We start from the raw sequence: 72,089 nt of genomic DNA, 5'->3' as shown, positions 1-72,089 counted from the left end.
TGCTGAAAACCGAGAGCATGAGTGAGACGGAGTTCAGGCCAGGAGGGCATTTTAAAGCCGACTGTCTTAATGGCAGACTTTCTACGACATCAGAATGTTCGTACTTAGTCAGTAGAGTCTTCACTATAATTTTTTTCTTATTCCAATTAGTTTAGTGCATAGATTAATGACAGTAAAGAATCTGTGTGGACTTTTAACTGCCCCTAGCATTTATTACGTTAAAACTGGTTCCTTGTAACTAATATTCCATAAGACTGGGTTGAAATCATGTAAGGGGTTCCCCAAGACTCAATCGTAAGACCACTGTTGTTCCTCTTACATGTAAACGATCTTCCTACAGATAAACAACATACAGAAACAGAACAAATGGTAAGCAATATTCTTAATAGTATTACTTATTGGTTTTCTGCGAATGGTCTCACTCTCAATTTTAAAAAGACACAACTTATGCAGTTTTGCGCATCTAGCGGGGCTACATGAGTGATCAGTGTAACACATGATGGCGAAATAATAAATAGAGTAGAAACTTCAAAATTATCAAGTGTTCACACTGGTGAAAATTTAAACGGGAAAAGCACATTTTGGAACTTCTAAAATAACTTGGTTGAGGCACATTTGCACTTAGAATCATTGGAAATCTTTGGGGGAGACAAATCAGAAAGCTGACATACTTTACATGTTTTCATTAAATAATGCCATACGCGATAATATTATGAGGTAACTCATCTTTAAGAAAGAAAGACTTCATTGCTCAAAAACGTGGTGTAAGAACGATATGTGGTGCTCATCCACGATCATCTTCTCGACATCTGTTTAAGGATTTGGCTGTTCTGACTACTGCTTCGCAGTTTATTTATTCCCTCATGAAGATTGCTGTAATTAATTCACTGTAGTTTAAAAGGAACAAAGACGTATATAACTACAATTGCGGCAGAAAAACTGAGATTCTGTACTCCACCTAAAGGTTGTCTTTAGCACAAAAAGTGGTGCAAAATGCTGTAACTAAGTTATTGATAACTTATCCAGAGACATAAAATTTCTGACACACGTCAAAGCAAAAACAGAAAAAGTTTATCCTTGATAACTCCCTCTGTGCCGTAGAATAATCTCTGTTATTACAGTGTGTAAAAGGTGGTGGGAAGGAATTACTACCTAACATCCGTTTATTAAAAAAAGAGAGAGATCTTCCAAATGTGCAGCATGTAGTCACATTTACTAATTAAATTGCGATGTAAATGTAAAATGACTCGTTCCATACCATCATCATTTATCATGCAGATGATCCATGGAAGTGGAACTAACTGAGAAACTAACTACAGAAAAAGCTGTTTCGCACCTGAACGTCGCAAGGTGCCCTGCTTCTCGACTGCTCTGTTAGATACTGTAGCAACACGCATCGCTGGATTCCAGAGACATATGGCACGACTACACTCGCTGGCAGCTTGCCGATCGTGGGAATTAACCCTCCTAAGTTTAAGAGTAGCGCACTGTACTACCGTTCACGATGGCAACTTATACAGCATACACGCAGCGTTCAAATGCAAAAAAAAAAAAAAAAAAAAAAAATGAAAAAGAAAAAAATGGGATTGTGAACTAAGAGGATCCTCATAACTTCTCCAGTTCCTTTCGCCTCTGCATAAATATTGCATGCTACATGCATTGAAACCTGCTTACTATATTTATGCTGTGGCCTACCTCTGGCATTTTTAATCTCCAGACTTCTTTCCATTACCAAGTAACTATCGTAACTGATGGCTCAAGATGTGTCCTTTCAATCAGTCTTTTCTTATTATCAAGCTTCTTCTTAAACCCCTTTTCTCCATCAAGTTAATTCGACTGCAGTGCATTAAGCTCGTTTTACATTTATTGACAATCAGCTTCCGAACTCTATCAGGACACTACATTTCGGCCAACTGCTCTTTCAAGCACTTCACCGTCTCTGATACGACTGCAATGTCACCGGCACCCGTTGATTTTGCTCTCTACACCTTTACTCTCCTTGGGGTCCTTTACTTATTGCTCAAAATATAGATTATAAAACGAGGTGTCAGAAGTAATGGGATAGCGATATGCACATATGCAGATGGCGATAGTATCGCATACACAAGGAGTAAAAGGGCAGCGCACTGATGGAACTGTGATTTGTACTCAGGTGATTCACATGAAAAGGTTTCCGACGCGACTATGGCCACACGGGGGAATTAACAGACTTTGAACGCGGAATGGTTGTTGGAGCTAGATGCAAGGGACATTCCGTTTCGTAAATCGTCAGGGAATTCAATATAGTGTCAAGAGCGTGCCGAGAATATCAAATGTAAGGCATTACCTTTCACCACGGACAACGCACTGACCGACGGCCTTCACTTAACAACCGACAGCAGTGGCGTTTGCTTAGAGTTGTTAGTGCTAAGAAACAAGCAATAATGAGTGTAATAACAGCAGAAATCAAAGTGGACGCAGGACGAACGTATCCGTTAGGACAGTGCGGCGGTCTTTGGCGTTAATGGACTGTGGAAGTAGACGACCTACGCGAATGCGTTTGCTAACAGCAAGACATCCCATGCTGCGCCTTTCCTGAGCTCGTGACCCTGTCGGTCGGACCTAGATGATTGAAGATCCTTGGCCTGGTGCGATGAATGCCGACTTGAGCTGGTAAGGGCTGAAGGTGGGTTTCGAGTGTGGAGCCGACCTCATGGAGGCACGGACCCAAGTTGTCAGTGAGACACTGTGCAAGCTGGTGGTGTCTCAAGCTGGAGATGTCTCTATAACAGTATGGGCTGTGTTTTTGCAGGGAATGGACCGGGTCCTCTGGTCCACTTCAAGCGGCCATTGACTGGAAATGGTTGTATTGGCTACTTGCAGAGCATTCATGGACTCCATGTCCACAAACAACGATGGAATTTCTATGGATGACAGTGCACCACGTCATTGCCCAACGATTCTTCGCGACTGGTTTGAAGAACAATCTGGCAGTTCGATAGAATGATTTGGCCACTCAGATCGCCTGATATGAATCCCATCGAACATTTATGGGACATAGTAAAGAGGTTACCTCGGGCACAAAATACTGTACCCACACACTTCCGCAATTTTGGTTGGCTGTAGAGACAGGGTGGCACAAGATTTCTGCAGGGGACTTCAAGCGACTTGTTGAGTCCATGGCCACATCGAGTTGCTGCAGTATGCCGAGAAAATGGAGGTTCGACACTATATTGGAGCCGGCCCTTTGTGGCCGAGCGGTTCTAGGCGCTTAAGGTCGCTACGGTCGCAGGTTCGAATCCTGATTCGGGAATGGATGTATGTGATGTCCTTAGGTTAGTTAGGTTTAATTAGTTCCAATTTCTAGGGGACTGATGACCTCAGATCTTAAGCCCCACAATTGTCTGAGCCATTTGTTCCATTTGAACAATATTGGAAGGTATCCCACGACTTTCATCGCCTCAGTGAAGAGTGTAACCTTATCTCATTATCTGCTCCATTATAGCTTCCCTTGGTGTCCTTCGGCTCTCCGAACTACTGTCTGGTTTCTGTACAAGAGTAAACTGCATGCTGCAGGATTCTCCTTTATGAATACCGTATATTTCGGCAGAAAACAGGCGCCCAAAATTAGGGTCGTCTTATACGACAGATATAAAACGTAGACTGAAATATGTAAAAATTAAAAGCATTATAAAATAAAATAAAATAAATAACTGACTAATGCATTTAAAACACTGCAAATCTTCACAGTTATTATCTAAGGAAAGCAGCACCTCAGTACACCCTCACTTTCGTTGTTGAGAAGGTCGTCATATGGATCCTATTCTGCATCTTGTGAATCGATTTGCGCTTCATCATTATCCCATAACAAAATGTCCTCAGTGCCGTCCCATAACGTTGCAATTCCTACCCTTCTTATAGGATTTGATCTTTCTTTCCACTTTAAGTTTTCTACATGATCTGATCACGAAATCACACAAAACATCAAGCTATGAAGCCCGCATAGCTTTCACCTATTATATATGACTTTCCGCCACTCATCATCCAACTGTAATCGTTCACACATGTCGTATTTGAATGGTTTATTCAGAGATACGTCTAATGGTTGTAGCATCGAAGTCAAACCACCCGGTATAATAGCAACCTTAGTATTGCTTCGTGCCATGTGTCTTTTGGTATTCACAGTTATGTAACTGCGAAAGATATCCCACACCAGCAAACTTGGTTGATTTGGTAGAGCACCTGGTAGCCTCTGCCGCACGTTTTCCAACCGAACTTTTACACCATTCTCGTCCATTGATCCTTTTCGTGAAAATGTACAAAAATGTCTTGTAGAAATTTTATTTTATGAATGGTTTTCGTTTTTATGGCCTGCACTTCGGAATTGAACAGATTTTACGCCTTTTTTCCACAGTTTAATTTTTCTCATACTGAAGTTCATCGGTGTTTCATCCATATTTCCAGTATGAGATACGAATAACAAACTCGTAACTTCATGACCAATATCTTTCGGTAATTTCTGTGTAATTTTTATTTTCTGTCGTATTGCCAGATTTTTTCCGTTCATGAAACGGCTGCACCAACCTACTTTTGCTTTAAATTCTTTTCCGTGCTCTGGATTGGCTCATGACCACTTCAGTACGTAAGCTCTAATCATATTTCTTGTAACATCATAACAATTCTGCCTCTGTCCTCGCATCCGTTTTATAAATCTGGCCAGCAAATTATTCCTCTCCCCATACAACACTTTTTCAATGACAATCTCTTGCGGTCTTCTCTGTCATATCGCAAGCCCTTGCTGCAGCACAGTTGTTCGATTCTTTAGCCTGTTTTATGTCCTTTAACTCGAGTCTTGCTTCTTGTTTCCTTCTTCGTGTTGGACCCGTCACAAGGCACATACTTTACAAATTTTAAAGCCGGTTACACTTACAGTCTGAACACACAACACGACTGACAATATTGACAATACATATCAGCTGTACGTATGAGTCCTTTATTTGGCGCGTGCTTCTACAGGCAAAACCGTAACAATGTTGACGGAGGCTTTTCCTTTTTGGAGTGCACAACCGTTTGTTTAGTATTACTGTGTGGATGTGTCAGCAAAACTAAATAGCCAATACGACGCTTTTATAAACACCTAAATCAGTGAGCATATTATTATCCAGATGACAACTGTTCTAAACTTAATAGTTTGGTGATCCGAAACTTCCTGGCAGATTAAAACTGTGTGCCAGACCGAGAGTCGAACTCGGGACCATTGCCTTTCACGGCCAAGTGCTCTACCAACTGAGCTACCCAAGCACAACACACAGCCCGTTCTCACGGGTTTAGTTCTGCCAGTACCTCGTCTCCTGCCTTGAAAACTTTACAGAAGCTCTACAGCGAGTTCGAGTCTCGGTCTGGCACACAGTTTTAATCTGCCAGGAAGTTCAAATGGTTCACATGGCTCTGAACACTATGCGACTTAACTTCTGAGGTCATCTGTCTCCAGAACTTAGAAGTAATTAAATCTGACTAACCTAAGGAATCACACACATCCATGCCCGAGGCAGGATTCGAACCTGCGACCCTAGCGGTCGCTCTGCTCCAGACTGTAGGACCTAGAACCGCACGGCCACTCCGGCCGGCAATCTGCCAGGAAGTTTCATATCAGCGCACACTTCGCTGCACAGTGAAAATCTAATTCTGGAGTTTGGGGATCGTCTTATAGGACGGGCATACGTTGTCTTTGACAAAAATTTATGCCTTGTCTTACTTGATGGTCGCCTTATTCGCCCAAATGTACGGTAGGTCTGCTTCGCCTGTACGTGCTGACGCCCATTATTCAGTGTAAGCTCGCAGATTTTAGGGAGCAGGGGTAGCTCGTTCGGTGGCGCCACTGTACTTTGCGGACCCCTCTCCCCGCAGCCCTTCCCGCCTACTACAAGGAGCTGCGAGGCGTTTTGAGTCACCACGGCTGTGGGTGCTTTCAGCCGGGGCTTTATTGCTCTCCTCTAATGAGAGGCGGGCAGCGGCCGCGGCGCCTTTAGATGTGCCGACGCGTAGCCTCCACAACGCCGCATTGCCGTAATGCCGGTCTGCTCTGTGTAGCTGCAGTTCCAGCCGTCCTTGGCACATTTCGCGTTTGTTTTTCTCGGAAACGCCGCTTGGGTTTTCTGTCTTAGACGAGACGTAACCTGTTTTCACTAGGATTATTTGTTTATTCGATTCTGGAAACTGGCACGTCGATGCATCGTTTGCGAACACTGTGTTTAGTTATTGAAAATATAAAGAACGTCGAAATAGAAACCGAACTATTGATTACATGCAAGCCAGTTCTATGATCAACCTGTTCCCTTCCTAGCCGTTGCCCAACCAAAGTAGTGCTCTGTCCCTCTCGATCTCCTGTGGCCGGGGCTTTAGATCTAAAATCTCATCTTTTAATTCTGTTTCTAGTCAGACAAATTTAGAAAAACTTTTCTCACTCACGGAAAGAAAAGCCGCTGGAGGAAAAACTTTTCCACGGCTAGATAAGGTCAAGGAATGTTGCTGACTCGTTATTGGAGAAACCACACGATAAATACAATTTTGAGCTCAAAGCTCGAATGTGGTGGTGTACGACCCTGCTAGAAATTATTTCTTCGGAAATGTAAAAAGCAGCATCACATTTAGATACTTTATACTGTCAATATTTTTGCCGTAAAGAAATTAACTGTCTAATCACAAAAATTGTTGGCGAATTCCACGTAGATTGCAAAGCAACTAAGGCAGTGTGTGCTCACTATAGTGCACGCGTTTTCACTGGCTCTCGACTGTGTATTTTAATGTCCAAAATTACTGGACTTTAGACGAATCAAAACAGTTGCAGTTTCATCTTTTCGTTGGTCCTAACACAGAGTGCGACACATGAACCCACTGACGCAAGATGTCGCTATTTGTTTGGAACTTGCGTGACTTATTAACATTTCTACGTCATAAAAGTCTCGTAGCAAACATTTGCGGAATTCCAGTCTGTAAAATTCTGTAGTTTATATATATTTTTGGGTGGATACGGAATACCCACGACAGCTCTAATGCTACGTCGCTAACTGCTACTCTCAACACATATTTCATAATGCCCCTTGACGTGATACGGTAACCGATACAGCTTTTCTTGTAATTCTGTGCTGTTCATCTAAGCGAGTAAGAGCGTGATTGAGCGTTACAGTTATAAAAGTATCACTGTCTGACAAAGAAAATAAAGCACCTGGAAGACATGGTCGAATGTCAGTGAAACTTTGTGTATGTACACACCACCGGTGGCTATGCAACTGACTGGAACTGCAGTTCTCTGTGTCAGGTAGAACACCCACCGGATGCGTTAGAACTGTTAGCGTTTAGTGTTCTCAGCATGCCTGATAGACTATATAAGGGGTGTGAACAGCGTTAGATGTTGAGTTACCACTCTGAAGGACGCGGATTTGCGTTACATATCTGAGACAGCGACATTATGTGGCTCCATATGACTGGCTAGTTAAATCGTACAATACCCAGAATTGTGGGATATTCTGATCTGACAGTGACCCGATGTTGGACTACATAGAAACACGAGGGAGACGTACTCGTCGTCACGTTTCCCGTCGACCATGTGTTGGGTTGGGTTGTTTGGGGAAGTAGACCAGACAATGATGTCATCGGTCTCATCGGATTACGGAAGGATGGGGAAGGAAGTCGGCCGTACCCTTTCAAAGGAACCATCCCGGCATTTGCCTGAAGCGATTTAGGGAAATCACGGAAAACCTAAATCAGGATGGCCGGACGCGGGATTGAATCGTCGTCCTCCCGAATGTCGTCGACCATCACAAGGGAGAGTTGGCGTCTTCTGTTCCAAGCACATTTTAACCCATTCACATCTGCCATGCCAGAAAAAACAGTGGGGTCCTTGTGGCGCTCTGTGTTATTCCTACAAGTGATCAGAGTCTAGCAACAAATTGATTACGCAGTTACCACCCCACGCGTAGCCTACCGTTGACAGCACAACACAAACGACTGCGTTTCGAGTCGTGATGTGACGGGAAAAAAAAAGAAAACTGCTGACGAATGACGTCACATTGTGCTCATTCATGAATGGCAATTCTGCACTACGTCGGATGACTATCGTTGGCGGGTACGGCGGGGATCTGCGGAATGGTGCCACTCAGTCATTGTTTTAGAGAGGCACAGAGGTGTTACTCCTGATGTCATGGTGTGGGTAGCCATCATGTATGACGTCAGATCACGGCTGGTAGTGATTGACGGAACTCTGGCGACACAGCTGTCCGTCACGGACATCCCACGCCCTCACGTGTTGCCTCTCTTGTGAAAGTGTCGTGGTGCTATTTTTCAACACGACCACGCTCGTGCACACATGCGCCTGTCTCTGTGAAATGTCTGTGGTACCAGTCGGACGTCCAATCTATTCCAGTGGCAGTATACATGATATCAGGGACCGGTTACACCTGGCCGGCCGGACTGGCCGTACGGTTCTAGGCGCTACAGTCTGGAGCCGAGCGACTGCTAGGGTCGCAGTTTCGAATCCTGCCTCGGGCATGGATGTGTGTGATGTCCTTAGGTTAGTTAGGTTCAATTAGTTCTAAGTTATAGGTGACTGATGACCTCAGAAGTTAAGTCGCACAGTGCTCAGAGCCATTTGAACCATTTGGTTACACCTGTCGTGGGTCAGCTAGCCTCGGGAGAGCTCACGACGGGTTTATGACACCCTTCCGAACCGAAACTGTGCATGCATTACTGCAAGTTGAAAACGAGAGGGGAAGAGAGAGTGTGATATTTACTTGCGTATGATTAGCCCTTTCTCTCGACGTTTATTTCTCTCCTTCATACCTCCTGTGTGTTACCACAGATGATGTGTCACTGATCTCATTTGTTTCACCAGCTGTGGCACACTCGCGAATACGAACAGTGATCCAATGCTGTCAAATGTTTTTTTATTCCATTCTTTGATCACAATATCAATTTTTTTGACGATGACCGGTTTCAATCAGTAATGACCATCCATGGTGCAGCAAAGATCTGAGGATGGTCATTACTGACCGAAACCGGTCATCGTCAAAAGAATTGATATTGTGATCAAAGACTGGAATAAAAAACATTTGATCTGATTTGTACTAAGACTGTAGTAGACGCGAGGTGCCTATTTGCTTCCACCGCCCTGAGTGGAATGTGTAAGTTCTTATAAATGTTCAACAACCTGCAATCTTCTACAGTCGTTTCCCCTACGCACAAAACAGAACGTAGGTCGTGAATCCGTTAACTTGAGTCGATGAGAAACTTTTAGCAGGGATTTGATATTATGTGAATATTCATATTCTCAATTATTTTGTTTATACTGGATGACACTTGCTTTGGATTGCATGTAGGGAGGAGAGCGATTTCCGGCAAGCTGTGACTGTTTGTTCTTCCCAGTTTAGGTGTTCATCCAAGGTTATTCCAAGATCTTTTACTGTTTTTTGGTATGGTAGTTGGGTACCGTTGAGGAATATTTTAGGGACTGTTTCGACAAAGTACCGGCTGATTAACTTTGGATGAGATACAAGAATGACCTGGGATCATGTGTTTTGAGTACCAACAAGTAACGTTTCCGTCTGTTTCCTTTTTCTTTTTGATCAGTCGAGAAAGGGTACAGCAGCAAATATGAAACTCTTTTGCAGTTTTTTTTAGTAGAAAAATCGCCCTTCCCTACATTTTCTAAAACCAAAGTGGCTGCTCTTTGCTTCACGTCTAAAGGTGTCAAACCTTTTTCTTTTGCGTTTGTAATGACGCACTTTCTTTACCTGGAAGTAAACATTTTGACTGAGTAAGCGTAAAATACAAGAGCAAGTAAAAGAGAAAGTCATGAAATTTCGACCGACATGCCCCGCTTCGCACCGCCGTATAAATCGTAAGTAAACACCCCGACAATGACTGTGAATTAAAAATAGTTATTACATTGTTAAACTACAAAAAGTAACCATTTATCACTTGTGAAATCTAATGTTTGTCACCGAACGAGTTATTATGTACACAATGTCTTTGAAACTATGAACAGTCACTCACCAATGACGATTTCGATCAAAGAAAGAGAACACAAAGAAAAACGTCTTCTTGCGACTCTGACCATCACAGTAACGAAACTATGCAGTTGAGAGTGCCTCCACACGATGGCAGCACCTGATGGGTTTCTTCATGAAAAAATGCAGATGTTGCAATTTACCCCTGTTGCAACATGCCCCTCTCTCCCCTACCCATCGCTTGCGCCACTGCATAATACATCCTGTGAATTCTCATCCCTCTCTTCTGTCATTCTCATTCATTTATAAAGGCTTGTGACGATAGATCGTTGGCTATCCCTTTTTTTGTAAACAGCCACTAGGGCTGTGGATGTCCTTCATGTCACGAACAAATAGCGCCGGATAAACAGTGCTGACACTGATTCTGCTGACCTGAAGACAGTCGAGTCGACCGTAGAATGCCAAATGAAATGTCGCGATGGAGTGGGTGCTCCCGAGAAGGACCGAGCGAAGCTGAGAAAGGCTCAGCCTCTGCCCGCACGTTGCCGACACATCCGGCTCGCGAGACGTTTGGTACGCCGTGGCTGGCCCTGCTCTAGAACATATTATGTCTAACAGTCCAGGATACCAAATAAAATACTACTTGGCAATTTGCAGTTAAAAATAATTTAGCCTCTGGCTGCATGGATGATTTTTAATTTCTTTATTGCATAATCGATTTCTGGGCTGTCAGTCCCATGTTCAGACGCACTTTATAATATGCGCCTAATCGATATTAGGTATTTTTTTTTCGAGTTCGCATCCGCTATCAGCAATGCTCGCAAGACCCCTGTCCACAACAGTACACAGAAAATGGCATCTCCGCTGTTTTCTGAAGCCCCTCGGGGGAGACGTACAGCGTAGGATCGTGCTTCCATGTCGTTAGACGGACCAGTTCCTTTTGGACGGGTAAGTGAACAGTAGAAGAAAGAAACGGCAGCGCTTTTGGAAAACAAAGTCGGAACGCGTAGGTAGAGAGAGCGCAGTACTGATAGGCCGTGCTAGTGGACGGGCGTGCAGGGCCCGCGGCAGCGCCGGTCTGGACTGGGGCGACTGCGGCCTGTGGCCCGCGGCGCGTGTCGGCGCTGCAGTGAGAGTGTTCCCCGGATCGATGCAGGGCCGCGCTGCCGCCCTTCCAGAAACTTCCGGCCCGGCCTTTGGGCCCACCAGTCCGGAGTTGCAGTTCGCCACTCTCCTACCCTTGGAGTAAGCGCGGCACGAGCCTTTCGTACCACCAAAGTCTGACAGGAGAGCCGGCCGTTGTGACCGAGCGGATCTAAGCGCTTCAGTCTGGAACTGTGCGACCGCTACGGTAGCAGGTTCGAATCCTGTCTCGGGCATGGATCTGTGTTATGTCCTTAGGTTAGCTAGGTTTAAGTAGTTCTGAGTTCTAGGCGACTGATGACCTCAGATGTTAAGTCCCATAATGCTCAGAGCCAACTGAACCAATAGAATCATTGGCAGGAGACTTCCGCCTCATGATGATGCTCTTATGCACTTTCCGTCAAGATCTACATCTACAATCCTCAGGTCATTTCACGTACTGAGATACGTAAGTAGGGACGGGAGAAACTGAGCGGTTAAAACCGATACCAGTACTTTAGTTCTGAATAACCAGTATTTGTCTGGTCTCGCTTGTAAAAGGTCTTATTATTTTTTACCAATAATGGGCCCCCATGAACCATGGACCTTGCCGTTGGTGGGGAGGCTTGCGTGCCTCAGCGATACAGGTGGCCGTACCGTAGATGCAACCACAACGGAGGGGTATCTGTTGAGAGGCCAGACAAACGTGTGGTTCCTGAAGAGGGGCAGCAGCCTTTTCAGTAGTTGCAGGGGCAACAGTCTGGATGATTGACTGATCTGGCCTTGCAACGTTAACCAAAACGGCCTTGCTGTGCTGGTACTGCGAACGGCTGAAAGCAAGAGGAAACTACAGCCGTAATTTTTCCCGAGGACATGCAGCTTTACTGTATGATTAAATGATGATGGCATCCTCTTGGGTAAAATATTCCGGAGGTAAAATAGTCCCCCATTCGGATCTCCGGGCGGGGACTACTCAGGAGGATGTCGTTATCAGGAGAAAGAAAACTGGCGTTCTACGTATCGGAGCGTGGAATGTCAGATCCCTTAATCGGGCAGGTAGGTTAGAAAATTTAAAAAGGGAAATGGATAGGTTAAAGTTAGATATAGTGGGAATTAGTGAAGTTCGGTGGCAGGAGGAACAAGACTTCTGGTCAGGTGACTACAGGGTTATAAACACAAAATCAAGTAGGGGTAATGCAGGAGTAGGTTTAATAATGAATACGAAAATAGGAATGCGGGTAAGCTACTACAAACAGCATAGTGAACGCATTATTGTGGCCAAGATAGATACGAAGCCCACACCTACTACAGTAGTACAAGTGTATATGCCAACTAGCTCTGCAGATGATGAAGAAATTGAAGAAATGTACGATGAAATAAAAGAAATTATTCAGATAGTGAAGGGAGACGAAAATTTAATAGTAATGGGTGACTGGAATTCGAGTGTAGGAAAAGGGAGAGAAGGAAACATAGTAGGTGAATATGGATTGGGGCTAAGAAATGAAAGAGGAAGCCGCCTAGTAGAATTTTGCACAGAGCACAACTTAATCATAGCTAACACTTGGTTTAAGAATCATGAAAGAAGGTTGTATACGTGGAAGAACCCTGGAGATACTAAAAGGTATCAGATAGATTATATAATGGTAAGACAGAGATTTAGGAACCAGGTTTTAAGTTGTAAGACATTTCCAGGGGCAGATGTGGACTCTGACCACAATCTATTGGTTATGACCTGTAGATTAAAACTGAAGAAACTGCAAAAATGTGGGAAATTAAGGAGATGGGACCTGGATAAACTGAAAGAACCAGAGGTTGTACAGAGTTTCAGAGAGAGCATAAGGGAACAATTGACAGGAATAGGGGAAAGAAATACAGTAGAAGAAGAATGGGTAGCTCTGAGGGATGTAGTAGTGAAGGCAGCAGAGGATAAAGTAGGTACAAAGACGAGGGCTGCTAGAAATCCTTGGGTAACAGAAGAAATATTGAATTTAATTGATGAAAGGAGAAAATATAAAAATGCAGTAAATGAAGCAGGCAAAAAGGAATACAAACGTCTCAAAAATGAGATCGACAGGAAGTGCAAAATGGCTAAACAGGGATGGCTAGAGGACTAATGTAAGGATGTAGAGGCTTATCTCACTAGGGGTAAGATAGATACAGCCTACAGGAAAATTAAAGAGACCTTTGGAGAGAAGAGAACCACGTGTATGAATATCAAGAGCTCAGATGGCAGCCCAGTTCTAAGCAAAGAAGGGAAGGCAGAAAGGTGGAAGGAGTATATAGAAGGTTTATACAAGGGCGATGTACTTGAGGACAATATTATGGAAATAGAAGAGGATGTAGATGAAGACGAAATGGGAGATACGATACTGCGTGAAGAGTTTGACAGAGCACTGAAAGACCTGAGTCGAAACAAGGTCCCCGGAGTAGACAACATTCCATTAGAACTACTGACGGCCTTGGGAGAGCCAGTCATGACAAAAGTCTACCAGCTGGTGAGCAAGATGTATGAGACAGGCGAAATACCCTCAGACTTCAAGAAGAATATAATAATTCCAATCCCAAAGAAAGCAGGTGCTGACAGATGTGAAAATTACCGAACTATTAGTTTAATAAGCCACGGCTGCAAAATACTAACGCGAATTCTTTACAGACGAATGGAAAAACTGGTAGATGCAGACCTCGGGGAGGATCAGTTTGGATTCCGTCGAAATGTTGGAACACGTGAGGCAATACTGACCTTACGACTTATCTTAGAAGAAAGATTAAGAAAAGGCAAACCTACGTTTCTAGCATTTGTAGACTTAGAGAAAGCTTTTGACAATGTTGACTGGAATACTCTTTTTCAAATTCTAAAGGTGGCAGGGGTAAAATACAGGGAGCGAAAGGCTATTTATAATTTGTACAGAAACCAGATGGCAGTAATAAGAGTCGAGGGGCATGAAAGGGAAGCAGTGGTTGGGAAAGGAGTGAGACAGGGTTGTAGCCTCTCCCCGATGTTATTCAATCTGTATATTGAGCAAGCAGTAAAGGAAACAAAAGAAAAATTTGGAGTAGGTATTAAAATTCATGGAGACGAAGTAAAAACTTTGAGGTTCGCCGATGACATTGTAATTCTGTCAGAGACGGCAAAGGACTTGGAAGAACAGTTGAACGGAATGGACAGTGTCTTGAAAGGAGGATATAAGATGAACATTAACAAAAGCAAAACGAGGATAATGGAATGTAGTCAAATTAAATCGGGTGATGCTGAGGGAATTAGATTAGGAAATGAGACACTTAAAGTAGTAAAGGAGTTTTGCTATTTAGGAAGTAAAATAACTGATGATGGTCGAAGTAGAGAGGATATAAAATGTAGACTGGCAATGGCAAGGAAAGCGTTTCTGAAGAAGAGAAATTTGTTAACATCGAATATAGATTTATGTATTAGGAAGTCGTTTCTGAAAGTATTTGTTTGGAGTGTAGCCATGTATGGAAGGGAAACATGGACGATAACTGGTTTGGACAAGAAGAGAATAGAAGCTTTCGAAATGTGGTGCTACAGAAGAATACTGAAGATAAGGTGGATAGATCACGTAACTAATGAGGAGGTATTGAATAGGATGGGGGAGAAGAGGAGTTTGTGGCACAACTTGACTAGAAGAAGGGATCGGTTGGTAGGACATGTTTTGAGGCATCAAGGGATCACAAATTTAGCATTGGAGGGCAGCGTGGAGGGTAAAAATCGTAGAGGGAGACCGAGAGATGAGTACACTAAACAGATTCAGAAGGATGTAGGTTGCAGTAGGTACTGGGAGATGAAGCAGCTTGCACAGGATAGAGTAGCATGGAGAGCTGCATCAAACCAGTCTCAGGACTGAAGACAACAACAACAACAATGGGCAAAAAACTGAAATATCAATTAGCCCTACCAGCAGCGCAGAATGTTTTTTTTTTCCTTTTCAATAAAGATTTTTGAAAAGGAACACTTTTTATTCGTAAGATTAGCGCTAGTTTAAAATATTGCATTATTATGGAAAATGGGAATTGCAGTCAGCGCTATTTTAATACCGATGTAACGTGCAACCAACGTACAGCATAAAAATGGTACAGAATTGCCGAGACAATAATGTTCCTGTTGCCACGTGTCGTGGCTTAAGGTAGACGAGTGTGCGTAATCTGCAAGACTTGCACCTGCCTAGTCTGCAGGGAAGTTCCTCGTTGTTGAAACGTCTCCTTTGTAAAATTATTAATCACTGTGCTGATGAAACCTCTTACGTTATTTGATTTTCAAACAGCTGTGCAAAACTGAGCGTACTCACCTATTCCTCTCTTTACTTATTCTGATCAACACTAAACTGACACACAATATTTTTAGCGCAATCTGACTTTAGATAATGCCCACAAAAGAATGGCCCTGACTAACAATAATCTATATCTCTCATAAATCACTTACCTCACAAAAATCTTCGTTACTCAAACTATTGCAATACAGCGAGCGCTAATACTGCCAGCTGAATAAAAGATTCAAACTACTGAAGGCACTATCTGCTGATAGGCATAGTCAGCAAATTGAAGATTTTGATGGAGAACAAACAATGTACTTACCTTACTAGTGTTCAAAAGTCATAATATATATAGATATTAGTTCATAACATCCAGTCTTAGAAATTTCCTTTAGCTGACGGACACACGACCATCGTCCAGATGGTCCGCTCTCAAAATTCTTCCTCTGTCCCCACATCCACCACTGCTGGCGGCTCACCTCCAACAGCGCAACGCTACCCGCCGTTCACATCCAACTGCCCAACACTACAATAGCGAATATTCCAACAATGCCAACCAGCCACAGACTGCACACAGCACAGTCAGTGATTTTCATACAGAGTGCTTCGTGGCATTACCAACATAAAAAGCTAGTAAATGATTTTCAGACAGAGCGCTACGTGGCGTTACTAACATAAAAAACTAAACAGCCTACTTAAATCGTCACCGAATATCCATTGTACTGCAAAATGGCAGCAACCATAGTCTAGAAATATTATTGTGAAGTCACGTAACAGTGACGTGCAATGCTTCACTTGCTTTAAAAGATTAAAGATTTGTCTGCCATTTCTACGAAATAATAAAAGAGGAAGGACATTATGGTAACAGCAATAAATTCGAAAACTCAACAGTTCATTCATAGAATACAATAAAAATAGAAATTAGCTGGTCTGCAGCCTTTATCTACATAATATACTTTTATCAGCTTGTTGCCATAGAAAACGGACAACTTAACACCAAAAACAGAGTTCTTCAACCTCAGTTTTCACCCCTTTTGCACTAGCTATTGGTAATGCCCAAATGGCAGTATGACCCCCGATTGCAACATGATTTTTGAGCATAGTTTCAAAAAATTAGAATCAATTGGACAACACTGGTGATTTTTTATGGTATTCAATCACTTTTAGAGAAAAGCAATGAATGGTGGACAGTCTAACTTTCCTTTTATTTGCCTGTTTAATTTTATATTTTGATCCTATGTACCATGAAACAGAGGGAGTAAAAATTTTTCAATCTCTGTTCGTTTTCTATAATTATTAGGGGAACTAATAGGAATAAAATACCGAAAACTGTTTTTTTACCAGAAACCGGTTGTTTTGAGTGGTTTTAGCAGTCAGATTAAACTTGCGAGCTAACACCCCAAAGATGTTCGGTCTCACATGTGGTTTCTCTTTGTTGAAATGTCTTGGCTCAAACTCGTCGAGAAGTTGAACCGCACGTATCGCATTACACGCCATAAATTAGACACAGGTGATCCTTTTGTTAGATTGTCTGTCTGACAGCAAGATTTAGAAACTTTATGAATCATAAAAAGTTAATATAACATATAATAACAGTAATAATAATATCGGGAACTAAATTAACGACCAATAAATGATGTAGGCCACAGAGTTGTGATTTGGTTAGAATAATGTTCAGAAAGCAAACTGATAGCGAAAGTGGTAGTATTTAGAGTACTGTTACATTCAAGCCCATATCCATTTGACACAGTTCGATCATTCACAATCTCATAGCGAAATACAAGTCCAATACGCCACCTCGTTATTTGAGCGAAAAGTTAGAGTTCACACCAGGCGCGCCGCTGCGCACCGCTCAGATTCCAAGTCCCGCAATACCACACAATGCGAAATTGTTGAAGCCGTCCATCTGATAGGCTACAGCTTATTCTACATTATTTAAATTTTAACGTATTTAAATAATCAAAGCTTGACCACTTTCTCATTCTCAATAAAGTAAGAATAATATCCATTACATACTAAATGTTAAATTCTTTTACATAAAACCAATACAACTTCCTTCTTAACTCTGAATGTCACGGCCAGTAGCCTTGCACCAGTGTGCTTTCTGATAAATAAATAAAGAACAAAAGTAACTATTGTGGACTAAGCTTTACAACAAATATCCTATTACCTAACGATTCAGTAAGGTGTCATGTTGTCATCGTTCAATGTGTTTTATGTGGAGGACATAATGATCTGATGCTTAACTGAAAATAATGATAATTTAAATTTACTACATCTTTTAAACAAATAAAGTTACAGAGTTGATATTTACATTTGTCATTGTAATGATGCGCTTTTATATGAAATGTCGATCGTTAAGATCGACCAAAGCGTTCAGAATTTGGCATTCTGGTGTTTCTTACTAAACTTGTTAATTACACTTTAACAGTAAATCCTAAACTGTTATAAGTATGATCAATATTAAAGTTTTATTGGGAACACCATGAAAATATAAGAAACATGGTAAATTAAAATTACTGTGGCTTCATTCTCTGATTTACTACAGAATTAAATAGTTTTCATAAATGTTTCCCTTTGTGGCCGATCTTAGGTCCGCCGTATTTAAAACTGGTACGCCTCCCTAGGCACAAACAGCACTTACGGGGTTTCCCTATGACGTAGGTTCTCGCCTGTCTCACTCGCACGCTACAGCGCTTAGGTCTGATCAGCCTGGCCTCATTCAGCACAAAGACACCTGTGAATTTCCCCATCTCGCGGCGAATATGCGCTCTTTGTGGTAGACAGTCCTAGACGACTTGATTCGTTTCACAATTCCTGGAAGGCTGTCTCTGTCGGCCCTATACTTAAATGAGAGAGAAATGCTCGTTAACTCACAAACTGACGTGAGAAAAAAAAACGATATAACCGAAAATCGGTTGTTTCAGCAATAACCGCCTCCTTAAGTGTAACCTGTACATAGACTACATTATCTTACGGTATATGGAGGAGAGTTCTTCTAAGTATCCGTTTCCCACTTTCTCGTTCTGTTCATGAATGGTAAGTGGTCGTTAAACCTCCGCATTAGCTCTAATTGAACTGATTTTCCTATCCTTAGTATTTCGTGAGACGTCTGTGGGAGAAAGTAATATGTCGGTCGATTGTTCTTGAAACGCACGTTTCTGATATTTCATGAGTGAACCTTTCAAATACGGGACACAACGATTCCGACTGCTGCGAATCAGGCCTTCGTTGTACAGCAGTTTCGCGCAATCCCTCAAACAGCGCAGCACCACTACAGCTCTTCTGGAGTACCCGAGAAATTCTCCAGAATCTGCCTGAGCGTCGCACGTTTGTCGAGCTCGATTGTTGTCCCTCCCTAGTTTACTTTCGAATCCACTTAACGGTTCACACACGGCTCTCCTTACGCTCGGTTTCACTTTACTCGATTTTTGTTTGTCAGCAGGAGTGAAATACATGGGAAAGTTCTCTTTGCCTCCAGAGGAGCTTTCTGACTCGGCTGTTGAACCATTCCTCACCACTTAGCTCGAACAATGAACTTAAATGAATTAGAGAAACCATGGCAAACGTAAACTTCTATAGCCGGAAGTTGACTTTAAGCATGCTCCTCGGGAATACTCTAAAATAATGGCGGATGGAGAGAGATCTGTAGAAAAGAACTGTTCCAGGAAGATCGCATTGAGCAAGGTGGCGCAGTGGTAAGGCACTGGACTCGTGTTCAATAGGTAGGTGCTTCAAATCGCGTTCGGCCATCCCTGTTTCAGCACCATGATATCCCTGATTCTTTTAAGCCCAATAAGCATGCGGATGATGCTGTAGTGTATCGAGAGGTTGTAACAATGGAAAATTGTACTGAAATGCAGGAGGATCTGCAACGAATTGACGCATGGTGCAGGGAATGGCAATTGAATCTCAATGTAGACAAGTGTAATGTGCTGCGAATACAAAGAAAGTAAGATACTTTATCATTTAGCTACAATACAGCAGGTCAGCAGCTGGAAGTAGTTAATTCCAAACATTATCTGGGAGTTGGCATTAGGAGTGATTTAAAATGGAATGATGATTTAAAGTTGATCGTCGGTAAAGCAGTTGCCAGACTGAGGTTCATTGGAAGAATCTTAAGGAAATACAATCCGAAAATAAAGGAAGTAGCTTACAGTACACTTGTTCACCCACTGCTTGAATATTGCTCAGCAGTGTGGGATCCGTACCAGATAGGGTTGATAGAAGAGATAGAGAAGATCCAACGGAGAGCAGCGCGCTTCGTTACAGGCTCATTTAGTAATCGCGAAAGCGTTACGGAGATGATAGATAAACTCCAGTGGAAGACTCTGCAGGAGAGACGCTCAGTAGCTCGGTACGGGCTCTTGTTGAAGTTTCGAGAACATACCTTCACCGAGGAGTCAAGCAGTATATTGCTCGCTCCTACATATATCTCGCGAGGAGACCATGAGGATAAAATCAGAGAGATTAGAGGCCACACAGAGGCGTACCGACAATCTTTCTTTCCACGAACAATACGAGACTGGAATAGAAGCCAGAACCGATAGAGGTACTCAAGGTAGCCTCCGCCACACACCGTCAGGTGGCTTGCGGAGTATGGATGTAGATGTAGATGTAGAATACTGGGATGGTTTCTTTGAAACGATGTGGACGACTTTTGTCCCAAATCCGAGCTTGTGTTCCATCTTTAATGACGACGGAATGTTAAATACTATTCTTCCTTCCGTTGTATAGAAGATCTTACGGAAATGCAGTGACAATTAGGCATTTGAGGTACCGAACGGCAGCTCTCTTTAAATGTTGATTAGTGTAGCACTAACCCCATAAAACGACGAAGACCTCAACAGTATGTAATATCTAGATCAGCATAAATCTTCTGTATCCTGTCACAAAAAATAAACCTGCATAGGTGATGTACACGTGCAGAGAAACAAAAACATTTTCCAGTTTCAGAAAAATTGGTCAATGTACTGAAGAGAAACGACTTCACAAACTGAGCCCTTCAATAAGGCGTTGGTCCATCTCTGGCCATTGTCTGGGGCGTTTCTAGGCACGTCTTCGCTGATCATTCGGGCTCAATTCAAGCGAGACTCATCACTAAAGACAATCCTAATCCAGTCAATGAGATTCCAGGCCGAGGACGTATCTATGGACAGGCCCGTCTAACCATCCTAGGATTTTGACGATCTAACGCACCAGATGGAGAGAATTCGGCATGACATTCCTCAGGAGAACATCCAACAATCCTATCCATCAACGTCGATCCAAATAACTGCTTGTATAAGGGACAGAGTTGAACGCGTTATTGACTTGTTCAGTTTGGATAAATCATCCAACTTTTCTGAAAATACAATCGTTTGTTTGTCTGAACATCTACATCATGTCTACCGATTTCCTTCCCAGACGTATAATTCCTCCGTGTTGCGTCTTTCTGTTTTCTTTTTTTTTTTTTTTTTTTGTTTTGGAATATATAAGTAAGAGTGTTTGGACGGATACGTGGAATCATAAGTAGGAAATGCGAATGGAAAACTTAGATTTGTTGATGAGGTTCAGGGAGAAGTTATCTGTAAAGGAAACAGCACACAACATGTCTCTACAACCAGTTCTAGAGTTCTTGAGGCGAAAAATGTTCAAATGTGTGTGAAATCTTATGGCACTTAACTACTAAGGTCATCAGTCCCTAAGCTTACACAATAATTAACCTAAGTTATCCTAAGGACAAACACACACACCCATGCCCCAGGGAGGACTCGAACCTCCACCAGGACCAGCCGCACAGTCCATGACTACAGCGCCCTACACCGCTCGGCTACTCCCGCGCGGCGACGGTGATGTCTCTAAACTCTGCTGGGTAAATTCGGAGGAAGACCATACAGCGATTCTATAGTTTCCATTATATATATCTCGTGGGGCTCATGAAAATAATATATACAGTTACAGCGAATACCGAAGCGCGTTATAAATTCATCCTGCGAATAAACCTCCACCATGCAGTAAACAGTCCCTTGCGATGAAAATACATAGATTTAGGTGTATATGACAAGCGGTCCTGCTGACATAAAATTCAAATTTATGCTCACTGACGTGAATCACAATTTATGGAGTTGCCTGACGTGTCATGTATTTTGGATAATCGAATCATCAAAACCAAAGACAACAAATATAGTGCACATTTTTCTTGTTACTCTTATACTACTCTTCCCCACTATATCTGCTGCAGCTTACGATGACTGCTTTAGCCAAAACGCGGATAGTGTTTAAAGTAATACAATGAATTGCAGTCCACATGAACGTTATTATAGGCTATATGATTGCTGACGTCCTTCAGGAGTTTTTGTCCTACGATGAGAAATTTCAAAGTGTCCATCAGATTTTCAAGTGGTGCACTGGGGAATAGTTACATTCCAACATCACTCCACGCTCTCGTCAAAAAAAAAGAAAAAAAGAAAAAAAGAAGTTAAAATAGCTCAGAACTTCTGAGGTCAGCAGTCCCCTAGAACTTAGAACTACTTAAACCTAACTAACCTAAGGATATCACACACATCCATGCCCGAGGCAGGATTCGAACCTGCGACCGCAGCGATCGCGCGGTTCCAGACTCCAACGCCTAGAACCGCTCGGCCACCACGGCCGACCCCTAGTCACAGAACTGAATTTTGCCAACGGCATGTTGATAAATGTGCAGGAAGTCTGTCATTCCCAATAAAATTGTCTGGAGTAGCGGGATTACATTTAACTTAAACTGCTCTATTAATCCAGATGCCAGATGATTGTGGCTACAGTGCTACTCAGATCCTGAATGTCACAGAGGAGCGCAAAATAATTTTGTAGCCTATTATAGTATGGTGTGCGACTGACCTCTTAGAACCAGTCCCCATTGACTGGACTGTCACTGCTACGGCTTACTTTATTTTTCGCAGCATATATTTGCGGCTCACATTTTCACGTACGGTTTGAAGTGAAGAGATTTACCTCCAGCGAAGTACAGCAACTGCCTGCTGCTGGAGGCATAGGGGTATATATAAAGTCCTATGTTGGTATAAACCAGCCGAGGAGATTGAGTGGGCATAGAATCTTTGGTAAATACTCTGACGTTAATAGTACCTCATATTTGTGGACTACTTTAGTGAACATGAGTCAAGAAACAGTTCAACAAATAAAGTTGAAACTGAAAAACAGTGTCTCAGATCCTAAGTGGGATGCTTTATACTGTCTGTGACTCTATTACCCGGTGTATTATCCTCTGCATATGCTGGTTATCTGTTCAAGAACCTGCAAACATGTATGACGCAATATATTTGTTATAAATTATTTACACCTCATCTGTCTCAGTTGTTGAGAGAATAAATAATACATAATTTAGCTGTTTTTTATTGTTATTAGGCCACATTCTCAGCTTTTTGTCTGTTCAGTACAAATTTTGCAGTTAATTTTAATCGAAATTCCCGATGACCAAGTGACTTGAAACTTTCGACAGGGGTCAGAATTGGATGACAATGCAATAGTAACTCACTTTCGTGTCTGACGTTTGGGGGAGAGGACTTCATTTTCCTGACTGTTTGTCAGTTCGGTACAAATTTTGAATTGATTTCTAATTAGCTTTCTGATGAACTAGAGACATGAAACTTCCAAATAGCTCGGAACGGAATAACAATGCGATGTTAATTCGCTCTCTTGTCTGGTGTGGGGCCGAGTGCTTTGTTTCTCTGTCTGTCTATCTGTTTGATTCAGATTTGACAACCGTTTTTTTTAGATTACTTCCCTCGTGAGTTACTGACTTGAAACTTTCAACATATCTCAGAACTGGATGTCAGTGCAATCACAGCTCGCTTTTTTTCTGTTGTGTGGCGCAGAATACTTCGTGTACCACTGCTGTTTCCCCTTTTCCTCTTCCAGTCGCGAATGTTTTGCGCTAAGAACGATCGCTGGTAAGCATCTGTATGACATCGATTCTCTCTCATTTTTACCTTCGTGGTTTCTTCGAGAGATATACGTAGGAGAAAGCAAAATACTGGTTCACTCAGGTGAAGGGCAGCTGAACTAAGTCTGAAACTGATCACATGTCTGTCGTAATCTTATCAAAAAGTTTAAAGTCGACTGGTTAATTTCACACACACAAAGGCTAAAAAGCAGAAGATGATTATTTAAATAAACATTTTTTAACGTAATATGTTTTTAAAATGGACTAGAAAGTATAAAATAATTTTTCCTCTCCCCTTCCAGATTTGCAACCTCACATAGATAGTCCTCAAAATCTGAGCTTGTGAAATTTTAATAGCTGTGACAATAGTTGTAAAATATAAAAGGATAAACGTGGGGCACATGCAGTAGATAATAGTAAGGAGTGTAGAGAGTTTTGCCACTAAGGAAAATCACTCAACAGTTTATATCATTTGCAGTGTAATGAAACGGAAAGGTGAAATATTCGTGCATCAATCAGCTGTTGAATCCGCCCCACGTTTGGGTTTTAAACTATTATCATAGCTATTAAAAATACACCAACAGAAATTTTTAGGACTATATTTATTTGATTTATGAATCTATGAAGGGCTATGAGAAATTATTTTATACTGTTTAAATCACTTTAAATTTCACTAGATGTAAGACGTCCAGTTCGCAGACTGCCCTAGGTGGCATTCTGTTCACAGTGTGTGGGAGGTGCAGTTCGGACCGGAGGCGTTTTTGTGATATTCTGGGAGTGTTTTTCATATAATAGCTGGGGCCCCATCATTCAGATTGCCGTGAACATGAACCAGGATGTTAATTTAAAGATTATCTGTGATGCCCTTTTCTTACACATTCGTGATGAGTGTGCAGTGTACATTCCCGTCTTTCGAGATGACAACAGTCTATGTTCACGAGGCTGCACACGCACATTCCCGTACTCAACATTCAGCCCATCTATCGTAACTCGACTGAGGCGTTAAATCACCCGTCCTTAATCCCACTGAAAATCTGCCATGAAATTTCATATCAGTACACACTCTGCTGCAGAGAGAATATTAATTCTCTAAATAATTCCCCAGACTGTGGTTGAACCATGTCTCCGCAATTATCCTTACTTCCAAGAGCGTTAATCTTCCACGTTTCGCAGGAGAACTTCTCTGAAGTATGAAAGATAAGAGATGACTTACTGGCGGTAGTAAGGCTACGAGGACGGGTCGTGTTTGAGTAGCAGCCTGCGAAAGGCGAAAGTCCCAGTTTCGAGTCATCGTACGGCAGACAGTTTTAATTTGCCTGGATGTTTCTATGTGTGGGACTATTTGCAACAGGAGGCAAAAAGTAGCAATTAGCATCCCCACGAAAAGAAAATGTTCCGAGTTTGAGTCTCCGACTGGTTTTAATCCTCGAGGAATTTTCAAATGTCATACTCATACTTTCAGGTTCAGGACTGTTCTTAACATATCAGTTGTTGATGTGGTCTTCAGTGATGAGACTGGTTTGATGCAGCTCTCCATGCAACTCTATCCTGTGCAAGCTTCTACATCTTCCAGTACTTACTGCAACCTACATCCGTCTGAATCTGCTTAGTATATTCATCTCTTGGTCTCCCTCTACGATTTTCACCCTCCACGCAGCCCTCCAATGCTAAATTAGTGATCCCTTGATGCCTCAGAACATGTCCTATCAACCGGACCCTTCTTCTTGTCAAGTTGTGCCACAAACACCTCTTCTCCCCAATTCTATTCAATGCCACCTCATTGGTTATCTGATCTACCCATCTAATCTTCAGCATTCTTCTGTATCACCACATTTCGAAAGCTTCTATTCTCTTCTTGTGGACGATAAATAGTTTTATTTATCGTCCATGTTTCACTTCCATACATGGCTGCACTCCATACAAATACTTTAAGAAACGACTTCCTGACACTTAAATCTATACTGGATGTTAACAAATTTCTCTTCTTCAGAAATGCTTTCCTTGCCATTGCCAGTCTACATTTAATATCTTCTCTACTTCGATCATCATAAGTTATTTTGCTCCACAAATAGCAAAACTCCTTTACTACTTTAAGTGTCTCATTTCCTAATCTAATTCCCTCAGCATCACCCGACTTAAGTCGACAACATTCCATTATCCTCGTGTTGCTTTTGTTGATGTTCATCTTATATCTTCCTGTCGAGACACTGTCAATTCCGTTCAACTGCCTCTTCCAAGTCATTTGCTATCTCTGAGAGAATTGCAATGTCATCGGCGAACCTCAAAGTTTTTATTTCTTCTCCGTGGATTTTAATACCTACCCCTGCCACCTTTAGAATTCGAAAGAGAGTATTCCAGTGAACATTGTTAAAAGCTTTCTCTAAGTCTTCTAATTTAAGTACTGCCTTTTTTTTTTAACGGAATTCACACTGACCTTCCCCGAGGTCGGCTTCTACCAGTTTTTCCATTCGTCTGTAAAGAATTCGCGTTAGTATTTTGCAGCTGTGACTTATTAAACTGATAGTTCGGTAATTTTCACACCTGTCAGCACCTGCTTCCTTTGGGATTGGAATTATAATATTCTTCTTGAAGTCTGAGGGTATTTCGTCTGTCTCATACATCTTACTCACCAGATGGTAGAGTTTTGTCAGGACTGGCTCTCCCAAGGCCGTCAGTACCTTTAATGGAATGTTGTCTACTCCGGGGGCCTTGTTTCGACTCAGGTCTTTCAGTGCTCTGTCAAACTCTTCACGCAGTATCTTACCTCCCATTTCGTCTTCATCTACATCCTCTTCCATTTCCATAATATTGTCCTCAAGTACATCGCCCTTGTATAAACCTTCTATATACTCCTTCCACCTTTCTGCCTTCCCTTCTTTGCTTAGAACTGGGTTTCCATCTGAGCTCTTTATGTTCATACAAGTAGTTCTCTTTTCTCCAAAGGTTTCTTTAATTTTCCTGTAGGCAATATCTATGTTACCCCTAGTGAGATAAGCCTCTACATCCTTACATTTGTCCTCTAGCCATCCCTGTTTAGCCATTTTGCACTTCCTGTCGATCTCATTTTTGAGACGTTCGTACTCCTTTTTGCCTGCTTCATTTACTGCATTTTTATATTTTCTCCTTTCATCAGTTAAATTCAATATTTTTCAATATTTCTTCTGTTACGCAAAGATTTCTACTAGCCCTCGTCTTTTTACCTATATGATCCTCTGCTGCCTTCACTACTTCATCCCTCAGAGGGGGGTAAACATATAGGATTGTCTTAAAAAAAAAAAACGGTCAATGACATTTCAAGAATTTTTTTTCTGCGGGCATTAAGTACCCAGTTCATGGTATAATAGGTTATGGAAAATGTGATGGTATTGTCAAGAAAGCGCTAAAAGATATTTTCATGTTCTAGGCCCTAGTCACATAGCAGTACCTATTTAAAAAGTAATATTGTTAATAAAGGCCAGTAAATGAAATTTGTTTTTTTTTATTTTAATTTGTTTGAGGTGGGAATGAAGCACGCCCCACTTTTCATAGTACACGTTAAGGAAAATGTGTTGGTACTGCCATGGTTAATCAAATTTCCCTACAACCAACATATCATCAAGGTCAACGGCAGTTACATCTGTCACCCATCCCATCTTATGTTCTTCTCTTCCTTTTAATTTTTAATATAATTTAATTATATTTACGTTGCACGAAACTGTTACTTTATTTTAAATAAGTAAAAATCTGCTTTACCAAAAAAAGACAAAATAGTATAAGATAATGGCAGACACGAGCAATGGTGCATGAGGCGCAGGGATTGATGATGGCCAGTTTTGGCACCTTTAAGTGCAGCAGAGAGACGCAGCAACTAAGAGGCCAAAAACAGCCCATGATGAGAAAAGAGGTGGTGATTCTTATACCGAGCAGCAAGTGAAAAAGAACTCCCAAGAGACGTGTGGAGCTTCTTCCTCTCCAGGCTACTTTCAGGGCGATGTTATTAGGAATTTGAAGTGACACCTCTGAGTGGTGATTTAACTTTTTGTCCTGTGTGTAAATTGTGTAATTCATTTGTGTTCTTCTCTTGCGCAAGCTAAATCAAAAGCTTGTTTATAAGATCTTATGTTTTGTTCTCTGGAGGTTACATTCATAGTGCGTAGTGTACTTTGGGTTAGGATATGTTATTTCTAAGGCCTTGTGCTTATTACTGTAGCGACATTAATGTTAAGATGGCACTTTGGTATTAAAATATTTTTCGAGAAACGTTCTCCCTGTTTAAATTGATTATGGGTCTTATTCGAGGCGACTCACTTCTGTTTTGTAACAGCAGAACAACAGTTATCTCTTCAATATATTACTTTATATTCTCTAATAGCTGGCCGGTGTGGCCAAGCGGTTCAAGGCGCTTCAGTCTGGAACCGCGCGACCGCTACTGTCACAGGTTCGAATCCTGCGTCGAGCATGGATGTGTGTGCTGTCCTTAGGTTAGTTAGGTTTAATTAGTTGTAAGTTCTAGGGGACTGATGACCTCAGATGTTAAGTCCCAGAGTGCTCAGTACCATTTGAACCATTTTTGAATTCTCTAATAAACATCCTCTAAACTTGACCCAATAGAAAACAAGTGCTTACAATAAAGTTCCCAGTCAGCATTTCATTGTCATGCATCAAGCAGAATATTTTCGTGCATATTATATGAAGTGCAGAAAAGTACACTGTTTGATCTGAACAGCACTATCACCATCTAACATTTAAGTAACGATGCCTGACCACAAGTAGCTCACATGAGGATTCCCATTAATTACGTCTGGGGTTTTATGTAAAATTTGCCCCCCTTTACCCTTGGAGCCCCCCTCACATGATTTTTACCCTGCAGTCCTGTTTTTGTTTTAAATAGTGATCAAAACACTTTAACAAAACCAAGATTTATTTATAGAGTGGATTAAACATTTTTAACACATAATTAAAACACTATTTTAAACATGCCAATCCTGGGTAGTATTAGCACAGATGGACAAAATGACTCCACGAAATTAGTATTAACTATTTTGATGCTTCCCTAAATATGTAACCTTTTTGGTATAAAACGTATACATTAAGTGTCATTGAATCTTTACTTGTTTTGTGGATGAAAGACAACATTGTGTGTACCTTCCTTTGAGCTGCATAATTACATAGCTTTTCAATCTCTTGATTTATAATATCATTGGTGTTCTTTCAGTAAACTTTCGGCTTAGCTTCCTTTTACAAGTGATAAAGTTCCACTCGCACATGTGTTTCATCTTGACAGCATACTACTTAACAGACACATTGTAAACGTTTTGATATAAATTCGTATTTAACAAAATAACATCAGCTTCATATGTGTTGCAACGTATCATGACTGGCTCACTGACAGACATGCAGTGATTTTGACCAGTGCACCTGAATGAATTTGACATGTGTGTGGCACTTGTTTCAAATTGGAGAATCCTGGGCATGCACTCATGTAAAGCATTCAGTTCAGAGAGACCATAAAGACTGGTGAGCACTTTAATACTGCCTGCAGTCCGGATTAATTCTATAACATGAAATGTTACCTATTTTAATAGTGTATATTCTCTGAATTAAAAGTTTTGAATTTTCAATCCCCTTTGTTTAAATGAGATTTGGCGAGCTGGGCTTTTTCCAGATGCCTTTCTTCATTTTGACCTCATGTAATTAATGAACATCACCCATGTTCATGCTGGAGGTACCACTGAATAATAAGTGTTGGGATGTGGTAAATAATTTTGATTGAGATTGCAAGGAAGGTGAAAGCTGCTAATTAATAGCTTATGATCCATGGTAGATAAACATGGAGAAATCCTGCTGAAAGTAAAGGAATAATTTCAGTTTTGCTGTCTCATTCTGAAGTTTTAGGTTGTTACTGTTGGCTCGATACCTTGTCTAGACTGAATTATTATAACTTTTTGTTGTAAATTGCCTACATAGTTGAACTGATTTTGAACTTAGTGTATGTGCTGATATCAAAGTCAGACATGTTGGATTATAGACACTAAATTTCATACTTCCCATTTTCTTTTGCATGAACTACCGGAGTGAGTGAACCTCATCCTCAAACTGGGCTAACTGATTCAGGGCACATCTGATTATTTTTGTTTAAGACAAAAGTTACAAGGTTTTCACCAAGAACACAGTTGTGTAATGCACTTAATCATATGTTACATCATTATGTGCTTCTGTTGTTTTGCAGAGTAATCTTACCTTTCCAGGTGCTGATGATGACGGTGGACTACGACAGTTCAGGCTTGTTACTTTGATCAACGTTAAGTTTGTCAATGTTTAGGTAAACAATTGTTACTTTTATTCCTCTGCTTTTGAGATATCTTTTAATTTTCTTGTAAACCTAATAGGTCTCCATTGTATATCTACAGTGTAGTGTATATACACAGTAATGTTTCATTTCTAATACCAAGAGATTGCTTCCACAGCAGGTGAAAGTCAAATGAATGATACCTCCATGACCGAACTTTTAATGCTGATAATATTCTGATGGAAAACCTAATTTACTAAACCAGAAAGTTTATAACTGTATCTGCATGAGTGTGTCATTCAAAAGACCAAAAACTGATTGAAAAGGAAGTTAATATTAGATAATGTCAATCCCACATGAGTAAACTAGTCTGTACAAATAAAGTGTGCTAAACTAGCCATGAAATCACGATGAACAACAACGTCTCTTGCAATCATAAGTCAAAGAGTTTTTTACTTGAAAATGTTTCTTAAAGATGACAATAAATGGTAGCTGGTCTGAAGAAACAACAAAATAAAAATTTGTGACGTTTTCCACATATGTAAACAGCAATTAGTTAGCATTATTTTCAGTATCAGAATGCATGTGTATCACAGCATCAGATTTCTTACCTCTTGCAATTCAAAATGTTCTTTCTATACCTGTCTGAGTCAATTGGCAGTTGAAATTTACGTATATCGAATGACATTGTGACTGTATCCTTTAGGTATGCTTGATTCCACCAATACATCACGATTCTAGTGCTTTAGATTAAATATGAGGTTCTAAAGTGAATAAAGTCAACTGAATATCACAGTCCACAGGTCCTTACCTAAATCTTCCAATATGTTCAAACTTTCTAATTCATGCAACACAGATAAATTAACTGTGAGAATAAATGAAGTGAAAGTTAAGTGTGCTGTGAAGAAATAACATGTGACTCCAAGTTGTAATACACTGCTGAGTTCAAGTGTACAAAATTTAACAATGAGTGACTTGTGAGTGTTTCATGTAGTAAATGTGTGAAAGGTAACCAACTGAGCATCAATAATTTTCTAATATCAGAAACCAAATGCATTTAGGACCTAATAAAAAGAGGTAATTACAATGACATATTTCTTGTAACACTGATACTCGATGTGTATCTTGTGTTCACAATTTGCACAAAATAAATTGTTAAGTTTTTAAATGAAGATAAGGCAAAAGAAAGTAATGTAACTTGGAAAGGATTTTACACGTCTGGAATGAAACCAAATTTTCAGGTATAAAATACTGTGTGTAAACTGTGAAGTGTCTGTTCTGTGTACCACATGTAATGTAAATATGAACTACTGTTAATTTATATCATATATTTTGCATCATGTTGTCATGCACTCATCTCAGTTATATCATCCAGTGTCAGTAGAACTTTTGACCATATAATCAAAATAGCTCTTGCATAAAATGTTATGAATTTGTAATGCAATTATAAGACAGATAATTTTTAAAATTCATCAAAACTTTTTGACTTCTGTAAACAATGAGAATGAGATTTCAATTGTGCAATTAATGAAACACTGAGTGTGGGAAGGGATGTAGGCTACTGATTGAACATATTCCATGTTTTAAATCATTCTTAAATGCAGTTATTATTCATATGTACACAATATATATATATTCACACATCTTATGATAATTTTTACATAGAATATACACAAAGTAAAGGAATACTTTATAGTCAGCAGTCACTAAGGGTCTTAAGTTCCTCAGCTACAGCTTTGTCATATAATATGTGATGATCACAGATCTGATATTTTGTTACAGGATTTCCTACTCTTACATTTAGTGGTTTATAAATTAGGTATTTCATGCTGAAACTAAACAAGTGATTCAGATTGCATAATTCAGCTCTTTTGGCCATATATAAAACTGATCATGTGCCACTGGTTTTTAGATAATTTGTGATCCCTCACAAAATTTGGCAGTTTCTTTCACTCAGTATTTTATTATTACAACAATAAAAATTCTTGATTCAGACATTGTCTTTGGTACTATTTTGTTCATTGCATGATTATTGACTTACAAGCGTATGTTATATACAGAAACAGTCTCATGCAATGAAAATCCTCTTTTTCTCCTTTTGCTTCACAACAGTCTAATTGTGTCAGGCATGCGGCTCTATGTTTGAAATGTAGTAATGTATAATGCATATAATTTATAGTGAAGTTAGTTTAGTCAGACCATTACAAGTACCCCCATTTTCTTTTAAATTTTCAAGGAAATATTGCCACTCAAGAACAACAAGATGTTAATACTTTGACAGTTAGTACATTGACAATTGGCACATGTGTCAGTTGCATGCTGTGTTACTACAAGTACTTATCACTGAGAAACACTGGATTTTTCTTTAGATATTTAATGTGGACTGTAGTTCTATGATAGCATATTTATTGCTCCACATGAAGAAAAAATTCCTGAGTTAATGATTGTATAGTGCTACAAATACACGACCTTGTAATACTGCTCACAAAATTAAAAAGAATATAAACAATATGTCTATTGTTAATGCCATGATTTGGTTAGGTCCTTAACTCATTTAATCTCCAAACCAAAATGAACGAGAGAGAAATGCTAATATCAAGGAAATTCTAATGGGCAGGTCATTAATATTAATTTCATTCTTGGCTCATTGAAAAAATTATATGTTTGCCAGTTACATTCCACTATGCAGGAACTCTCCACAGAGAGTACTACCTTCTGAACCCTGTCGTATATGGTTACCTTCAATAGATAAAATAATTTGAAAGGGAAAGAGATCCCTCCATAAAAGGCAAGATTTCACTATCATTCTTATATGCAATTTTTTCACATTCTTTTACATAAATGTAAGAAGAACATCTAGAGTGAAGTATGTTGGTGAATATAGGCAAAATAAATCAAAGACCTTATTTTATAATATGTGTATATTTGCATTTAAATAATTAAAAATGAGAAAAGATTACAGTCTGATTTCGTTTTTAGGTCGTAGCAGCTCTTTTTATGTAACTCAATATACTATGCCATAAACTGTGGCAAGAAAAATGTACGTGAAATTTCAGATTGATGATCATAATACGCAAAGGTGTGATAATGGTCTACAGTCAGTCATTTATTCTTAGATACTTGTCAATATACAATAAAGTAATCTGTCATTTTGCTAAAACACATATAGCAACATTTCTGAAGCATATTATTCAAAGGAAGCAGAAATTAGTATGCAGATTAGGTCTTGGTGTTGCAAGGAACTGTCGTACAAGTCTGTTAGCATAAGGTACTTTTTTGAAAGGAGAGGACTACAAGGATCAAGTTATTTATAAGTTGTTATAATATGCAATAACAGAAAATTAAATCAGAAACATAACAGTATTAACAGAATTTTAAGAAATGCTTTTCATTTCCTCACGAAAAAATTTACAAACTTAACAATCAATATCGGGTTCAAGCAAACAACAATACTATGAGAAGAATGTGCTGTTAACAAGATACAATGGAGTAATAAAATGATAGTTATATAGCATGATGATACTGACTCCATTTACATGGAGATCAGGGTACAGATTATTAAGTTTGTAAACCTGTTATCAAGCCATTAAAGTTTTGATAACGTACAGTATTAAGCATCACAGGTTTGAAAAATAATTCTTTAAGCTCTAATGCTACTGTTGCACTAACAGGTAAATTTCTTTTCAGTACTCTTCTACTCTTGACTCAGTTCCATAACGTTTGGTTTTGTAAGATCATATCTCACAGCACTGTGATTTTTAAATATATAATACAGAAGTCTGGACTAGTTTTCTATGTTAAAAATATCTACAGACATAACTCTATTATAAACCACAAATAGTCTTAACAAAATAAAATAATCATTCACTTTTGTAATGTTATTGTGCTTGCACATCGTCAAACATCCAAGAGATTTAACTATAATATAAAGCAACTATCATACTGATTGTTACTTCAAACAAACAAAATGTATTCACAAATAGTTGCAATCAGATTATACATACAGCTTCCTACCATGAACTCTCAGTCTATTGCTGTATCACTCAGAAAAACTCTCATATATTTTAACAGCTCAGTGAAACATTCATCTAAACTTCCATTACAATATTAGATCAATTTCTCAGAACAAGAACCAACAGATAGACATTCTTAAAAAAAGGAACATATTTATGGTTCAAATTACTCATTAAAACCTCTATCACTGATCGCAATAATGTGGAATGTAATTCCGCTTATACTGATTATATATATATATATTTATTTATTTATTTTTATATGTAAACAATAGCTCATCATTGCGATATGTTCTTCTTTATTGTACAATAATGCGGAAAACTGAAAACTAATGTAGTTTTCATTGACGAAATTATCTCACGAATGGCACACAGGTGAAGGGCAATGACAAGGCAAAAGCATAATGCAGTTATACAAATCACTACTTTACTTCTGAGAGCCCTTTTATCAGTTAATCTATATAAAATTTAGATTCTAAAAATCACAGTGTCAGTAGTTTCCTGAGATAACTGAAGGGTAAAGAATGTATACTCATTTCCAGCATCTTCATCGTAATGAGTGTGCACATTTGTAATACTGTGGCACTCAAAGTCATTCCTGATTCTGTACATACATAACCACACTACACATAACACAGTTCTCTGCTGAAGCTTGCACCTGCAATGTCCTCTGTGAACAAATTACATTTTGTTTTGGCCCGACAGACAATATAAGATTTCGAATATTGTGACGCAGACAAAACATTACAAGTTGTAAACGGCTCTAGAAAATCTTTCCCACGTGGAGGCTTCTTTAAAAGAGTATTTTGCAGTATAAAACCTTTCGAAAATATAACAAGACGATGTGTTTCACTCTTTAGTCGAAAAATATATCAGGAAACTCACTGAGCACATTCAAATATTCAAAACGCGTTGAAATTCGACTCAAACTTGACAAATATATATATATATATATTGCACTAACGAACGAAACAAGAGGTAAAAACAGTTCACCTGAAACAATATACAGAAGCAACACTACCTGAAACGATATCGACTCCCGAACTCAGTCATCTAGAAGGAAATGTGCAAGTACTGTCGTGTGTGTCAGTCAGTGTTCGCACTGGGGGCGAGACGGCGGCCCGCCGTCGTGCTATATGTTGTACTCGGTCACATGGACAGTGCGCGCATGCGCCGTGTTCCGGAGGCCCATCGCTACTCGCCGGTCGCTGTCACCGTCGTCCACTGCCAAGGGCTGCTGTAGCTCTTCTGACTGAAACAAACCAAAATACGTTATAATCACAGGCCAAATCTCTACGTTATTAGTTTATGGTTTATTTAGGGTGGCACATGCCCAAAAAATTACAAATACATTCTCAGTCTCTAATCGTACTTCTGGGACAGCTATGTACATCTGGAAAATTATTATGACAACAATTACAGTTACAAACAAAAACAGTGAATACACCGAGGTGGCAAAGTCGTGGGGCAGTGATACACAGATGGCAGTAGTATCGTGTAGACAAGTTATAAAAGGGCAGTGCATTGGCGGAGTTGTTATTTGTACTCAGGTGATTCGTGTGAAAAGGTTTCCGGTGTGATTGTGGCCGCACAACTGGAATTAACAGACTTTGATCGCGCATTGATAGTTGGAACGATACGCATGGGACATTCCACTTCGGCAATCGTTAGGGAATTCAGTAATCCGTGATCCACAAAGTCAAGAGTGTGTCGAGAACATCAAATGTCAGGCATTACCTCTCACCACAGCTAGCGCAGTGGCGAGAGCAGTGGCGTTTGCGTAGAGTCGTCAGAGCTAACAGACAAGAAACACAGCGCGAAATAACCGCAGAAATAAATGTGGACATACGACGAGCGTATCAGAAGATGCGGTGAAATCTAGCGTTAATAGGCTATGGAAGCAGACGTACGACGCGAGTGCCTCTGCTAACAGATGACATTGCCTGCAGCGCCTCTCCTGGGCTCATGACCATATTGATTGCCCCTAGTGGACCATAAAACCATGGCCTGGTCAGATGAGGCCCAATTTCAGTTGGTAAGAGCTGATGGTACGGCACGAATGTGACGCACACCCCACAAAGCCACGGACCTAATGTGTCAACAAGGCGCTGTGCAAGCTGGTAATGGCTTCATAATGACGTGGGCTGTGTTTACACGGAATGGACTAGGTCCTCTGGTCCAACTGAACAGATATTGACTGGTAATGGTTATGTTTGGCTGTCTGTTGACCAAACAACGATGCTGTGTCAACGAGGTGGCGATTGGTTTGAATAACATTCTGAACTATCCGAGCGAATGATTTGGCCAGACAGGTGGCCCGAAATGAATCCCGTCGAACATTTATGGGACATAATCGAGGAGTCAGTTCGTGCACAAAATCCTAGACCGGCAACACTTTCGCAGCTCGGGATGGCTACAGAGACAGAAAAATTAGCTTATTCCTGAGCAAAGATGACAGTTGGATTTTGTGACCAAATAAGGAATATACTCATTTTGCCCTAAACTAACGGATGAAATTAGAGATATTGACGGAAGATTGGTTAACAAAGAAGATTCACATACTCTTGCAAAACTGGAAAACAGAAAAAGAAAATAATGGAGGAGACAACACAAACAAGATGTTTAAAGAAGCGCAAATCAAACAGCAGGCCTTATTCAACACAGGCAAACTCAGATTAGAAGTCAAGAATTACAAATGTTTTCAAAGAAAATAAAACAAAGGGGAGAACAACTGGTATCAAATGATCATATGAGAGCAAATGGGCTCATTTGGAGAGAATGAAAGTGTTTTGGAAAAGAATGAAGGAAAAAGGAACAAACAATTATCCTAACTTGTCCCTTAGTTGGTCTGAAATGAAATATAGTAATAACAACAACAATAACATTGACTGACGTCAAGAATAACAATAGTATTGATAAGTTGAGCAAATTTGACGCCCTGTTTTGTATAATCGGAAACAAAAGGGGCAATGGAAAATGTGAAGATGGAGGCCGATATGACAGTGCGAATATTTGTGAATAAAAATTGCCTGGCAGTAGATGATTGCGTGACAAACAGGAAGGAGAAATGATGCGGAAAGGGGTGTTGACAAGCGTGAGCAGTAGATAAGTACGTGGAAGAGATAGCTGCAAGGTGCACCATTAGCTGTCTTTTGAAATTCGAAATATATTTATCTGACATGTTGGGGAAGATCGTTCGAATGTCGAATTCCTGATACAGAAAGTGATTTTGAAAAGATGGCTGTGTCACGTAGTGGGGTAGGGAGGTTTATAATTTGTCGAGGGCGAGTTTCTCTCTTCTGCTGTTAAGGTTTATGGAGGGAGGGCAAAGACTGAAAAGACGATAGAACTCACACAGGCTGTGGTAGTCTCTACCCTTATCGGCATGTAGCCGCGGCAACTGTTCGCAGGTAGGTCGATATTGTTAACGTCCAGAATGTACCGTACACAAACATTCGTCGCTAGTTCCGGCCAATGTGAACTCTCATACGAAAGTCCATCGAGAATAGGATCAACATAATCAAGTATGCCGAGTATTAGTGATCCTACGAGCTTCTAAGTTCTAGAAGAAATGCATTTCTACATTTCTGCGGTGCACACCACAGTATCTGCATGAAGCAGTGCATGCATGAACCTGACGACTTTTTTCTGTATCTTTTCAGTGAGGTACACCATCCCATAAAAAATATTAACTTAGATGTGAGAAGATATTAAATAACATGTATAAGCGATGTCTCCAGGCCTGAGGCAACTTGGCTTTGAGCTGTGCGATCATACATTTATCTCACTTAAGTTTAAGCCTCATCCATCTCGACTTAATGACAGTTGAGAATTGTGCCAGAACGAAACTCGAACACGTATTTCATGCTTACCACGAGCAGTCGCCTTAACCATCAGGCTATCTGAAAACACCTCCGGGAGTAAATCAAACTTTCATTATCACTGATGTTTCCACCTATGATTACCACAAACTACCAGAGGTTCTCTTAAAGTGCGTGCGGGAATAGCACTACTCGCATTAAATGACATTGGGGATCAGATTTAGGCAAAGGCCAGGTAGGTCCGGATCTAGGGCGCTGAGAGGAAAACGGCGCCTCTAGATCAGCACTTTTATTTTCAGTAGAATTCGTCAAAAAGTGTGGTTTGGAATCGGGGAAGGTAAGACTGCAGCGGTGTTGCTAGGGCAGCGTTCACTGTTGAGTTCAGCTGGGGGGGGGGGGGGGGGGGGGGAGGATTGTTAATGTCACTGGTCCAACTACTGTAGAGATACTTCGTATCGATACGTTTAGAAGAAGGCATTGTTTTGATTGTCGTTTAGTGAGTGTGATACGTCATATTCTTTTTGACAAAGTTATCTATCAAAGACCACGAACGGGTTGGAGAAGCTAACTGGAGCACAGAATGACAGAATAACAAAAAATGTATGAAAACTAAATCGTCGAAAGGTAAAAACCATCTCTGTCATACACACACACACACACACACACACACACACACACACACACACACACACACACACAACCACACAACTTTTAGCTATGAGAAAACTGTCTTAATGTTAAGCGGGTCTAGTTAGAAGTGCTATTGTCATGCTCTGACTTGGAGGTGTAAGTGGTTAATGTTTTGCAGACTGTCCTCAGACATTCCTGCAAAATGAACAGGAATGTCATGTCCTGGAGACATTCAGGCAGACAGCCAAACGAATAAATGATGAGGAAGCAAGCTGCAGGACTTGTGCATGATGCCATGATTTACTTCTTGACAGCCTCCGCTAGCTCAGGCATCCTTATTAATACGTATATATTTTATCTGACACCTGGAGTGTAATGGGAGTTATCCACTCACAGCGGTCCCAGCAAGGGAGGGAAACTGATTTGCGATTAGACTTTACCGTCCCGTTGACAACGAGCTCAGTGAAAACGGGACACAAACCCGAATACAGAAAGGAGTGGGAAGGAAACAGGCTGCATCAGTTTCAAAGGAGCCACTGCGGTATTTTCCCGAATCGACGCAGAAGAACCACGACATGATCACATCTGGGTGACCGAAATGGTCCGTTTACTCGTAACCAAGCTCTTCCGTAATGCGAGTCCATGGTCTTCGGAGCGCTTAGGTCTTTAGGCCTAGTAAAGGATGTAACTACAACTTCCTGCTTCACGGATAAGTGGCTCCGAGATCAATGACGTAGCAGATTGAACTAACGACGTAATTCACACAAAAGATAACTCAGTGATATTATGCAAAAAATGGTTCAAATAGCTCTGAGCACTATGGGACTTAACATCTGTGGTCATCAGTCCCCTAGAACTTAGAACTACTTAAACCTAACTAATCTAAGAACATCACATACATCCATGCCCGAGGCAGGATTCGAACCTGCGACCGTAGCAGTCGTATCTGACAGTATTACTCTTCTCTGTCTGCTTGTTAGTCGTAGCCTTCACTATTGTTCAAAGTGTACCTTCCAAGTTCTGATGAACTGTACGTACCTCTTTCTTACTTTTACAATCGTGATTGTAATCACTGGTTTGGTGCGAAAGTTTGTTAATCAATATTATCTGATAGCTTTCATTTTGTGGTATATTTCAAGTTCGCAGAGCTAGCCAAGATAAAAAAAATGATTATCAGTGGCAACTATCCGATGTACTGAAGAAAGGGAATTTTTACAACGCAAGAAAGGTGAATATCTGACAATGATGCACATGGCACCATTCTTTTGCTGGAATATGCCCCTGTTTCCCTTGCGGTAAGTCCTCTCTAAACTTGGGTTCGAGGTTTCCTCGAAAGATCAATCGAAATAGCAGGTAGTCAGTTTAAACACAGGCTTTATCATCCACTGTATTCTTTAGTAAGAGTAGTACAAATGTCACTTTTTCTTTCGTAGATCAGTGTTCTCCTTGATTCTACGCAGTTTTTTAAAGATTGTAGATGAAGCTTGAGTGTAGCATCCCGTGGGCATCTATAAGTTATGTCAGAGGCGCTAGTAACTGAACTGGAGTAAAGTAACGGCGACTCGACCACAGCGTCGGTAGAGGCATTCACCTGGAGTGGTCAGCTGCGTGTCTGGCAGTTTCATCACTACCTTCCCGAATGCATGTCCGGTGACTTAATTTTTGTAGCACTCGGCACAGTCATGCTGCTGCTGCTGCTGATGATGATGATTGATTTGTGGGGCACGCAACTGCGCGGTCATCAGCACCCGTACAAAGTCTCAAATTTTTCACGCTCCAATGTTTGACGCAGTCCAATCCAGCAACTGTCACGAATGACGATGATCATTATGATATGATGAAGACAACACAAACACACAGTCCCGGGGCAGAGAAAATCCCCAACCCGGCCGAGAATAGAACCCGGGACCCCGTGTTCCAGAGCCAGGAACGCAAGCCACTAGACCAAGAGCTGCAGACTCGTCACAGAGAAAAATACTTAGGGAAAGAAAACGTGATAAAAATCTACAAATATCGTCAAGGTATGACAACCATCGCACCTGGATCAACTGTTTTTTTTTCCTTACTCTATTCTTTTCACTCATCTCTGATGAGATTCTCTCTCAGACGTTTGGTGTAGTAATGGCTATTTCGGATCCGTTCAGTTTTTGGCGCATCTACTAATATGAGAACCAGCTACTATCAGAAGCTCCTGCACATTACTACTCTTTTCGTCACTAAGTACCAGTTTATGTTTATAATACAGTACGTATAGCTCAGAAAACTTTCCTGCTTTTATCAGTGAAGGGAAGAAACAACGCTCTTAATTTCATCTGAACATAAGTCGTTGAAACCTAATTTCATTATTTTGCTCTGTTTCCTGGTGACAGCACACGACCACTCGACAAAAATATAAAATAAAATGCTGCCTTTGAAGGGAAACGACATGTATTAGAAATATTTCCTGATGAAGAACCTATTGAAATTAAATCCTGTTCTGTGCCCATCGAGACACTACATTCGACAAGACGATTATAAATAATAAAACGAGTCCTTCAGTCTTAAGGAAACCTCGCATTCTAATGAAAGTTTTCACAGTGCTCTGCTGCCAATTTAACTATTCTTCAACGAGACCGAGATATTTATTGGAGAGGGGAGCGGACAGGTGCACGCACGAATGCCCGATAAATAAACGGTTCGCTCCACTGCAGGGCGAAACGAGATATTCTGCAGCTAAAGTTCACGCCATTATTCGCATATCAAAAGAAAACCTGTGCGCGTCAACACAGAGTTTGTTTATTCCGCGTGAGAGCGACGCTGTAATTATGAATAAACTGTAAAGGGATGCTTTATAAGAAATGAGATATTCGTTCCGGTGAGCTTCAGTTTAAAAGTTCCAAGAGTCCGAGTTCCAATGAGTGCCAAACACATATATATTAACCTACTCAGCTTATGTTCCGTCTAATGAGAGCAGTGATGTACACCGAGCGGTCTTTCTTCTCAGTCATCATGTGCTGTGGAATGGAAAGTGGGAGAGGTGTGATGCTAGTATACAACTAACTCTGTATCACATCACAGTGGCTTGCGGAGTACAGTACCACTCCATTTTCTTTGGAATGTTGTCCTGCTTATTTGACACTGTAGGTGTTGGGAACGTTAATGAAATGTGCTCAACAAATACGCACACACACTGCGTCTGAGCTCTCCGTCCGAACAGGCCTCGGCAAACCCAATGGCACCGACCGACCACCGTGTCATCCTCAGACGACAGGCGTCTACGGATGCGGATACGGAGATTGCGGTCAGCACACTGCTCCCCCCAGCCGTTGTCAGTTTTCGTAACCGGAGCCGCTACATCTCAGTCAAGTATCTCGTAAACTGGCCTCACAAGGGCTGAGTACACCCCGCTCACCAACAGCGCCCGGCAGTCCCGGAGTGTCATCCATCCAAGTGCTCGCCAAGCCCCACTGCGCTTAACTTCGGTGATCTGACGGGAACCGGTGCCATCATTGCGGCAAGGCCGTTAGCACGCACACGCACGACTATCTGCAAAGTACCTGATCTCTTTCAGATGCACCAAAGTTGGTTCCTCTCTAATTGCAAAATAATTTTCTTTAAATCGTTCCCCAGAACACAACTATTACTTCATCATATAGTTCCATCGAGTAGGGTGGAATAGGATGATTTCTTCACAAAGTCTTATGCTTTCTCTTCATCTCATTTCGATATGAACAGCTCTTACGCCGTCTCTTAAAGGGGTCGGTTAAATAGACGGAATGGAGCTATTTTTTCTCGGACACGATATTTAAATGAACACGAAAGATAGTCGCTGGCAACGCTATTCTCCGAAGCAATAGTAACGCTGAGGGTGTTTGCTGAAAAGAGTGACTCGACAAAATTCCATGGGAGTGTCTTCAATTAACATTTTTGCTGCCTTATTACGATCTACTGTAGTCGTAAAAGTAGCTTCGGGCATACCCCAAGGGTGCTGCGGGAAAACATCTGATGCTCCTTGAGGGTATACACGGATGATGTCGCATATAAAAAACTTGCAACACTATAAAATTGTAGTGAAGTGCAGGAAGATCAGTAGAGGACCAAAGCTTAGTGCAGCGACTGGCAGTTGACTGTCAACATAAATAAATTTAACTTATTGCTCACCAAGTAGGCGGAAAGGTTCGTTATTGTTTGAATACACGATTACCGCACAACCATAGGAAATGGTCTCAATCATTGTTTACGCCGAGGTCACAGTGGCGCCCAATTCGGTTGATTTCGCCGACGACCGATATCGACCGAAGACGTTCGATTTTTTCCAGTCAGTACGCCACTACCTGCGAGGTAACACTGTAGCCGATTTAATCGCCCGAACTTACAGACTTCGGACGACAACTGGCGAAATTGAGATCAGCTTCTTACCTTCGGTCAAATCGGTCGACTTTTCACCACTGTGAGACTGAGAAACTGGTAAGTTTAGTCCAAGAAAGAATGTGTTTGTGGCATCCTGAGGATAAGAAATATCGTAATCGGAATATAGTTCGGAAGCTGTGGACTGAAATCGCAGGTTTCTTGGGAACAACAAGTAGCTAGAAATCTTTATCGGAAGCGTTAGGCATAAATTGTAACCTCAAAAAATAATTTATTCAAGTGCGAACGGTGGCGTATCATATGCTTATAGTTCCAGTAGTGAATCTCTTTTTGACTTGTGGCAGATGGGCATTAGCAGTCTACAAATTATTATTACTGTTTACCGGCGTTTTTGTGTTAGTAAGATGGCGTTTCTCTTACGTGAAGTGGTTTCCAAATATGGTATATGCGTTTCCATTTGCAAGAGATTTAGGTGTTCAGAGCATTTTACTCTAAACTTTATGCTTGTTCTTCACACGTATGGTGAACGTCAGTCTTTGAAGGTTAATTAACGTATATCTGTACAACATCAAATAAATACAACACAACAGTGTCTACCGTCTTGCTTTTCAAGGTCACTAGATATCATCTCAAGTAGGTAAAAATCGTAGAGGGAGACCAAGAGATGAATACACTAAGCAGATTAAGAACGATGTAGGCTGCAGATGGTACTGGGAGATGAAGAAGCTTGCGCAGGATATAGTAACATGCAGAGCTGCATCAAACCAGTCTCAGGACTGAAGACCACAACAACAACATGTAATAGAACGATTGTCTCTTCATGACAGATATTTATAAAACTTATCTGGTTATTCCAATAACAGAGCACAGAGTGCACAGTGCTCGCCACGTTCTTTTCAAAACAGATATTGCTCATTCACATGCTTCTGGCGTCTTTTTAAGAGCACAAGCCGCAATGTAGCACTCCTCTGCAAATACAGAGGCGTCGTTGTACCCGTCTCTCTCTAGGAGGTTAAAGTCTAACTCAATCCATACATAGAATAGATTCTAACTTAACCTCTTTGGCCCAGCCAAAAACTGACGGAGGAGATCAGACACTCTGTGACCAAGCGGTCGACCTATGTTATTGGGCGACTTCTGGCGACGGCGTCTAACCAACGTTGTCGGCGCCTCTGAGAACGCAGCCGTATCTGGGAGTAGGAGTACGCTTCCCTCCTGATGATACAGTATTTCCCCCCCCCCCCCTCCTTTTATACTGATAGATCCGTCTCTCCTGACATCTAGTAGTCAATTCCGCATTACATTGGATCTCTCGATACTCCTAATCTGATAATGTAAGTTGGTTGACTCGCCGAGTATAAATGAGCACGTCGAGTCAAGCATACGAATAGATTATTTCTAGTTACCGTCTGAATCCACGCTTTTTCCGGTAGAAACATCGCAGAACTTCACGAAAGTTCCTTACCGCCGTTTTCCCTTTGGAGAATGACGAGCGCCCGCTTCTCTGCGCGTCCAGGCGCTGCAGCAGTGCCTACTGGCTGAGCGTAATCCGCGTGAAGCTCCAACTGCGCTAATGCTATTACAGGGGAAAACTCGGAGCCTGCAGCAGCGCAGATAAATAGGATTAACACGGCGAGGGTGCCATGGTCGGTGCACTCGATAGCGGCGCCACCGTCAACACGGTACGTAAGCCCGAAGCTGCTGCAGCGAAACCGTGGCTGGAATTCCGAGGCATTGTCGGAAAGCTGTCTACTGCCGCAGAATCCTGATAACACGTGTACGGCTTCTGTTGGACTCCATTCGCATACGGAATAAGACGGAGCGCTAGAGAACTGTAAGAAAACACCTCCCTTCATTACAAACACTGGTCGTAAATGTATAAAGGCACAAACTAGTTCAGGCTGTGTTATTTAACGGACGTTTTATGGTCGGACGGCGTCCTTATACAGTTCACAGCTTGAAGGTCTAAATCTGTGAAAATGTATTTCATACTATCCGATCAGAAGTCCGAACACCCCTATGTGATGCTGAATTGATCAGAAGATGACACGGGAGGCGAAGCCGATAATATAAATGGAGGCGGGTAGTATTTTGTTGTCAGGAGAGAAGCAGGAGCTGCAGAATGGGTTGTTCGAACGAGAACATGCCACTAGATCTCACATGAGTAGCAAATCCGTCAGAGACATTTCAACCCTCCTGAAGCTGCTCAAATTTGCTGACGGTGACGTGTTTGTGAAGTGAAAATACGAAGGAATAACCACAGCTAAACCACGAGGCAGATCACATGTACTGACGGACAGGACTGTCGGTCGTTACAGAGGGTGGTTGCACAAATTCGCATCAAATCAGCGGAAGAAGTCACTCGTAAGTTCTAAAGTGCTACCACCAGATAGCACAATGTTTGTGCGCAAGGAGTTTGAAAGAACGAAGTAAAATGGTCGGATAGCTCTTCATAAGCCACCCATTTCTGAAGTCAGTGCAAAGCGGTGCTTCAGGTGACGTAAAGACTGACTCCACCGGACAGTGGATTACTACAAACGAGTGATCTGGGGTGACGAATCACGCTGTGTTCAATGGGATTTCGACGGAACGGTTTGGGTTTGCCGAAAGTCTGGAGTACGTGACTTACCACCATGGTAGTGGCAGCAGTGTTACGGTATGAGGTGTTTTTCGTGGTTAGGGCGTGGTCCCCTTGTTGTACTTAAAGATACGTTAAGTGCAGAAGAATATTTTACAGCACTATGTACTACGCACAGTAGAGGAACATTTCGGAGACGACGGCAGTGCATTCTGTCATAAAGCAGCATCTGTGAAGCAATGCATTGTGGACCATAACATTCCTGAAATGGACTAGCCTACCCAGGGTCCCGACTTGAAATCAATGGAACATCTTTTAAAGGAGGTCGACTTCTCTTCAGACCCCAGCGCCAACGTCACTGCCTTCCTAGTGTCGGCTGTTGAGGAAGAATGGGCTGCCAGTCCTTCACAGCCATTCAGACTGCCAATTGAAAGTGTCCCTAGCAGAGTTTAATCCGTCCGTCGAATACTTTTGATCAAATAGTGGTCTCAGACCCATACCGGTGTATCATGTACATTCTCTATAAATACATACCACTTTCCATAAAATTCTTATTTGTTATAGTTCGCGTCTGTTGTAAAATGATGTATCATCTTTAGGCTCAGTATTGCAATTAGCTTTTATCAGTGTATTACCCATCCATAATGGTCGAAACCTCGATAAATGATTTTACAACAATTCTTCTGCAATCCAGAAGAACTTTGAGGTTATATTGACTCCGGCCGCAAATGCCTACCAACTTACAAGCATACGAGTATTTCTCCTTCGTACTGTCATATTTAACCTGTGTGGCTTGGTTTAAAGTCAGACTACTAAGGATACGCGGCCAGTCCGAAGCTTTTTATGATACTTATCACTTCTGTCTACATTCGTTAATGTGAAAAAAGCCGAGTTGCGCTGTGATTCGACACCTAGGTTAAACTCTGGATCCTCCTGTAACTGGCTGGGTAACTCATTTCAGTGGTTGGGGGAAATCAACTGCAAATATGGTTCAAATGGCTCTGAGCACTATGGGACATCTGAGGTCATCGGTCCCCTAGAGCTTAGAACTACTTAAACCTAACTAACCTAAGGACACCACACACACCCATGCTCGAGGTAGGATTCGAACCTGCGACCGTAGCCGTCGCGCGGTTCCAGACTGTAGTGCCTAGAACCGCTTGGTCACCCCGGCCGGCGGTTGATAACAGTTTCACTACTTTTTATTTAAAATAACGCTGCCATAGTAGCCTTCATCTCTCAAGGATATGAGGAGTCGTCGGTAAAAAAACACGCAGCTCGGATTCCACGTGGAACTGTTGGTTTCCTTTCCCTGCCTGGATAACTTGAGTACGTTAGCGACACGTAAGTCGCCGAGGTGGCGTCCAAAAGAAAGATTTCCACCAGGCCATTGAGATACTTGAATTATTATTATATCATGATGAAAAATCATTTATTACGGGTATAGTCGTTGGTAAAGCAAGTGACAAGACTTCGAGTCATTGGTAAGATATTGCGAAACTGTAGCTTGACTACAAAAGCGATTTCTTATTAAGTGAGTGTACGATCTATTCTGGAAAACTATTTGTGAGAGACAGAAGATGAGGGTCTTTGAGCATACATATGAACTGACGGACGGAGAGCATTTACATGCATCAGTTTGTTTCTTATGCAATGCTCCAGTACGGATCGTGGAAACAGACTAACTATAGTTTGCACAACATTTGAGCAGCTCTTACTTTCATGAGTCTCAGTGATGCATCTTCGCTTAGTTAGGTCTGGTCATGTCAGATCAGGAAAAACCTAGGCAATAGTGTGCGTCAACGTCCTTCTGTCCTTTTTGTACCTACAATAAACGTAGCAGTTTTTAAAAAATATATTTCACTGCAGTGTTACAGGAATTGACAACAACCTCCTCAGAGATAGTAAAATAGGATTCCCTTCAGCGCTTGTAATCTGAAGGACAGTGATTCAAGTTCCGTTCTGATTACTTTAAATTTGAGGGAGCTTCGTTTCCCTGCGTTATTCCATACGAACCAGCGTTGAGAAATTTTTTCCTATTACTCCGCAGTTATTACTTATTATTTCTGTAGTATTCACTCTTCTCCATAAGTTATTACTTGATCGTCTCACATGGAATACAACGATGATGAAGACTATATCTCACTTTGAATGGTCATTACAAGATTGCCTCATACGGTTCATATGTCAACAACATGTACAGATTTAGGTCGTCCATCACTCTTCCACTAACAAGTATCATTTATGGAAACTACCCTTAATTTCTCTGAACTTACGAATTCGCCACATCTGTCGGTTGGAACAGTGACCAACACAATCCGAAATTGGGGTAGTCTATAGTGGCACATTTATTTTGTCTTCTCATTATAGGTTTCGTTCCAAGTAACATCATCAGGCTGTCTCCTAGCGCTCAGTGGACAAACTCGCTTATCCGAGTAGGTGCGTCAAAACAAAAGTGCGACTACAGACTAAAGCAAACATTTTTTTTCTTTGATGTTGTTCATCCCAAAGCTTATGTTCAGCTCTGTCGTACTACGCCAGAGTGTCAAGTCGACAGAAAGCTGTATGAAAAGTTTACTTTAATTCCTGTTAAGTCAATGGTTATTCTTTTTCCGATAGCTGTTTCTCTTCACAGTGATACTTATTTCTACGCCTGCAGTTTTTCGGTTACATTCATCGCTGTAATGAGTGGCCCACACTTAATCACTGTGGGAAGTTTTACTTCTCTAACGCGGTAGTCTTCACGCGCTGAAGTTGAATTACATATGGCGACGCCGTACAGTAGCATCGAACGACTCTGTCGAGCAGGTTACATAAGTGGAAATACAACACAGCACAAATCACAGATCGTGCTCACTTCACCAAATGATGTATGAAGCGTGTCGTTTTTAGGCTTTTACAGACTTCAAATATTATCCCGTCCTCCCAACTCCAAGTGGTGTTTGCTCTGTGCATTAGCAGCGATGTACTGCGCCACGAGAGCCTTATCTCCCCTCTGGCACTTCTCTCTCTCTCCGCCCCCTCCCCTCCCCCCCCCCCCCCCCCTCCTGCGATAAGCTTTCCGATAAATCGTCCGGTATGATCTAAGCAAAGAACTTCAGAGAGATTCTCCACAACTCTGGTGCACAATGAAAAGATACTGCGCTTCTCAAAACTGTGATCAAAGATGTGCATTTTTTGCACCTGATAATTAGGAAAACCCCTGAATCGAACAAAGAATGGCAGCTACTGAACTCTTGAATGAATACATTCTGTAAAGAGTTTGCCTTTTCGGAGGCCATGTGGGGATTCGTGAACGAATGCAGTTAAGCTAAATACTGGTAATATTCGTAAACTAACGATCAGTTGTCTCGCTTACCTGTTGCAGTGTGAATGCTGCAACATTTAATACCATCGAACTTCATTTGAAGTACTTTGGAATGTGCGGCTGGTCCCGGCGGAGGTTCGAGTCCTCACTCGGGCATGGGTGTGTGTGTTTGTCCTAGGATAATTTAGGTTAGGTAGTGCGTAAGTTTAGGGACTGACGACCTTAGCAGTAAAGTCCCATAAGATTTCACACACCTTTGAACATTTTTTGAAGTACTATTTTAGAAGAGGAAAAAGCATCTGACCCTACTGGTAAACAAGTCGATGGCACGCCACTATGATTTTTTTCGACTTTGATTCAGAGTTCAAATGACATATTAGCAGATTAGACATTAGCTTTGTTTGAGTGTAATATCTATAATACTGAAAAACAAACATTCAAATTAATACATCCCAAGACACATGACGAACGAAGAAAAGTTGTTCAACAAACACGAAACTTTTTCGGCTTATTACTGATCTACATTTTACCTAAATTATGGATCTATCAATTTTCTATGAGTAAAACACGCCACACACCCTCAGGTGGCTTGCGGAGTATGGATGTAGATGTAGATATTAAAGAGCAACAGGGCACCTGAAGCTGCGTTAGTTTCCGAAAAACTGAATTTCGAAACAGTTATTAAGACCTGTAGCAGTGAGGGTGATACTAAACGCGATCGCGTTACCTCCATGTCCGGTCTGCAACAGGAGCTTCAAAAAGCATTAGCAATATTCTTTTGCAGTAAAAGCGTCATTTGGTTTGTAAATTCATAAGTGGCTAACATTTACAGATCGGAGGGAACAGGTTCTGGCATACCGACGTCCCACTCGACATACGCGTTGTGCAGGTCGCGTGCATACCAGTAAAGACTCGTTCCACAGCGTTCATTTCGCCGCTAGGCAAGAGGTTCGCAATAGTTTGGTACAAAATTACCTCTTTTTATAGTGTATTACGGGTAGAATCATATCTGCAAGCTGGGTACTTCATACATCACTGGTATGTGACTTAATCACTAAAGACCTAAGTTCGTGACAGAGGACTTCGGCAGGTCGGAATACCGGTGGTTTAGCAAGATCAGTCAACGGAAGATTAATTTTAGCAACTGACGAACGATTTCACAATATTAGTGACTTAGGACAGCGTACATCTGTTAACCAGCATCCGTCCTACAACAATTTGTCAGACGGCATTGGGTAGTGTGTTTCAGATGTATGTCTATGCCTATACTTACGAAAGAAGTTAACGTCAGCTGCTACAACATTTAAAAAATAAACTGTGTTACAGGAAGGTTCTTTAGCGACGTTTTTTAAGAGATATTCGAAGCCCTTTATAGAAGATTAACCACATTTCAAAAGTTGACAGCCGGCCACTGTGACCGGGCGGTTCAGTCTAGAACCGCGCGACCGCTACGATCGCAGGTCCGAATCCTGCCTTGGGCATGGCTGTGTGTGATGCCCTTAGGTTAGTTAGATTTACGTAGTTCTAAGTTCTAGGGAGCTGATGACCTCAGATGTTAAGTCTCACAGTGCTCAAAGCCATTTGAAAAGTTGACAAATGCATTGTAATTGAACCAGTCACTCTATTGTATTAATGGATACTCCATGTTTTGGAACTGTAAATACAACTGGATTTCCTGCTTTCTATGGGGCAAAAATACAGCATGCACCCATGAGTCTACAGCACAATATTAAAATCGGCCTTTACTCAGGCCATCGAAGGCACTTTTCAGTTCCGTTGCTATACGCCATGAGCGAGAGGTTCTACGAGGACGTGTTGAAAAGTAATACCAGTGAATTTTTTTGTGAAAACTCCTAAAGCTTTTAAAATAATGTCTACATATTTGCAGCCCCCTGCCGCGAGACGGCTCCGAAATGTAGTGTGTAAAATGGCGGTGTGTGAGAAATGTCGGTGGGTGAGAAAGAGCGTGCTGTAATTGCATTTAGAATTTGATGAATTCGTCCACATATGGAGCACCGTCTCCTTCACCATGACAGTACAGACCGCACACGAGTGCTGTGACATCTGCAACAATCACTGTCCATACAGTTCCGAATTGGCCTCATCCGATTTTCATCTGTTTATAAAAGTTAAAGAACACCTTCGAGGACTTAACTTTGATAGTGATGAAGCGATGAAAGCGGAGATGAGCTTGGGGCTCAGCCAACGAAGACAGACATTCTACGGTGATGGCATCAACAAACTGCTCTCCCGTTGCGAGAAATGTGATAGTCGCCAATGTGCCTACGCTGAGAAATAAATATGCAGGTGTGAAGAATAAAGATGCAAAACGTTAATAAAATTTGTTTATTTAAAAGCTTTAAGAGTTGCACATAAATAATTCGGAGGCATTACTTTTCAACGCGCCCTAGTGTTTCGTTGACGACTCCACGTTCTGAATCGTGAAAAAGAAAATGCCTGGCACCTCATCTGCTGGTCAAAACTGCTACTGCTTCGCACTGCCACTATTACACCGTGGTTGAAGGCATCAGGAAGCAGATAAGTGTGCTACATTCGAGAAACAACAGGAGAAACTGACTTCAACCTTTTTAAGACCGTACACTGGATGATACCTATTTCTCTTTTAAATACCACTGGTACTCTCACAAGCACACGAGATTACACGAAAGGCTAATAAACATTTCATGCGAAGGCATATATTAAACCATATAAGTAATGCTACCTGGTCAGACAATGATGGATGTTCACACTGTAACCTCAACAGTCGCTGGAGGGGTTGTATTGAGTATTAATATCGATGAAAAAGAAAGGAATCAGAAACATTCTGATGCACAGTTCTGAATATTTGATTCTTCTTGTTTGCAAGCCTGTTATCACATCAGATGCGATCATACCTCGTATTATTACCTAGCAGTGCCTTCCAACAGTCTCATAACAGGTCGATAATTTTGACATCAACAACTCGTACAAAGTAACGCTACTATTTTCAAACTTGGTTGCCGTCATAAATGCTTTCCGTTACTAGAAGTAAGCAGAGGAATAATTTCCAAGCACATCTATCAACCCAGCACTCCTACTGAAGGTTTATATCATCATGAGTCCTCCGGTTGAGAATTTAGCAATTTTTTGATCTGTGATTTTGTTTCGCAACGTCAGTTCACACTTGACTGGAAACTAATTCAGCGATCGATTCCATAAAGTGAGATTTCATTTCGCATTTCCTTGCAGCTGACATGTTCTGTACTTCCAGCGCACCGTAGATCAAAAAGCAAGCTAGGTGCTGCAGTGGTAACACAGAGGCACCGCGTCCTGGAGGATGACACTTCAGTTTCCTGCTTCTCCATCCAAATTTAGATTTTTCATAGTTTCCCTAACCTGCTTACGGCAAACGCCGGAGTGGTTGCACTGGAAAGGGCGCAGCCGATTTCCTTACTCGTAAAAGGAACATTGTGCTCCGGCTCTAATGACTTAAGCTGGCCGTTGTGGACGAGCGGTTCTAGGCACATCAGTCTAGAACCACGCTGCTGCTACGGTCGCAGGTTCGAATCCTGCCTCGGGCATGGATTTGTGTGATGTCCTTAGGTTAGTTAGGTTTAAGTAGTTTCTAAGCCTAGGGGACTGATGATCTCAAATGTTAAGTCCCATAGTGCTTAGAACTATTTTTTCCTAATGAGTTCAAACCTAGTTTTCTTTCCTTTCTTCAGTAGACCAAAGTGTAACTCTTGTTTCAGCCTATTCTCGTTATGTGCACTATCTGATCAAAAGTATCCAGATTCCTATTAATGGACTTCAATGTAGTTTGTGTCATCCCTTCGGGCTTATGACGGTTTGAACTGTGCCGTTGTACACGTTCAATGATGTTTCCGAAAGTGGAGGAATGGCAGTCCATTCTTCCTCAAGTGCAGAAACTGAAGAAGGTAGCAATGTTGGACTTTGGGACCTCGAACGAAGTCGACATTGTACCTCATACCGTAAGTGTTCGGTTAGGTTCAGGTCGGAACTCTGGGCAGAACATTCAATTTTAGGTATGTTATTGTCTACAGATCATTGCCTCACTGATGCTGCTTTACGAAAAGTGCAGTGTGATCCTAATATAACAGAACCATCGTCTCCGAACTATTTCTCTAATTTGACGTACTAAACAATGCTAAAAAATGTGTTCATATCGTTCCACATCTGGCGTTTCCTAAGCTCATTAAAGGGATCACACTCTAACCACGAAAAAATCTCCAAAACTGTAACAGCACCTCCTCAGTAGTTCACTGGTGACGCTACACATGATGGCAGGTAACGTTCTCCAAGTATTCACCGAACGTAATCCCTTCCATCGGATTGCCACAGGGTATAGCATGATTCATCATTCCAAATCACTTGTTTCCAGTCACCCATTGTCCTGTGATTGTCCTGTGGCGTCGCCCTTTGCAGCACCTCAATCGTCGATTAGTATTGGCTGCAGAAATGTGTGGCTTATGAATGTTCGACCATTGTATCCTATATCCATTATCAATAAAATAACAGTTAAGCATTGCGAATTCTAAAGTAAATGTAGTGCAAGGTGCTGGCAATCTAGCAAGGGAGCACTCAGGCGTGGATGAATACCTAATGTTAATGCATACGTTTCCAATACCATTTCTCTACTGAGAACTGTAAATTATTTTGCTGTAACTGGTGGCCAACAGCTTGAAGAAACCATTCGGTGGTATTCACTGCCATTCACAATCGGTTATCGCACTAACAGATCTCTCCGCTATCCTATCATCTTTTCATATTCTTCTTAAAACAACAAAATTTATTTTTATTTCAAACTCAAACTCAAATTTATTCCGTGTCAAATAATGCAGATAAAAACTACAAAAAAGGTAGCAAACGAAAAACGACTTGTTTTAAAATGCCAGGAAACAAGCCTCTAAATTTTCAATAAGTGATAAAATAATCGTAATTAAATATTAAATCACATTTTTTTAAACTGCCTACACACAGCCACTATGCTAGCTGGATTATGGGTAGCACTCCGGAGCTCACGAATCATTCCATGCACTAATTTCATCTACATCTACGTGGTTACTCTACAACTCACAATTAAGTGCCTGCAGAGGGTTTATCGAACCAGTCTTCAAGCTATTTCTCTACCGTTACACTCTCGAGCAGTGCGCGGGAAAAACGGACACTGAAATCTTTCTGTGCGAGCTCTGATTTCTCTTATTTTATTATGATGATCGTTCCTTCCTAGGTAGGTGGGCGCCAACAAAATATTTTTCTATTTTCGCAATCTGAAGAGGAAGTTGGCAGTTGAGAGTTCAAGAAAAGATCACGTCGCCACGAAAAACGTCTTTGTTTTATTGATTTCCAGCCCGATTCACGCATCCGAGGCACTCTCTTCTCCACTTCGCGATAATACGAAACGAGCTGCCCTTCTTTGAACTTTTTCGATGTCTTCCGTCGACCCTATCTGATGAGGATCCCAGACCGCACAATAGTACTCCAGAAGAGGATGTACATGGGTAGTGTAGGCAGTCTCTTCAGTAAACCTGTTGCATTTTCGTAGTGTTCTGCCGATAAATCGTTGTCTTTGGCCTGCTTTATTCACAACATTATCTAAGTGATCGTTCCAACTTACGTTATTCACAATTGTAATCCCGAAGTATTTACGCGAATTTACAGCCTTTCAATGTGTGTGATTTAATGTCTAAAAGAAATTTAGCGGTTTCCTTTTGATACTTATCTGGATGGCGTCACACTTCTCACTATTTACAGTAAATAACCACTTTTCGCATCATACAGAAATCGTTTTGCAATTTGTTTTGATCATCTTATGACTTTACAGGCCTCTAATGACAGAAGACAGTATCATCTGCAAACAGTCTAAGAGTGCTACTCAGATTGCAGACTTCATGCGATTTTTTTTTTTTTTTTTTTTTTTTTTTTTTTTTTTTTTTTTTTTTTTTTTTTTGCAACCATCCTTTGGAATTCTCAATGGTCCCTGTTGTTCGAGTTTTACTTCACAATCAGGTCACTAAAAGTTGAGTTGAGCAGTTTGATCAGATTTGAACTGTTCCTGATGGATATGTTACTCAGTGACGCCATTTCTTTTATCATGGTAGAGCATTCGTATGGAAATATGGATGCATCTACTAACGTTTAGGAATGAGGTGTAACAGTAGCAGCAGCATCACATGTAAGTCTTTCTCAATAACGATAGCTGTCTGTTCGTCATCACGCCCACCGAATATTTTCTGCTACTCTGTGAGCAGAATGTAGAGGTTGCTATTGTCTGAACAGAATGTAGAGGAGGGCTAGGTAGCGTGTGTACGCTGGGCGCCGACTTGCAGTGGCTGCGGCTGCGTCAGCACTAGCCGGTGCGCAGCGATGACGCAACTGCCAGGCGCCGCTCCACGCGCCAAGCCGCTGTGTTTACAAACATAGCGACCACGTGGCCGGCGAGGCCTTGGGATAAGATGTCGCTGTCGGCGGCCGCGTGCCGCGCCAATCAATGAACCTCTCTCCCCGCTAGCGCGGCTTCTCTAGCAGCCAGCGTGCCTTCCTGTGTTCCGCTGTCGCTTCAGACTTACCGTGTTTATATCTGACAGCACATCTTGAGCCCGAGTAAGACTTCAGAATAGGGAAGTGTATTGTTAGTACGGCGAAGTAACAATGCAGTCTGGGATCGCAGATGAACTGGTATTTAGAAAGCAAATCGAAGACTGCCACACTCATTAGTGATGCTAACCTCCTTCGATTAGTTCATGGTGTTGTCTCTGGCGATGAAACTCACTACTCCCCATTTCCTTACACGTGCCCGTCTGTAAGCTTCACATGAGCAAAATGTAACAGGTGGCAAGAAAGAACAATCTTGGCAGAAGAGACTTCCCTATCAAGATTAGCGAAATATTTTCTTCAACATGTTCTGTCTCTTAATTATAGGAATGTGGTGACAATTACTAGGCGTAGTATTCCTTCAGAAACTTGAGGGAGCAACGCTAACACGAGTGATTACAGCTCGTTTTGACTTAAATCAATCATAGCGGAGCAAATGAATGTTCATTTGCTGTTAGAGGCCTTACAAACTGACGTTCTTGTTCTGGCATCAGATATGAAGTCAGATATAAGAAAAAAGATCGAATATAAAATATTTTGGTGCGAAAACATGCAGTATGAAATGGAAACTATTCAAGAGTCAATTGAGATAACGCCATCCATGAAAAAGGTGAAATAAACACTTCGTTTTGTAATTGTTTTCTACGTGCCCTTTCTAGACTCGGATAATGGAAGAACACCTGTTTCAAGTACAGAAACCGCCTGAACAAACTTATAAGAGAAACGGGCTGAATATTTATCAGTTCACAGATTTTTTTATGAGATATAATACGTTTTTACTACGCAATGCTATTGCTAATTCCGTAAAAGCTTGACACTTTCACAATACTAAGTAACAAGGCTTGCCGAAGTATTTCATCCGCTGGGTATGGAATACTAAACAATTACGTTAAAGGAATTTTCTGATTAAAAATTAAGAGGACACCTCATGTGATGCTTGATTTATTGCTAAGGACAGTTTTCAATCAGTTGCAAGATGTTATCATCAACTATCCAGCTGTTCTTTTCTTAAATATGGACAATTAAAGTTAGTTTGGAGAAATATGTTACAGTACTGTGCCCTCGTTCAGGCTGGACTCAACTGCACTTCTCCGAGCTACGAGAGTATGTAATCAAGGGTTATAGTTTTTGGGCATCTTGTCTTTGTATTATGTCAATTGTATCTCATGAAAAGCCAGAGCAGTTTCAAGCAAACTTGGTAACCACATGCGACTTTCTGCTTGGTTTACTGTTCGAGTAAACCACCCCTAGGAAGTTCAGTGGTGGGGTGGGGGTGTGACTTGTAAAAATAATATAAAACGAAAGTGTCAAATTTGCACTTTCTAGGAGTACGCAGAAATGCAATGCAAAATTTGGCATGAATATGGCTTGCTATCTGAGGGAAAAAAGAAAATAAAACAATGGGATTAGCACGCCACTAGTTCTCTCTCGGGGGATGGGGTGGAGGTCGGGAAGAGAAGGGAGAAACATGTTTCAGCCCGACTTAGCACATATGCTGTTTACTATTTACGAAAAAAAATGCGTGGGTAAGACACGCCTACCAACTGTATTTGTGACCAGAGGAAGTGATGACATACAATCATAACTCTGAAATGTATGGTGAAATATGAAAGTAATGGAAACGACCAATATTAGTGAGCAGTAGATTGTTTTAGGATTTCACAGGCTGAATGGGACCTTTTATTTATTTCGAAAGAAATTTCCGCTATTTGACTGTTAATTGTTCATTTATTGTACACTATCATGATTTCGGCTTTGTAGCCTTTCTCGTGTGCGTGTTGAAATGTTAAAATACATGTAACCTGTTTTTCACATGTCATAGTCCAAACAACATCTTTCTGGACTTATAGACCAGTTGTCGTATGACGTGTCACGGACAGGAGAGAAATATTTAGCCGAAATCATGGTTGAATACAATAAATGAACAATTAACAGTCAAATGGCGGAAAATTATTTTTAAAAAATTTATATGACCGTCGTCCTCTACGAAGGAAAGTAGGTAGGGATGAAAAGAAAATGACATGAAAAAAAGAATGGAAATTTATTGTTATTTTTGCGCTGTTGGTATGGCGAGGTTGATTGGTGACAGTTACGATGACGTTTCACCCCTATGTAGGACTGGGAGAGGAGCGCTTTGCAGATACTGACCTTCCGAAAAGGGGGTGCCAGAGGTTCTGCGCGCCGGACACCTTGTCGGGGGTGGGGGGCGGCCCGGGGCTGACGGCCGTCGAGCTGACGATGGGCGCGCACTCTGGGGGCGGCTCCTTGAGGAGGCGCGGCGTGTGCAGTGGGTCCACCAGGTGCTGCGGCTGCTTCACTTTCAGCTTGGGCGTCGCCGACAGGTCGATGGGTCCCGCCCCCGGGGGCTGGGGAACCTTGAGCGCCACGGGCTCCGGCCGCCGCTGCCCCCCGCTGCTGCTGAGCAGGTTGAGGAGCGACTTGCACGTCACCGACGGGGGCCTGTTGGCCGCCGCGGCGGGCTGCGTGGGCGGGGGCGGAGGGGGCGGTGCCTGCGGAGCGGGGGCGGCGTGGTGGCGCTGCGGCCGCGACAGCGGGCTGGCGCGCGGTGAACGCTTCGCCGCCGACGGCGCCTTCGATTTCGTCGGTGCCACGTGCTGCTGTTGTTGCCAGAAGCTGGCGGCGATGGCTTCCAGCTGCGCCTTGTAATCGACGCCGGCGGAAAGGGTGGGTGACAACAGGTACGGCGGAGGCGGAGGGACGGCCGCGGCGCCGCCACCGAAGCCGGCGGGAGGGAAGACGGCGTTGACCGCGGCGACGAACTCGGCGTAGTTGCCGCATAGAGCGGACGCCGCCTCCAGTTGCGTGAGGTAGGGCAGCCACATGACCTGCGTCAGCGACGCCGCCGTCGCCGCCTCCGCGGCCGCCACCTGCTGGCGCTGCTGCCACTCGGCGAAGGCGGCCAGCGTGACGAAGTCCGGCACGGGCGCGGGGGCGGAGGCGGCGGGCGCGTCCTTGGCGTGCTGCTGCTGCTGCAGGGTGGCGTACAGCTGGCGCAGCGGCACCACCAGCAGGTCGGGGTCGTGCACCAGCGTCGGGCTCGACAGCGCCGCCGGCAGCCGCAGGTCGGGCCTGGACGCCAGCAGCCTCGGCGCTTCCGCGGCGGGCGCGGCCAGCAGCGCGGGCAGCCTGTCCCGCGGCACGACCAGGGGGTCCGGAAAGTCGCGCTCCAGCCTGCGCAGCTGCGCCACCGGCTCCTCTGCCGTCAGCAGCTCCAGCAGCCGCGACCGGCCGCTCTGTTCCGCGGTGACGGCGGGCAGCGTGGGCGGGGGCGCCACTGGGGCCGCCTGGTGCCGGTGGTGCTGTTGGTGGTGGTGGTGGTGGTGGTGCTGCTGCGCGGGTGGCGGCGGGGGCGGCGGCGCCGCCATAGGGTGCTGCACGGGCTGCTGGTGCGAGCCGCCGGCCAGCAGCGCGCGCAGCGTCAGGTCGTCCCTCTCGCGCTCCGCCTTCTCGTCGGAGGAGCAGCTCACGGTGGGGCTGCCGGCCGCCGCTGCCCGCGTGCCGAGGTCGATGGCTCCTGCGCCTCCTCCGGCCGCGGGGGAGGTGCGCTCCGACGCCGGTTTCGCCTCAGTAGGCACCACTGCGGACACCTTCCTCGATAGCAGCGACTCTAGGAATGCCGACTTGGCCGCGGACCGAGGAGGTTGCTGGTGGGCCGGTTGCGCCTCCTGATACTGCTTCTCCACTTGCTGTACACCGGCCCCACACGACGGCGAGTATTTGGGTATCGTGATGGGCGGCGACCGGGACAGCATCAACCTCCTAGGCTTGCACTCCATTTCGTCTTCTTCTCGCTTCCGGAGTTTGGGCAGGCTGAGATCAGTTGGCAAAACTTCTTCCTCTTCCTCCTCCTCCTCTTCTTCTTGGCAAAGCTCGGCTTCTTCTTCACAACCCTCCACTATTTCGCCCTCGTCCAAATGCTGAACTTCTTCTTCCTCCTCCTCCTCTTCTTCGCCTCCGTGAGTTTCTTCTTCCTGATGCATTTCTTGGTAGCATTCGGGATCACAAAACTCGTCCGCATCTTCCGCCTTCAACGAAGCCATTTCGTGATCGTCTTCGGGTTCCTCCATTTCGCAACACGTGTCACCTCCCTCGATGCCGGCGTCACTTTCTGCGACGTCCTCCTCGTACTCCATCTCTTCCTCGCAGTCGTATTCCGGGAGATGAGTACCCGTTTCGTCCTCTTCTTCCTCGTGCGCCCCTTCGTCTTCGTCCTCCAGCCTCCCCTCTTTGGTTTCCGCGCCGGACTCGGCGTCTTCGTCCTCGATCCTCTGCGAGATATCGATCCGCTCTTCGCGAGTAGCGACACTCGCCACGGCTGGCGCCACAGTCGGGATGCGCGAGCTGCCACCTACCGGCGACAGCCGCGACTCGGTAGAGCTCCGCGACGACTCCCTGCGGCCGCTCCCCGAACTACTACTACCACTGCTACTGCTATGAGTCCTCGACAGCGGCGGCGACTGTGTTTTGCCGGCAGGGAGAGATTGTTTCTGCACTGCAGGGGGACTGAGGGCCGACGCTAACCTCTCGGTGTGAGGTATCGCCCGCCACCCGTGCGCCGTCTTAGTAATCCTAATGCGATTGCGCTTGTCGTAATCTTCACACAACACTTCCACAATGCGAGTATCGTCCTGCTTGATCCACACAAAAATGGGGTTGACACGCGGTGTGGGTGTCGGGCTGGGTTCGCGCCTGTCGTCGGCGCCGCCCTCCGTCGTCCTGGCGGCGGCGTACAACGCGCTCCGCCTCTCCCGCTTGCGCTGGCGCCGGCGCTCGCGGCCGTGCGAGGAAGAGGCCCCGGACGAAGACGTGGAGGCGGCGGAGGCGGACCTGCGGCGGCGGCGCTTGCGGGCCTTGCGGCCGTGGGGGGCGGCGGCGCAAGCGGCGGCGAAGAGCGCGCAGGCGGCGGCGGGCGGCGGCGGCGGCGGCGGCTCGGCCACCGCCTCCACTAGCTCGCGCAGCAGGCCGCTCACCTCGGTCTGGGCGCGCGTCGCGCTCACGCGGCCCTCGCAGCTGAGCGAGCGCAGCACGCCCCGCGGCAGCGGGTCCAGCACCACCGAGCACGCGCTCGCGCCCGGCCGCTCCTCCGGGTCGTCGTCCGCGTCGTCCACGTCCTCGTCCTCGTCCGCGCTGTCTCCGCCGAGCAGGCGCAGCAGCTTCTCGTCCTCGGAGCCGCCCGCGCAGCCGCTGCCGCGCACTGTTATCACGCCGCCGTAGCGCGCCGCCGCCGCCTCGCCCTCCGCGTCGCTGTCGAGGTCGTGCTCCTGCTCGGCCGCGACCAGGTCGTGCTCGGGCTCCGGCTCGGGCTCCTCCTTCACGTCCTCACTGTCCGCCACGAACTGGAAACCGAACTCCTCCGCGTGCCGGCTGAGCTCGGCCGCGGGATCCGCCGGCGGCGGGAACCACTGCTGCACGCCCAGCGTCGTGCTCATGGTCGCGCACTCACAACACTCGCGCACACTCGCGCACACACTGCCGGCACTGTCGCACTTCTACTAGCCGCACTCGCTCCACCGTCAAATCCCAGACGGGGTACAGCAGTGGCGACGCAGCACATTTACGGGCACAAAGTACACTCTCCTGTGAGGATTCCGCCGGTGTCACACGCGACTCGCGAAACGCTGCAACAGACGCACTGCGACCGCGGCCCGGCCTGCGTGGCCGGTCATCTCACTTACCGGAACGTCGACGTCCGCGAACGGGCGGCGAGTCTACAGTTGTCACACTCGCGGCACTGGCAAAGCACTGTGCCACACACACACACACGCACACAGAGCGCGCGCACGGCTTTTACACCAAGTAGGCTCGACAGTTGTTCGCGGTGTCGCTGCCTGGGAACGACTGCGGCTGTCGGCGCGCCTCGCGTTGCTGGCACGGCCCGACGGCGTACGGACGGAGCCGAGCGCGCACGGGTGCCGCCGAGCGCGCTACGAGCGGGGCACCGACGCCCGTGACGTCACGGAGTCGCAGGCCTATGAGCGCGTGAGGACTTTGCCCCCTCGTGCGGCGCTCTGGCGGGGGAGGGGGGAGGAGGCGTGGTGTAGCGCGGCCCCCACTACCCGGCCGCGTCACGTCGCTGGTGGCCTTGACTCGCACCCCCACTCCCGACTGCGGCAGCAACCCGGGCTCCTTTTTTTGGGTCCGGCGGGTGTGTGTGAGGCCCCGTGCGCGCACACAGGCCCGGCCGACACTGTATTTGTTCAAACAGGACTGCCAACGCTGCGGCGGCGGCGCTGGCCTCGCTTTCTACGGGGCGCTGCGCTGCGCTGCGCGGCGCCTGGGTGGGGCGCAGGTCATTATCTCGCCAGCCCGGCACGGCGACCAGTCCTGGCGTCGTCCTTTGTTAACGTCTCGTGCCGAGTGCTGAACGTCTCGCCTGTGCTGCGGCGCAGCTAGTCACTCACTTGTGCCCTTCTTTCGAGCAGCCGTTCTCTCATACAAAGCCCAAAAACTGAAGAAGCGATTACGTATCTAAGTTCCCACGATCAGCATAAAAAGTAATACACTTTTTAAAAAGTAACACGGAGCTAAGCCGCTGTTACTCGAACGGTGAATGACTGACTAGACCTCGGAAGGAGTAAAACCGGACACTCGATGAGAGAGCGAATGACTACACCTCGGAAGAGAACTAACCTTGTCGCGTAATATGTCGAATAGGTAATTACACGCAAAAAAGATAAGGATAACTGTGCGTGTCATAAACAGGACTCATCTGTCCGACTCGTATTTCTCACTTAACAATTCTCCATAACTCCATGACTGAGCTGGGCTCTAAAGTGTTATATTAGGCGTGGTCCTATTACAGATTACGTGTTTCGGCTTTCCTCTTGTTTGTGAATCTTATTACGCAGACTGGTAACTGCAAAAGTTGATGGGGGGGGGGGGGGAGGGTAAGTACTAATTTCGGCCTGTGGGACTTGATCGGTCTACTAGAGTCTCTACTCTGTACTTGCATTTGAATAGATCAGGGTAAGCCTCATAGCACCGTACTGTATCAGGTATTTCCCCAGTACACTTCAGATCAATATGGGGATGGATCTGCCAACGAGACCACAACCTAATTCCTTCGATATTCTTCTCCTGTTTAGCTCGAATGATCTCGATGTCAAGAACTGTTAAAACATTACCAACTCTTGTTCATCGTCTGTGCAACCAAGTGTTCAATGCATTCACTCACTTGATACGAACACGACAGTACGAAAAGTTGGATTAAAGAAAATATTTATACATGATATTTTCGCATTCACAGAGTGACTTCTAAGCTATTGCCTACAGTTTGCAACAAGGAAATAAAACCACATAACATCTACATCTACGTGATTCCTGTGCTATTCACAATAAAGTGCCTGGCACAAATACAGTCAGTAGACGTACTAAACTTATGGAAGATCGAATAAATCCTTAGTCCTAATCATTGTATCATTTTCACAATGCATCAGAAGACACATACGTAGTGTAGGCAGTGAACTGATATTTGATAAGTTGTTTCAAAGCAGTTCCATCTTCTGTCAAAGCTTAAGGTTCGTTTCTCGGTACCGTCAACGACATTTCTCGGGTAGGAACGCCAGAAAACTGTAGCAGAGTATGAAAAGCACGAAAATGCTCAAGCTCAGTCTCTAATGATGTCCATGTCGATGACAGGTTAAGATACTACACTGTTTTCTGCATTGCCGGTGTATCCAAGTGACTTCCCCAGTAAACAACATTCACGAATAGTCACTGACTTCATTTCAAATGGTTCAAATGGCTCTAAGCACTATGGGACTTAACATCTGAGCTCGTCAGTCCCCTAGACTTAGAACTACTTAAACCTAACTAACCTAAGGACATCACACACATCCGTGACCGAGGCAGGATTCGATCCTGCGACCGTAGCAGCAGCGCGGTTTCGGACTAAAGCGTCAAGAACCGCTCGGCCACAGCTGCCGGCTGAGTTCGTTTCGTCTGACTACATCGTTCCTGGTTATCTACATCTACGTATGCAGTGTGATCCAGTAGGAATGTTCAATCTTTAGGGACATGACAGAAACGATGACGCAGAGCAAAAAAGTCTAGTCTCTAAAATGCGCATCAAGTCTCTTTTACTGCAAGCCCTCTGCTTTCCGTATTATCGGAGAAGGTATTATGGACGAAAACAAGAAAAAACTATCCAGTAATGATGGGCTCTAAAATGCATACCTTAGGAATCACGAGCAATTCTTTATCATCGCTACTGTGAAACACATCTACCCTAGGATTACTTAAGGTATGCCTTTTTAAAGCCCATGTTTATTAGACAGTTTTTCTTGTTTTGGTCCATATTAAAGAAAAGAGCTTGGAGTAGAAGAGACCTGTTTCGCAGTATCGAAGGTGAAAAAGCGCTCATGGCTCTTGAAGTAAGCCCTTTTAAAGCTCAAGTTTACTAGCCTTTTTTGCTATGAGTGATCGTTCCTGTCGTATCCCTGAACATTGACCATTGATTTTAGGACATCCCGCATACCCCGCAACCCACTGTGCAGTGCATGGCGGGGGGTACATCGTACCTGTATCATCACGTTTCTTTACTATTCCACTCGCGTACTGAGGGAAGCATAAACGATTGTCTACGTAACTCCTTACGTGCCTCGTCTGTCTTGTCTTATTGTCACGATCCCTACTCGAGATAAGTAGCATGGATGCCGCTCAGTCTTTTTCGAACATCGATTCCCTAAACTTGCCAAACTACGTTTCTAGAGAACTGCGCAGTCTTTCTTCCAAGGATTCCCATTTAAGTTCGCCGAACAAAATGGTTCAAATGGCTCTGAGCACTATGGGACTTAACTTCTGAGGTCATCAGTCCCCTAGAACTTAGAACTACTTAAACCTCTCCAACCTAAGGACATCACACACATCCATGCCCGAGGCAGGATCAGAACCTGCGACCGGACTGGGCGCACGGCTCCAGACTGTAGCGCCTAGAACCGCTCTCCCACGTCGGCCGGCTTCGCCGAGCATTTCTGTTAATCCTTCGCATGGATTACACCGACAAATAACGACACCCAGCACGGCGTCTATGGAATCGTCTCATATATATTGTCATGCCTGCTTGATAAGGACTCCAAACTCTAGAACAACTCTCCAGATTCGGTCACCCTAGCGTCTTGCAGGCGATGTCCTTTGCAGATGCATCGCATTTCCCCACAACTCTTTGGACAAATCCATTCGCCATCACTAATACTAATTTTACACGGTCGTTCCATTTCATATATCCTCTTAGCATTACCCCTAAATACTTAGAAGCTGTGGCGTGTTCAAAGTGTTCACTACTAATCTCGTATTTCTCTTTGTTCCAGGCGTTACGTTGTTTTAGTCGGATAATTGAATATATCTTTTGCTGCTGGCTATACGTGGGTGATGTGGGGAGTGAAACGCCGACGCCTGCCGCACGAACAGCAGAGATGTGGAGACGGTTGCTGGCAACGCTTGCACCGCCGCTGGCTGGCCGGAGTCCTGAGAGGTCGGCGGGAGGCGCGGCTTCGTGTCCTTGGACGCAGGACGCTCCACCTCCGCCATTGTCCTCAGTCTGCCGCTGCAGGACTCCCGCCTGATTGAAGACGCTCGTACAGGCACCGCCGTACACCTAGAGCGAATCTGTCGCCACGTTCCACACTGACTGAGAGCCTTTCACAACCACTGTTACATCGACAAAACCCCGATACTGAGGCGATGTTAAAGAAAAACGTACCTGAGCAGTGACATTCCCAAGCGAGAAGGAACTGACCAGTTGCTACTACACACACAACGTCTCCAAAGGCGCTCATACCTACGGGCAATCCACCCCCACTTTAGGAACTGACCAGTTGCTACTACACACACAACGTCTCCAAAGGCGCTCATACCTACGGGCAATTTCCCCCCCCCCCCCCCCCCTCCTCCACTTTAGCTCTCAGGGAAATGAAAAAAATATGGTGTATACACGTGTTTTTCTTTCTAGACAACGATTTTAAAGTCAGTATTACCCAAGTTTTTAAAACATTTTTTATGACAACTTAAATGTGCCATTCGTCTTTCAAAACGTTAACAATGTACAAACCACCTGCTCCCCTATGAACTCTGTTACGGGCGCCCTTGAACGGTCCACCTCTTCCTCTCCCCCGAACACACTCAACCTCTCACGCTTCCACTGTAGAAAATGATCTAGTTCCAGTTTTCGAGTTGTCACAGGCTGTGCCCGAGAATTTACAGTGTACTACGTCAGGGATGGTTTCCTGCAAGTTCCATCCAGGCCTGTATTGGCGGATGTGATTTATCAACTGCTTATTTGTAACTGAAAAAAACCCTATTGCAGTAATCTCAAGAGTTGTTGATGAAATGGTTCAAATGGCTCTGAGCACTATAGGACTTAACTACTCTGGTCATCAGTCCCCTAGAACTTAGAACTACTTAAACCTAACTAACCTAAGGACATCACACACATTTCATGCCCGAGGCAGAATTCGAACCTGCGACCGTAGCGGTCGCGCGGTTACAGACTGTAGCGCCTAGAACCGCTCGGCCACTTCGGCCGGCGTATTATTGCACTAAAGTGGGAGACTGATGATGGTAAACAATATAAAGCTTTGGATCTTCTGCAAGTCGTTGTATAAAATCGTCTAAGGACAAATAACAATGTTGTTATTGTTATTATTATTGCAAAATCCAATGGCTCTGAGCACTATGAGACTTAACTTCTGAGGTCATCAGTCCCCTAGAACTTAGAACTACTTAAACCTAACTAACCTAGGACATCACACACATCCATGTCCGAGGCAGGATTCGAACCTGCGACCGTAACGGTCGGGCGTTTCCATACTGTAGCACCTAGAACCGCCCGGCCATCCCGGCCGGCTGCTGATCAAATAAACATTTCGATCAACTGATCATCATCATCAGGTAGCAACGTTCTTACTGTGGCGTCAAGTAAACCAAAGACCACCCAGCCACATTGAAAATGGAGCAAATAGCTAAATGCTTTAATACAGCCAACGGTAAAACGCATTGATGCACTTAAATAACCGTCGTACTCTGACAACCACGTTCCATGCTCCTTCATGGAGTGCGTACTGCATACTGACAGATGTGTAATTGCGTTGTACCTCTCGGGAGACATCGCACTTAGATTTTTCTGCTTCACACAGCCTAAAAATTTGAAATAATACCGAACTGCCGTCTTTACGACAAAGATTTAAAACCTGACGTCCAGTCGATAAAATCTTGCGAATGGGCACACAAACTCATATCGGAGAAGAATGCGAAAGGGGATCAAGGGTGTCCTTTCCAAGGGAAGTCCCTCAGCTTTCACCTTAATTTTTTGGGTACAGATCAGAAAATCTAAATCGCACGAGGAACGCTATTTTGTGCCCCCGTTTCTTCCGAATAAGAGTCCAGTGTTTTAACCACTGTATAGCATATCACTTCATGTCTCTTAATATTATGAACTACATTGAATTTTCGGACCCTTACGTAATGTTTCATAGAGATAAGGTTATTAGCAACTTCATGGAAGTGCCCTGGTGCCTTCCTCTCTGTTCCGAAAGTATTGTAACAATTAGTCCAGTAATCAATGAACAGTTTACGCAGACGACTTACGCAGTCTCTAGGATACCATTTGGGAAAACTCGAAAAGTTAATGGCAGTAAGTGTAGCGCAAACAAGAATATACACGCCAGCAGTTTTCACTAGTCTTTACGGGAGCAGATACTTCAAGCAGAACACTCACAACGCTGCCTGAGAGACGCCTTGATGGGAGCTGCCCCCTGGCGGCGGAATGCCGCACTAAGCGCGCCGCGCGGCTACTAGATGGCAGCGCCTGTACCGCCGCCACCGCAGGCCGTTGCCGTCTGCTTCACAGTCGTAAATCTCCCGTAAAGGCTTCGGTGTGGAACAATCCAGAAAAACTGGGCAGCGCCCAGACGTTCTCATGGAGGGGAAGACACTGCGCGCCCTCCTTGAGCAGTAGGAAGGTCACGCTCATTGTTCTCGCAAGAACACCTCACCATTGTACGGAGCACGGACTCCTTTGCGTTATCTGATTCGGGTCTGTGTGTACGCCCCAGACTCGTCCGATGGTCACAAAGGAGCTGTTTAGCATTTCTGCTGCGCCAATTGACCCTGATCTACATATTACTCAGAGGCGCACGTGTTAGGCCTCCAGACCCAGTCATGCAGGACGAGTTCCTTGTGCTCAACTCCTTTGATGGTCTTCCGTTCAAGAAGAATAATGCTGTCAGTGCAGAGGCGGCGCCACTTCCGTTACAAATAGGCTCCACACTCAGAGCTGTAACAAGTTGCCTTCATTTATCGTTACCATCCCTTCTTTGTCCGAGTAAAAAGCTTATCTATTTTCCTCAAAGCAATGATTCCTTGTGCACAAATTCACGTTAATATTTCACTGAATTAAATGATGGGTATAACCAGCATAGATAAAATATACAGAGTGGTCCGAAACAGTTTCATAAGCTTGTAAGGGTGTTGCTGTGTAGATTGTCCTGAGATATAACTGATTAGAAAAAATCTGATATGTTACTCCGTTTTTGAGTTAAATAGCATTGAAGTTAGCTTATCAGGCCGTTGCGCGCGCAAATTCAGGCGATCCGTCAGAGACGGTATTGTCAAAAGTGAACGTGTTTTGGTTTCCTGAAACCGAACATGAGAGGGATACAAAAACTGGACATAGGACGTAGCAAGGATCGAACCCGACTCAAAGGAATGTCATACACTGTCATCTATGCTATGGTAAGAACTGATACAAATTTTATCTTGCGGCCCACTTGAATCTGCGTGCGCAACGGCCAGACTGGCTAACTTCTGTGCTAATTAATTCGGAAGCGGTACAACGTACCGAATTTTTTATTAACAATTATTTTTCAGCACAACCTACCCTGCAACACACTTCCACCCTTTTCAGGCTGTTTCTGACCACTTGTATACTGTGACACTATTGAGCTTCTGATCAAATACGAACAACATAATATATATGAATGAGTGCAAAGAAACGATTTTGATCGAACAGATTGGAGTGTGAGATTCAAAAAGCTGCCCACCGAAGAAGAGAAAATAGTGTGAGACTTTACTAAAATAAAGGCAGCAATTTATCATTAACTATTTCATCCACAATGCACTGCATTGTAAGGGCTTCCACTCGTTATCCAACTGGAAACTTAAAATCCTAAAATTTTTGCGACGCTTACACAGCCATCATCATCATCAGGTGGAAGGAATTATCACATAACTGCTTTTAGTACAAATCCTTGTGATCTAATACCGCATGGTGTCGATGCCACATCATGATTAAATAGCTCACTCCAACTAACTATGTGCGACCCATCTGCGATGAAGGGTGAAAGGGCATTTTCCAGTTACCTTTTACAGAATTTCCCATTTAGTCTCTCGTGAAATGTAGTTATTTGTAGCGATTTGCTAGAGAAAGAATGCATTATCGAGTGAACATATCTCAACAAGCTCAAAATGTTGTTGCAATTTATTGAGTAACCGCGAGTCTAAACGTAAGAGCATAACTTTTCCCAGACTTGCTCAAATACACCTGGTGTCCGTTGTATAGCATGATATTTAACTAGGATGCTACCGACGCGGTAGCACGAAGAACTTCACGTAATTCTAGAGGAATAGTGGGAGAGAGACTTGGTGATCGGGCTGGCTGTAGGTCAGAACAATTCCTTCCAGTCAGACGATAGGGATATATGTTGTGCATGCATTCACGGCCATTAACAGTGAAATGGGATGGCGCACACCACATCCTCATGCGGATAACTAGAGATACAAACTCCAAAACCACCTGTGGCACACCTGCTGAACGTGGGTGGCGGCCGAACTTGTACAGCATCTGTCAACAAGCTGATAGAAAATCCTTACTGGTGATGTGAGACGAGCACGGAATATCGATTTTATTCAAACTATGCATGGCTGCTGCAGCAGTTGAAAAAACCATCGCGATTGGAAGAGCCCTCAGCCGGGAACCATTCAGTCCGATGTTCAGCAATGCAGTACTGGACTGGACAGCCATTTGCAGAACTGGACTCTAGTTTCAAAATCCTTCTGACTTGAGCACTCTGGTTATGATGGGGTTGCTAATGTTTCTGTACAGTTGCTATTTTGTTTTTCACTCTTTAGTCTTCGAAGCGGAATTGCGTGCAACTTGATGAGTGCTAACGATCAGTCTTCTCCTATATTGTCCCACACCACGTCTTCAAATTCTAATTTGTGACAATGCTTTGGCGGTAACCTCAACTTTTACCATAAATCGATGCATCAGAATCGGACTAGGTATTTGTTTAGCCATGTCAGCAGTACAGTCATAATTTACACTGTTAAGCAGTTACTGAAGGCGACAGTCTACAACTCTATTGGTGAACAGCCGCGTTAATCAGGTTTAATGGTTGTGATTCGTACAAAATTTTCCATATGAAATATTTTTCCAACGAAAACGTTGAATGACCTTTTTTATTGCGTATTTCAATATTAGATAACATAAAACAGACAAACACCGTCCGAACAGGCCTTGAAGACCCAACTATAGCGATCAGTGGCCGTGTCATCCTCAGCTCCTAGGCGTCACCGGGTTCGGATATGGAAGGGCATGCGGTCAGCACACCGCTCTCCCGGACGTTGTCAGTTTTCCTGACCAGTGCCGCTAGTTCTCAGCCAAGTAGCTCCTCAGCTGGCCACACAAGGGCTGAGTGCAGCCCATTTGCCAACATCAGTCGGCAGATGCGGACGGTGCGAGAGATTAGCCGAGCGGTCAGGGGCGCTGCAGTCATGGACTGTGCGGCTGGTCCCGACGGAGATTCGAGTCCTCCCTCGGGCATGGGTGTGTGTGTTTGTCCTTAGGCAATTTACACTCCTGGAAATGGAAAAAAGAACACATTGACACCGGTGTGTCAGACCCACCATACTTGCTCCGGACACTGCGAGAGAGCTGTACAAGCAATGATCACACGCACGGCACAGCGGACACACCAGGAACCGCGGTGTTGGCCGTCGAATGGCGCTTGCTGCGCAGCATTTGTGCACCGCCGCCGTCAGTGTCAGCCAGTTTGCCGTGGCATACGGAGCTCCATCGCAGTCTTTAACACTGGTAGCATGCCGCGACAGCGAGGACGTGAACCGTATGTGCAGTTGACGGACTTAGAGCGAGGGCGTATAGTGGGAATGCGGGAGGTCAGGTGGACGTACCGCCGAATGGTTCACCACGTGGGGCGTGAGGTCTCCACAGTACATCGATGTTGTCGCCAGTGGTCGGCGGAAGGTGCACGTGCCCGTCGACCTGGGACCGGACCGCAGCGACGCACGGATGCACGCCAAGACCGTAGGATCCTATGCAGTGCCGTAGGGGACCGCACCGCCACTTCCCAGCAAATTAGGGACACTGTTGCTCCTGGGGTATCGGCGAAGGCCATTCGCATCCGTCTCCATGAAGCTGGGCTACGGTCCCGCACACCGTTAGGCCGTCTTCCGCTCACGCCCCAACATCGTGCAGCCCGCCTCCAGTGGTGTCGCGACAGGCGTGAATGGAGGGACGAATGGAGACGTGTCGTCTTCAGCGATGAGAGTCGCTTCTGCCTTGGTGCCAATGACGGTCGTATGCGTGTTTGGCGCCGTGCAGGTGAGCGCCACAATCAGGACTGCATACGACCGAGGCACACAGGGCCAACAACCGGCATCATGGTGTGGGGAGCGATCTCCTACACTGGCCGTACACCTCTGGTGATCGTCGAGGGGACACTGAATAGTGCACGGTACATCCAAACCGTCATCGAACCCATCGTTCTACCATTCCTAGACCGGCAAGGGAACTTGCTGTTCCAACAGGACAATGCACGTCCGCATGTATCCCGTGCCACCCAACGTGCTCTAGAAGGTGTAAGTCAACTACCCTGGCCAGCAAGATCTCCGGATCTGTCCCCCATTGAGCATGTTTGAGACTGGATGAAGCGTCGTCTCACGCGGTCTGCATGTCCAGCACGAACGCTGGTCCAACTGGGGCGCCAGGTGGAAATGGCATGGCAAGCCGTTCCACAGGACTACATCCAGCATCTCTACGATCGTCTCCATGGGAGAATAGCAGCCTGCATTGCTGCGAAAGGTGGATATACACTGTCCTAGTGCCGACATTGTGCATGCTCTGTTGCCTGTGTCTATGTGCCTGTGGTTCTGTCAGTGTGATCATGTGATGTATCTGACCCTAGGAATGTGTCAATAAAGTTTCCCCTTCCTGGGACAATGAATTCACGGTGTTCTTATTTCAATTTCCAGGAGTGTAGATTAAGTAGTGTGTAAGCTTAGGGACTGATGACCTTAGCAGTTAAGTCCCATAAGATTTCACACACATTTGAGATGCGGACGGTGACCCATCAAGTGCTGGTCAAGTCCGACAGTGCTTCGGTGACCTGACGGGAACCGGAGTTACCACTGCGGCAAGGCCGTTGGCGAATTAGATAACATAAATAGTGATATTACCGTTTCCGACTTCATACGAAAACATCGTCAGACGATCTGAGTATCTCATCAAAGGTGTCCAAAGATGAGGTGTGTCTACCCTTCGTCTTTACGACGGCCTGAACTCCGTTAGGGATGATTTTCAATGAGGTGTGTTAATGTCTATGGAGGAACGGTAGCTGTTTCTTGTTCAAGAGCCGGAATCAGAGTAGATAGTGATGTTGGACGTTGGCGGCAGCGACGTCGACGATTTCTCACCCAAAAGGTGCTGACCAGTCCATTTAAGGAATGTTATTGTCCGCAAACCGTAGTCCTATACATGCTGCCTTATGGCGGGATGTACCGTCATACAGTAACAAGCAGCTAACGTCTGTGAATTGTTCCTCTGCTGCACGCAGTACATAATGCTGTATAATGTGAATAACGCCTCCTCCGTACTTCACTGTTGGCGCCATGGAAGGTAACCTTCTCCAGGCATTCAGGAAACCTAGACTCTTCCATCGGACTGCCACAGTTTATTGTGTTATTCCTCACTCCAAATCACTCGTTTCCAGTCATACTTTGTCCAATGGCTTCCTCTTTACCACCTCAAGAGTCTCTTAACATTGACTACAGAAATGTGTGACCTATGAGGAGATGCTCGGCTATTCTACTTCATTCTTTTTAATGTCCTCCGAACAGGCATTGTGCTAGCTGGACTGTTGGTACCACTTAACTCAGTCCTTCCGCTGATTTCAGGCGATTTTTTAAACCATCTTCCAAAATGC

At 43.7% G+C, this 72,089-nt stretch overlaps 1 protein-coding gene across 1 annotated transcript; it reads right to left on the bottom strand.

Moving 5' to 3' along the window:
* Positions 1-31,143: 31,143 nt before the first annotated feature.
* Positions 31,144-60,709, bottom strand: LOC126273675 (bromodomain-containing protein 4). Its single transcript, XM_049977050.1, has 2 exons — positions 57,001-60,709; positions 31,144-34,827 (listed from the first exon to the last, which is right to left on the bottom strand). Exons 1-2 carry the CDS (start codon positions 60,300-60,302, stop codon positions 34,770-34,772), a joined length of 3,360 nt encoding a protein of 1,119 aa, XP_049833007.1. The 5' UTR covers positions 60,303-60,709; the 3' UTR covers positions 31,144-34,769.
* Between the last annotated feature and the right edge of the window lie 11,380 nt (positions 60,710-72,089).

The sequence above is a fragment of the Schistocerca gregaria genome, chromosome 1 (genome assembly GCF_023897955.1).
Source record: "Schistocerca gregaria isolate iqSchGreg1 chromosome 1, iqSchGreg1.2, whole genome shotgun sequence".
Classification (NCBI taxonomy): domain Eukaryota; kingdom Metazoa; phylum Arthropoda; class Insecta; order Orthoptera; family Acrididae; genus Schistocerca; species Schistocerca gregaria.
Note: the sequence above shows the minus strand (reverse complement) of the source record. Positions and strands in the feature narration are given on the sequence as shown.

Bases quoted from the DNA above. Each gene is read 5' to 3' on its own strand.
- LOC126273675 (XM_049977050.1), bottom strand. From the start codon at position 60,302: ATGAGCACGACGCTGGGCGTGCAGCAGTGGTTCCCGCCGCCGGCGGAT. The intron at 34,828-57,000 runs GTCAGTATCTGC...GGTTTGTTTCAG, and splicing joins TGGCACCCCCTTTTCGGAAG to TCAGAAGAGCTACAGCAGCC.